Below are 72089 nucleotides of genomic sequence, written 5' to 3' on the forward strand. Positions count from 1 at the left end.
GAGGAAGGAAGGATAAAAGGAAGGAAGGAAGGGAGGAAGGAAGGAAGGGAGGAAGGGAGGGAGGGAGGAATAAAACAGGAAAACAACCTCCGGGGAAAGAATTCTAAGCAGAGGCAACCACAAAGGTGACAACTGTGAGGCTGGACAAAGCACAGTGTCTGAGAAGCATTGAGGAAAGTCCACATGCCTGGAAGAGAGTGAAAGTGCTTACGATGAAAGCAGTAAGAGGTCATTCAGAGAGGGAGGGCTGGGGGCATTACAACCTGGGTGAGCAGTGGGATTTACATCCGGGTCTCCTGAATTATGCTTTTTTGACAAGTTTTTATTTAAATTCAAGTTATTTAAAATATAGTATAATATTAGTTTCAGGAGTAAAATCTAGTGATTCATGACCTACACACAGTGCTCATCTCACCAAGTGCCCTCCGTAATCCCCAATACCAATTTAACCCAACCCCTGCCTACCTCCTCTCCAGGAACCCTCAGTTTGTTCTCTGTAGTTAATAGTCTCTTTCCTGGTTTGCCATTTTACCCCCATATGTTCATCTGTTTTATTTCTTAAATTCCACATATGAGTGAAGTCATATGGTATTTGTGTTTCTCTCACTGACTTATTTGAGTTAGCAGAATACTCTCTAGCTTCATCCACATTGTTGGAAATAGCAAGATTCTTTTTGATGGCTGAGTAATATTCCATTGTGTATATACATCACATCTTCTTTATCAATTCATCTGTCGATGGGCATTTGGGCTCTTTCCATAATTTGGCTATTGTTAATAAAGTTGCTATAAACATTGGAACACATGTCTGTCTCCCTTCAAATCAGTATTTTTGCATCATTTGGGTAAATACCCGGTAGCATAATTGTGTGTATGTGTGGAAGGAATCATAGTGTAGTTCTATTTTTAACTTTTTGAGAAACCTCCATACTGTTTTCCTTATAACATTGAACACCAAAAAACAAATAATCCCATTAAGAAATGGGCAGAAGACATGAATAGACATTTTTTTCCAGAGAAGATGTGTAGATAGCCAACAGACACATGAAAAATGCTCAACATCACTCATCACCAGGGAAATACAAATCAAAATTATGATGAAATATCACCTCGCATCAGTCAGAATGGCTAAAATTAACAACACAGGATACAGCAGGTGTTGGCAGGGATGTGGAGAAAGGGGAGCCCTCTCACACTGTTGGTGGGAATGCAACTGGCGTAGCCTCTCTGATCTCCTGAATTAGACTGAACAATAGAATTTACCTTTCACTTGGCAATGCTCCAAAATTTTGGAGGTCCCCATCAAAAGAGACTTGGGGCCACCCTCACAAAGAAGCATGGCCGGTGGTGAAGTTGCTGACTGAGTGGGCATATGAGGCAACTCCAAGTTCTATGGGAGGCCATACTGCATATCCCTGGAGAGGTCAAACTTCCAGAAGTGAGGTTTGCTTGTTCATTACACTAGAAAAATCTATTACGTTTGCCACCAAGTCTTTGGTGGATTCCTCTTCTTTCTTTGAAACAGACTGGGAAAACCCATGCTGTTATTTCCGTCTTCTTTCTCTTCTCCCTTTTCTTCTATTTATCACTAGCTACCTCTGCACTGTTTGTTTTACTTGTATTGTATCTAATCTTGACAAAAACTTGGCAAGGAATGTATGTTATTCCCCTTTTACAGTTAAAGAAACTGAGTCTCAGAGAAGCCAAGTACTGTGCAAATTAATGGTACTTAGTAAGCAGTAGAATCAAGATATGAACTCACTACTCCATGTGTACATGGAATCTGCATATGAGGTTCCTTCTGATTTAATCTCTTTTAGTCTGTGTACGCATTCCTATTTCTCATGGATCTACCACAACTCAGCTTAGATATCAACTGCCCCCTGAAAGGAAAGCCTTTCCTGAAGTTCACTGAAAGCCTAGGTCTATTTAGATGCCCCTCGGTGGGGCTTTCTGTAGTTTCCTACAGAAACTTTCGGAATATAGCCTCAGTCTGTATATAGCCTCAGTCTGTCACACACATAGCACATCTTGTTGCATTTATCATTTTAGTCACCTGCCTCCCCTACTAGATGGTGAATGTGTTCCTTGAAAGCAATGATTGTTCATAATCTCTGTACCTGGAGCCCTAAACTTTTGGTGCTTTCTCAATTAATTTTTCTTGAACAAAAATAATCTCTAGAAATTGGAGACATAAGAGAGGCAGAAGCCACGAGTATGTAAAGAAATGATTCATCTGTGGCTTTCAAAGTGTATCAGTCATCTTCTACTAACGTGGTACTGCAAAACAAATGATCTTAAAAAAAAACCCCAATGGTTTGAAATAGCAAATATTTGCTCTTATATGTGAATTTGAGGATTAGCTAGGCGTTGGCTGATCTGTTCCATGTGTCTCTCATTCTTTTGGAAGCATGCAAGGCCATGTTCTTCCCCCAGTCACTGAAGAAGTTCAAGGGAAAAATCATATTTCAAGTCTTTGATTACATTGTATTTGGTAACATCCCATTGGCAAGAGTGAGTTACATGGCAAACCAAACACCAGTGAGAGCAGGAAAGTATATTGTGCCTAATGACAATGGAAGGAAAAATTTGTAATGTCCTAAAGTTTAACCAACTAACCAACTAACAAAAAATAGAAATGCATTGACTGAACATTTACTAACAGTAGGATTTAGAACAAAACACACTGACATCCTCTCTGGTGGTAATTGCTCTCTGTCTGGTGTGCTGGGGACAAACTTACCTGGAATAGAAGAATAAGTAGTGTAGGATAGCTGTGAGACGCTTCTATTGGGCTCCCGCTAGGCTGAACAACCTTCATAGGAGCAGCAAATGGATGAGCTCTGGCTTCAAGACCCTCAGCCTGGAAGGAAGATGGGCACACGGGCAATGGTGTCTGTGCTGTGTAATGACTCTCTACTGAGAAAATGCTCAGGATTCCAGGGAACAGACGGTGGAGCAAAAATTCTGACTATGTGTCAGGGGAGAGGTCCTGAACAAGGCAATGTCAAAAGGGAATAACTTAACTCAGTTTGATGTGACTGTCTAGCACGGAATAGGCACTCAGCTCAGCACATGGTTATTATAAGATATGTGCAAACTACTTGCCGACTGACCATGAGCTCTGAACGTGACCCTCATTCTTCCTTCTCCTTCCATAGATGAAGACACTAAAACCCAGATGGCTGATGCAACTTTGTAAAGATCACACGAGTGTTTCATGATGAAGCTATAAGCAGAACCTGAGGCTTGTGGCTCCCAGTCTGGTGATTTTGTGCTAAAAACTGCATGAAAGTTACCTGACTCTAGTTTTCGATGGAATAAAAAATAAATTATACAGCTGGGAGCTGTCTAACACAGTGGCGGCAACATAGTATAAACTCTGTAAATGTTTGTTGAATTGAATTACAAATTGGAAAGATTCATAAGGACTCTCTGGTTTAGTCTACACCCTCATTAGGCTCTGATAGGGAAGTGAGGACAGGGGCTGGGAAGGGACTTTGTCAAGGTCACATGGCTCATGGGCCACAGAGCTCTAGCAAGAACCCTGAGCCCTTTGCCTCTGGATCCAACACTCCCTTCCTTATGTTGTCACTGGGGTGTGCACGACGTGCTGTAAGCTGCATCTGTGGGTAAAGAGGCATGACATTGTTTAAAGCCATTTCACTCGAAGCTCAGTTGCAAGCAGCTGAGTAGGAAAAGACAGTAATTCAACTTGTCAGGGCCCTTAGAAACCCACTCTGGGGTGTTGTATTCATAATGGAAAGAATTGTAATGCTTGAATGTGGTTATTCTTGGGCCCGTTTTGAAACCAAGAGTGTATATTCTCAACAGGCTTAAGGCAGACAATTCCAGTTAAACCCAAGCCTCCAGATAAGCTAAATTTCCAGGACCTGGTACATAATTCTGTGTTCGGTTAAGCACCTGCTGGGTGCTGTTGGCATAAGGCAGGGGACAGGCAAAGCAACCACAGACCCTTTGTTTCTTTACCATCGTCTCCAGTAAGTTCTGTCTTCCCGTGTCACTTGGTACTTCAGGTGGCATGGAGAAAGGTCCCCAAATTCTCTAATAGTGCAGAGCCAGATTGAGTCGTTCACTCCGTTTTCTTGCTCCATAAACTTGTTTTAGTCTCAAATGAACTTCTGAGGGCAACGATGCTGAATCAATAAAAGGGCCTAATGGGTCTCCTTTGCCCCTGCAGCTATGTGGGAGGAAAGAAAACAAATCACAAACAGAAAGACGGTTATCTTCTCTTGGTCATCACAAGGGAAGCCACATTGGGCCCCTTTCTGCATCTCTGGCTCCTTCTTCAATTCCTTTGCCTGTCTGAGTGCTTTTCTTTTCTACAGAGAGGAGGGAGGGAAAAAATGCAGGATACCAATATTGAATTCATCCCAACTTTTTAGCAGACTGTAAACCAAAAGCCTCACAAACTAGTATATCTTCAAGGAGCCACTGTTTATCCAGCATGATCTTTTCACATAAGAAACCGAGTTCTAGAAAGAATAAACAGCTTAGACATCCTTATCCCATAAGCTTACTGTGGGGCAACATTGGGGTCACAGTGTTTCCGTATCCATGGGGTTTTACACCTGTGCCTAGTTGATGTCTAATTCACCTGGATCATTCCAATGGCATTAACAGGTTTATACACACAGAACTTCTCTGATAGCAATGTTTCTAGAGCAATTTCATAAAACATACATGAAACTCTTTCCATTGAACCCATCATGCTATCTCACTCCAAAAGATACTAGACCCGATTTATACATTAACATTCATTATGCATCTGAAAAACTTCTTCTTGGTCCTCCAATATCAAATGCATCTTCAAGATAAAGAGGTCTGAGTCCAGGAAGAATATTGGAAACCACGGTTCAAAGACTGTGGAGAAGCTCCCCAGTTGTGCCAAGGGGGTAACTCCCTTTGGAATTGCCTGGGGTTCTTCCGGGATAAGCTTGCACTTTAGGATTAGCGAGTCCTGGGCATGAAGTTCAGTGCTGTGAGTTTCTTCTGTGGAGGCTGGACAAAGGACCACCCTGCCTCGAGAGTCCCTCATCTGAAATATCCCCTCAGTGGGTTGACATGACAATTATTACATTATCTGCCCATTTCCCCCGTTCATCCATCTTTAAAGGCAGTGGTGTGCTGGTTCATTTTCATCACCCTACCAACTAGCACTGTCTTATAAAAGTAAGTGTCTATGTTAGTTTATAGTTTGGGGCTATAATCCATAGAAACTGCCTTCTTCTGGTATAAGCAACTTGTGGTGTTTACTATAAACTTAAGGATGTCAGGGGTGCCTGGGTGGCTCGGTCAGTTAAGCATCCAACTCTTGGTTTTGGCTCAGGTCATGATCTCATGGTTCATGAGCCCACATCGGGCTCCACGCTGACAGCACAGAGCCTGCCTGGGATTCTCTCTCTCCCTCTCTCTCTGCCCCTCTTCTGCATTCTCTCTCAAAATAAATAAACTTTAAAAAAAAAAACCCAAACACTTACGGATCTCAAGAGGACAGCTACGAAAGGGACTCTTTCCAGGGAGACTCTACTCATTCTGGGGGCCTCAACATGACCTCTGTCCCTGTCCCTTTGTGACTTTCTCCTCAGCTGTGGCAACGATGCATAAGCCTTTCTTGTTCTTCCTGCCCAATGTTCTCTGTATGTATTCCTATGGCCACTACAGAGATATCAAAGTGTCCTGCCGTTCTTCTTCCCATGTCTGGGAGGAATGAGTCAGAAAACAGGCCAGTCAGACTCTAGGACAGTGATGGAACCTTGTTTTCCAGAAGGAGAGGTTTCAGAGATGTTGAAATTGTAGTGTATGTTGTTGTGGTCTAGAGTACGTATGACTACTTTCTCTTCCTCTCTTTTCAGCATTGCTTTTACACACACATGAGAGACAAAGACACTTGGGGCCTGCTCAACCAACTTTGATTTGCTCATTGGTGTATGATATTTGCCAGTCTCTTTGTCTCCCTTGTAAAGCTTGCCACTGGGTCCAGATCTGCAGCATCAACCCGACAAGGATTGGATGGACAGTTGCAGCCATCTTGCTAAACCAAAGATAATCTTCTCCATAAAATTGATTATAGTTTAAAATTTAATTTTTAACCATTTTTGTTACTGTTTCCATAACATGTTTTTTTTTGGGGGGGGGGTTGGAGAGAAAGGTAGAAGAGCGATGGGATAAAAAGTCATTGCTGACAGGGTAAGTTTGAAATCCTATCACCTAGTATGCTAGGCTCTAACCTTCCCTGAATTTTCTCCTTTTCCATCTACATTGGTGCAACCATTTGCAATTGCTAAATTCTGCACGGTCTGCCAGCTGGTCTTCTCTTTTGCTTGTCAAGTTAATCTCCCTTAAAAAAGTTGTTGTGGGGCACCTGGGTGACTCAGGTGGTCAAGTGTCTGACTTCAGCCTAGGTCATGATGTCGCTGTTCCCGAGTTTGAGCCCTGCATTGGGCTCAGTGCTCAGATAGCTCAGAGCCTGGAGCCTGTTTCAGATTCCGTGTCTCCCATACACTCACTATACTTCCTCTTTAGTTCTCGCACAAGTCAGAATCCTGATGGGTGCAGTTTTTTTAAACCCCTCTGAAATGTCGGCATGAAAGGATTAGCGCATAAAATGATAAATGATACAAGGAATTACAAGCCAAGGGTCTACCAGGGGGTAACAACAATAGTTACAGATCACTCAGGTAACTCTGAGTGAGTCTCAGAGTTTCTGGCCCCTCCTGACACCTCAGAATCCCTCGCTATTACACAACCATCAAAACTTCTACATTTGTGATTACCTGAGAAAACTAGCTATATAGAACTGTAGAATTTCCTGGACAGGAGAAATAAACAAGAGGCGAATTAACGACAGAACCAGTGTTTCATCTTAAAGAAGGCAGCAGAGAAAGGAAAAGGAAAGGAAGAAGTAAACACAATGGAGACCATCCAAGACAGGCTCCCGGCGAAAAATAAAAGAAGCAAACAAAGTATGAGCCTGGATTCACAGAGGAGAAAGATGCACAGGGCAAGGAGGTAATTCGAGGTAGGCAGCAGGAAGCAGTGATTTGGGGGAGGCAGGGGGTGGGGGGTATCAGTGGGTTTCTCTTTGGTGGGTTTGGCTCGAATATCTTGGACATGAATTTGCTACCATCCGTCAATGAACGAATGGAAGGAGGTCCCAGTGAAACAAAAATCCACCGATTATAATACATTTGCAATCCTCTGATGTTTTGGGGTAGTTTCATTATACTGAGGTTAGTGGGGTCTGTAGATAAGAGGGCTCATGGTTTGTCACAGTAAAAAAGTGTGGATCGATGACTGCACTGGTTGTATGTGGAGCACGGTGGACCCCCTCACTACTAACGCAACCATTTACCTGCTGAAAATTATGAGGAAACATGTACACACACATGCACAACACACACACACAGGATTTAAAGACTCTAGAAATTGTCCCAGGAATAAAGAGCAAATGGAAGGATGTTTATTGAACAAAATCTTCTAAATCTCAGGAAGCACAGGGACAATTTGTGGCACTCATACCCCTCCCCCTTTGCCCCAGCTTAGTGTTATGGAAGCCATACTCCACATATCTGTAGCAAGCAAAGGGGTTTCCCTCCCCACCTGACCCCATATAGGACTGTGGTTTCAGCAGGGAGGGTAGGCTTCTAGAACGTCTCATCCCTTCAACTCCATACTGCAGAAACTCTACTCCTGAGCCTTCTCCTGATATAACCTCCACTTGTAGGATGAAGGTTCTGCTCGAGGTAAAATATGCTAAGAATATATCAGGCCCTGAGTATACCGGCCTCCACTAACCTGTGGGGCTCAGGTTCCACACCAGAAGGTGCAAGAAGACCAGAGTCTGTCCCCCCTTTTCAGAGCCACTCAGAGCAGGGCGGCCACTGCGGGGGAAGTCTGATAGACTTCACTCGGGGCCACTGTCTGATAGAATAACACCCCTCATGGGGAGAAGCATGTGTTAAGAATGAAGAGGTCCATGGGGCGCCTGGGTGGCTCAGTCGGTTGAGCATCCAACTTCGGCTCAGGTCATGATCTCTCGGTTTGTGCGTTCAAGCCCTGCGTCGGGCTGTGTGCGGAAGCTCAGAGCCTGGAGCCTGCTTTGGATTCCGTCTCTCTCTCTCTCTCTCTCTCTCTCTCTCTCTCTCTCTGCCACTCCCTTGCTTGTGCTCTGTGTCTCTGTGTCTCTGAAAAATAAAGAAATAAATGTTAAAAAAAATTTAAAAAAAAAAAAAAGAATGAAGAGATCCAGCCCCCTGGTAGACTAAATCATGGCTTTCCAAAGAAGCCCACCTCCTAATCCCTAGTACCTGTGAATATGCTATCGTACACGGAAAAAGGAATTTTGCAGATGCAGTTAAGGTTCTTTTTGGGAATATCCTGCGTTATCTGGGTGGGTCCATCAAAATCAAAAGGGTTTTCTAAGATGGAAAGATGAAGATCAGAAGCAGAGACAGAAGTAGATATAACGAGGGAAACAAGGCATTGGAGTGATTAGAAGAAGGATGTCCGGGGGTGCCTGAGTGGCTCAGTTGGTTAAACGTCTGACTCTTGGTTTTGGCTCAGGACACAACCTCATAGTTCATGGGTTCGAGCATCCACATCCACTGCTTCAGCTTCTCTCTCTCGTTCTCTCTGTGCCCCTCTCCCACTCACACTCTTTGTCTCTCTCTCAAAAATAAATAAATAAACTTAAAAAAATTCTTTAAAAGAAGGACCTCCAAGCCAAGGAAACCAGGCAGCCTCTAGAGGCCGAAAAGAAAGCAGTAATTGTGGTAATTTGCTACTGTGGTAGTAGAAACTAAGACAGACACCTCTGCCTAGTGACACGGACTTTACTTGGAACAGCGTGAGAAAGATCACATCTAAGGCCATTGCCAAGAGCAACGGAGATCTTGGCGATAAGCGGCCAGAGGCAGGCTGGTTGCCCCAAAATCTCACGGCAATGAAAAAAATTACAGACCATTGAAGAGAAACAGCGAGGACTAGGGAAAAACACAGCAAAATAGAGCCCTCTGAAGGTCCGAGCAGCCTTAAAGCCTCTAATCACTATGCCCCTGAAAAAAAGAGCCCTACATTATTAGAAGGCATACGTGCATCTGGAGTTTGGTTTCTAGTTCATTTTTCTCATACCATGTTTCTGAGATTGCTGGTGACAGAGGAGAGGGTGCTCTGCTGGGGTCAGGGGCCGCAGGCAAATATCACGGTCACAACACTCACTTCCATTTAATAAGTTACTGCCAGGGGTTCACTGAGTGGCATCATAGTACCTTCAAATTCACCAAGAGACAACTTAGGGGTGCCTGGGTGGCTCAGTCAGTTGAGCATCAGACTCCGGACTTTGGCTCAGGTCATTGTCTCACAATAAGCAAGATGGAGCCCTGCGTCGGGGTTTTCATTGACAGCATGGAGCCTGCTTGGACTTCTCTCTCCCTCAGTCTCTGCTCCCCCCCACCCCCGACTTTCAAAAGCAAATAAGTAAACATTAAAAAAAGAGAGAGTAGCTCTCGCTGTCTACAGGAGAATGGGTCAAGGATAACATCGGTCTTACCTTGTGTACCTGGAGCTCAGGCACTCTCCTCACATCTGTTTCATCCCGCTAATCTAGATAACTATTCTCCCCATTACACAAATGGATAAACTGGCCTATAAGATGAGGACAACGTATCAGGTCCCGCCAGCAGGTGATGTGGCTACGCAATTCTAGGATCCAGACGACTTCAACTTTTGTCGTTCTTACTCTGAGACCCCATAGGGTCTCCTGCCATGCTTTCTGTAGAAGTCTGAGAGAAATTGGAATCAACACAAAGCATTGGCACTTGGGATTACACTATCAGGTAGTTACCCTAAAGAATTTAGGTTTTAAATTAGGACTCCTGGATGAAGAAGAAACAGGGAATCATGTACTATGTAATACGGAGAACAGTAGAGGAATTGAGAACATGTAGTTTAGAAAAGGAAAATGTCATTCTGGAAATAGGATGCATGTCAATAACACTCTGAAATTTACAAATCGCACATCTCTGTTTCCTCATTTACCCTTCTAAAGAATTTATAGTTTAATCAAATCTCCTATTTTTACAAATGAGAGATCTGAAGCTGGAGCTTGGTGACATCTGTAAGGTGATACTCCCAGGAAATTAGGAAAGCTGGTATCTTGAGGTAGGTATTTGGTAATCTAGTGGTAGTTGTTAGATCAGACCATCACCCGTATTAATCAGACCAAATTCACCTTGACCCATGACTACTTCCCGATCAAGCTCTTCTGTTCTTTTCAGTGGCATCCCTTTTCACTTCTTCCTCATTCACTACTCTCTAAATAAAACATCAGTTTTATTGCTGTTTCTACAGAGACCAAAGTTATTCATGCCTCAAGGAACTGACACTTTATTTTCCTCTCCCTGAAAAATTCTTCCTCAAGATCTCCATATGTTTGGCTACTCCTTACCATTCTCAGAGCTCAGCTTACACATTGTTTGCCCACCTCGTCTAAAGCCACTCCCCGTGCAAACAAGTGGATGTTGTAACACTCTTTCTTTTTGGTTTTGGTCTTCATAACTCACATTTCTATCCTGTTTATTCATTTGTGATCTGCATTTCCCTACTAGAATCTCATTCCAAGAGAGCAGGCACATTGCCCATTCTATACACTGTTATATCCTCAGTATCTAACACAATACCCAGTGCATAATGGATGACAAATATTTACTGTGTGAATGAAAGAATATGTTGACTTTTGGGGAGAAAAGGCAAGATAGTTGTCTCTGTAAAAATATAAGAGGATTAATACACTTATATTTAGCTTCTGGGGTCAGAAACAGGTTTGGTGAATGAAGTTCTATAGAGGTAATAGAATTTAATCCTCCCCAAAGAAAGAACTTTATAAAGTGCCACATCTCTGCATCCAGCAAATAGGTCATCCCACACAGTCGTTACTTAACGACTGGTGACAAGTTCAAGGAGGGGTTAGACAGGCATCCTCAAAATGCAGAAGTGTCTGTATCCCACACACTGTTGTACTAAGGAAGGCTCTATCCTACTTTCTCACTTCTGGAACCTATGACTCTAAAAAGGGTATGTTGAGTGTAGAATGTTCTGTGGTACAAAGATGAGAAAGTAGTCAGACTTACTAATTGTACTTTGTTACTTTGCATTAAAGGCATAAAAATCATACGATAAATTCTGGAAATTACTTATGATCTTGTTTGCAAAAGTCTTACGCTCTAAGAGAAAGTTTGAACACCATCTTTGATTTCAATTTGTATTAAATATGCAATTACCCCCCAATTAATCAGTGAGGAATAATTTCAGTTGCAAGTAACCAAAAACCTCACTAAAATGCCTTCAACAAATTGGGGTTTGTAATAGCCATATGAACGAAGTCTGGGGCTAGTCAGTTGCCAAAGTGATTTAACAGTGGTGTCATGGAATTTTCATAAATTTTATTTCTGCCCATTCCTCTATTTTCTAGATTTGGGTTCTAGGAGTATACCCTAGGTCAATCTCTCTAGAAGCAGTTGCTAAAACAGGATTTGGGTGGGGTAAATGCTAATTAGGGATCCATTTCCTGAAAGGGAAGGGAGAGAAAGCAGGATTGTGCAGAGAAAGAAGTTGAAATGTGTGGCAGCCAGAGCCACCGAAATGGAGTAATGCTAGTCAGAACCATCCCAAATTGAACCAAAGTGGCCAGATCTTTATATGCCACCCTCACTCAGTCCCTGAGGTGGGCTGCCCAGAGGACACAATTTCAGGTTAGGCAGCTCTGAAGGCATCCGCAGCAGGAGACTTCTGTGTGCCCCCTTGCAGCTGGGTCGGAAGCCCTTTCTTGAAGGGAGATCTGGGCGCACAGCCTTGGATCTACCATAGTTTACCCACTGGGATGTTCAAATTCACGTGTCCAAATACATTCTGGATATGAACTCTTCCAGAATTCCAGTGGAATAATCTTCCTAAGAGGAAATTTAAGAGGCAGTTGTGTGTGTTGTATAACTTCTTTATATAATTTGGATACTGACCCTTTATTGGACACGCCATTTGCAAATATCGTCTCCCTTTCAGTAGGTTGACGTTTAGTTTTATTGATTGTTTCCTTCACTGTGCAGAAGCTTTCTATGCCGATGTGGCCCCAATAGTTTAGTTGTGCTTTTGTTTCTCTTGCCTAAGGAGGCAAAATTCTGGAAAAATGTTGCTACTGTCAATGTCAGAGAAATTGCTGCCTGTGCTCTCTTCTAAATTTTGTCTTTTTGGTTTTACATCTCACATTTAGGTCTTTAATCCACTTTGAATGCATTTTTGTCTATGGTGTAAGACTGTGGTCCAGTTTCATTCTTTTGCGCGTAGCAAACCAGTTTTCCCAACACCGTTTGTTGAAAAGACCATCTTTTTCCCACTGGGTATTGTTTTCTGCTTTATTGAAGGTTAATTGGCCATATAGTTGTGGTTTTATTTCTGGGTTTTCTATTCTGTTCCATTGACCTATGTGTCTATTTGGCGCAAAAACTCACTACAGCTTTGTGATATAATTTGAAGGCTGGAATTCTGATACCTCCGGCTTTGCTTTGCTTTTTCAAAATTGCTTTGGCTAATGGGAGTCTTTGTGGTTGCATATACATTTTAGGATTTCTTGTTCTAGTTCTGTGAAAACTGCTATGGGCTGACGTACAGCCCCTGACACTACAGCAACAGTGTATTTCTTTGCCCTTGATCTACTACAGATTCTTTTCCACTTCTGCAATTATCAAGGCCACCTGGTGGTATGACCTAGACATCATTACCAAGTGGTTGGAGCCCCTGTCACAATGCCCTACTCAGGCCAAGGTTCCTACACCAGCCAATTTATAATTATAATTAGCGATGGAATACCAAGAAGCATCCAAGTGGATCACATGGGCTCCAGAAATATTCCTTTGTCCATATTCTATAACAAGAGCCCAGGGTCCACCTGCCTATCAGGATCAATGACCTCTTGCCTGCTGGTCTCTGGACACAAACAACCACCGAAACTGCTCAGTTATGAGCTCTGCCTCATAACTAAACAGAATTTTCATGGTGTCCCCTGACAAAAAGTGACCCCCTTATGGAGACCAAGACTTCTCATTCTGCATATCCCAGCTTGTGGAGATGAGAAATAAAAACCCTCACATAAATAATTTGGCATGATAGCAACTGGGATCACTCCTGCTTCCACTCTTTGGTTCCCGTGCCTTCTTTCTGTTGGAACACTACCATATTAAAACTTTGGTTCAATGAATGCAGTGAATCCTAGAAGACGGATTCTATTCATTCAGTGTCCTGCGCTGGCACTCAGCTCTGCCTCGAGCAGGACATTCCAATCCTCTCCAGGCTGGCATCTTCTGTGTAGAGAAATACATCCTGTGACCAGTGGATTCCACTGTTATGTTTCCACTTCCGTACCTCCTTTTCTGTAAAGTGAATTCCCTGTCAACGTTCCATGGGATTCCGTGGTGATGAACCACCAGTCCTCAGATAGTGGGTACACACTGAGGTCCTGCAGGAAGCAAAAGAAAAGTCCTGAAAGTACCTAAAGTAGGTATATATCCTAATGTGGACAAACTATTGGCCCTTCTAGGAAAGAAAGAGTCCAATGTAATTTTACACCATGTGCTGGGGTCTTCACAGGAGTTGTGCTATATATCAGGGCTGGAATTTTGCCTCTCTTCGTGGCATATTGTGATAATCAATGGTGATAGCAGCTACATCAGCATTGGTAAATTGGAGCCCATAGTGTTAAGCCCATGGATAGCCTTCACCTCTTTAACTACAGTCACTTCATTCAGGCACCCAGTGTGACAACAATGGAGTGGCTGACGGCAGAGGCTGGAGTATGTCAATGATGGCATTATTATGCTCGCTTGCGTGTTGAGTAATTTTTCAGTGTTTGATGCTCCCTGGTGGGTACTAACATGTGACTAAAAAGTCTTCATGCTTTGCGTTTACTTCTGTAACTCTCCTTGTCCCTGATCTTATAATATTTTTCTGATCAGATTTACCACTGCCCGTGATTCACCATATATATTCTAATTTCAAACCATGTATCTTTCTACTCACAGTGAATGATGAGGTGCCCTGCTCCAAACTTTGCACATTGGAAGAATTACTCCTCACTGTGGGTTTTCAGTGGAACCCTTACATGAGGCTACAGTGAAATGTCCATTCATTTTAGCTTGCATTTCCATTCTGCACCAACAAATCCCTAAACCATGCTTTGGATTTTTCCTCCTTCTTTATGGGGCCGAACAGCATTCCAACTTACAGCCATGGTGTGAGCTGATGGAGTGATGCTGTTTTTCAGGAGAGATGGATATCATGGTATCTTGGACTAATTTTTCACGTAGTTTGCTTGTGCCCTGTGTCTCAGGCTCAGTCCTGAACGTGACACTTGCACCTTATAGGGAATGGTTGTTGGGCTTGCCTGACTTTATTTTCTGGAGTACCCGACAGAACCCAGTTCCTAACGGGAAGTTTGGGTCACACTGTCATTTAATGTGCTATGGTCAGATGTTCTGTCTCTACATAGAGTTGTTTTCCAAAAGCTTATAATTATTTGCTGCAGGTGGCTTGGATTTGTTCCTGAAATTCAATAGCTGTGTTGTACTTTTTTAATTGGCTTTTGCCAAAAAACACTCCATGGCATTTTTCTCCCCACCACTGATATATCCAATGCCATAGGATATTCTAGATCATATGGCCCAAGCAACAGGGCTACTTACCTAGCAGCATGGACTTGGTGCCACATCCTTTCCTTCTCCAGGACCCATCTTAAAGTTGGGTCTTCTGACTCACCCAAAATATACCAAAGCAATATTCCTAGAGGTGGACCACATCATTTCCAGAACTCAAAGAGACCCAGCAGGCTTGGAGATTTCTTCTTCGTGGTGGGAGATGTGAGACACAGTAACTTGCTTTTACTTTGAAGGCCATGTTCTTGGAGCATAACCTCCTGACCTCCTGATGATTTGACTCCTAAAATTGTATAGACGTGTCTAGCCTCCAGATATCTGCAAGGTTTAATTCCCACCCCCTGAAGCATACATGTCTTACCCAGGCCTCTAGTTTGTTAGCCACTGTTTGCTCATCCAGCGCAATCAACTTGACATCATCAATGTAATCGGTCAATGTGATGTTTGTCAGACTCTCCAAAATGTCCTTTATTATTACAACAGCAAGTAGAAGAGTTAACATAGTCCCAGGCAAACCGTGTGTGTGTGTGTGTGTGTGTGTGTGTGTGTGTGTGTGGTTTTTGTTTTATGCAAATGCAAGCTGTTTTGAAATCTTTTCTGACAAGGATAGGAAGAATACAATATCAAAATCCACATGCCAAGTACTTGAGGAGATATTGACCTGCCCTATTAAAGATACCATGTCTGGGGCACCTGGATGACTTAGCTGGTGAAGCGCCTGACTTCAGCTCAGGTAATGCTCTCGCGGTCCATGAAGTCAAGCCCCATGTCAGGCTTTGTGCTGACAGCTCAGAGCCTGGATCCTGTTTCAGATTCTGTATTTCTCTCTTTCTCTGCCTCTCCTCTCCTCTCTCTCTCTCTCTCTCGTGCGCTCTCTCTCTCTCTCAAAAATAAATAAACATTAAAATTAAAAAATAAACATATCTCTCATGGTGGTAGTGGGGCTACTACTTGGTTGAGCAACAGTAGTCTGTAGTAATCCTCCAGGATTCTTCCAATTTCTGTAGCATCACTGTGGTGAATTAAAAGAAGAGATCACAGTAATCTTCCTGCTCCCGCATCTTTTCAGTTCTTAAGAGTGGTATTAATCTGTTTTTAATCTTGTATGGGAGGAGGAGGACATTGATAATTTCAGAGGTTTTCAATAGCTTTTAACTCGGAGGCTAAGGTCCCAATATGGAGATCTTGTCAACTGCCAACTACGTCCATCCAATTTCAGGGACCGGAGAAATGAGCACTGGGGGGCCTGCTGGATACCATGAAGTACTGTTGCCTGTATGTTGGTAACAGCACTTCAGGATATCATCTGACACTGGTATGACCCCGCTCTAACAAAGGAACCATTGTGGTCAGTGGTATGTGTCGATTTGACTGGGCAATAAGACCTAGTTATTCAATCAAACACAAATCTATGTATTGCAAAGTATTGCAGTGAAAATATCTTGTAGATGTGATTAACATCTAAAATTGGTTAATTTTTTGAGAGAGAGAGAGAGAGAGAGAGAGAGAGGAGAGAGAGAGCATGTGACTGAGGGAGAAGGGCAGAGGGAGAGAGAGAGAGAGAGAGAGAGAGAGAGAGAGAGAGAGAGTCTTAAGCAGGCTCCACGTTCAATGCAGAGCCTAGCACAGGACTTGATCCCACGATCCTGGGATCATGACCTGAGCTGAAATCAAGAGTCAGACATTAATTGACTGAGCCACCTATGTGCTCTGGCTGATTTTTTAAAATTTATTTATTTATTTATTTATTTATTTATTTATTTATTTATTCTTTTTTGTTTTCCCAATATATGAAGTTTATTATCAAATTGGTTTCCATACAACACCCAGTGCTCATCCCAAAAGGTGCCCTCCTCAATACCCATCACCCACCCTCCCCTCCCTCCCACCCCCCATCAACCCTCAGTTTGTTCTCAGTTTTTAAGAGTCTCTTATGCTTTGGCTCTCTCCCACTCTAACCTCTCTTTTTTTTTTTCCTTCCCCTCCCCCATGGGTTTCTGTTAAGTTTCTCAGGATCCACATAAGAGTGAAACCATATGGTATCTGTCTTTCTCTGTATGGCTTATTTCACTTAGCATAACACTCTCCAGTTCCATCCATGTTGCTACAAAGGGCCATATTTCATTCTTTCTCATTGCCATGTAGTACTCCATTGTGTATATAAACCACAATTTCTTTATCCATTCATCAGTTGATGGACATTTAGGCGCTTTCCATAATTTGGCTATTGTTGAGAGTGCTGCTATAAACACTGGGGTGCAAGTGCCCCTATGCATCAGTACTCCTGTGTCCCTTGGGTAAATTCCTAGCAGTGCTATTGCTGGGTCATAGGGTAGGTCTATTTTTAATTTTTTGAGGAACCTCCACACTGTTTTCCAGAGTGGCTGCACCAATTTGCATTCCCACCAACAGTGCAAGAGGGTTCCCGTTTCTCCACATCCTCGCCAGCATCTATAGTCTCCTGATGTGTTCATTTTGACCACTCTGACTGGCGTGAGGTGATATCTGAGTGTGGTTTTTATTTGTTATTTCCCTGATGAGGAGCGATGTTGAGCATCTTTTCATGTGCCTGTTGGCCATCTGGATGTCTTCTTTAGAGAAGTGTCTATTCATGTTTTCTGCCCATTTCTTCACTGGACTATTTGTTTTTCAGGTGTGGAGTTTGGTGAGCTCTTCATAGATTTTGGATACTAGCCCTTTGTCCGATATGTCATTTGCAAATATCTTTTCCCATTCTGTTGGTTGCCTTTTAGTTTTGTTGGTTGTTTCCTTTGCTGTGCAGAAGCTTTTTATCTTCATAAGGTCCCAGTAATTCATTCTTGCTTTTAATTCCCTTGTCGGGCTGATTTTTAAACAAAGGAGACAGGTACTATTTCCTCCATATGTCTTTCTGAAATGCCTAATACATTATACACCCTAGTTGATTCCTTTCTCTTATACAGCTTGATTCACCAGAAAAATTGCTAACAATTGGACCACAACCTTATGTCAGGGACTGTCTGTACTTCACCTTCTACTAGTGCTGGGCTCTCCTTGCCTCCCAGACAGTGAACGACCCTGCTTCCCATCTCTACCTCACCACCTCCTTGGATCACTACTGATACCAAGAGTCACTGGTTGAGTTCACTGGAAGAAAATGCTGAGATGGTGTTTGGTGCGTAAAATGTTTATTAGAGACCAGTACCTGTGAAAGGGGAGGAAGGAAGCAAGATCTGGCAGAAGAAAAATCCAACTTCAGTGCAGGCTTGACAAAGTCTTAGCCTGGAATAGAGCTCTGGAGAGAAATGTTTTCCATCTGAGTTACCTCACAAGTGAGGAAAGTTGCTCTGCTTTGCTACCCACTTTGCTTAGTTGGTGGGCATGGGTTGGCCTTGGAGGGGCAAGAGTAAGACATCCCTGTGCAGCTGAGGCACATCGTGAGATGGTGATCGCTGGATCTCTGCTGACCTCAGACCTCGCTCTTCCCTGTTGGGCAACAAGTCATTTCTCGAAGAGGGTTAAAGTGGCTTGTCTCTCCACATCTTCATATCTACCAAGAAGAATTCTGTGCATTCTTAGGTCGTCATGCCCACCCTACTTCGTCTATTGGCCTGGCTTGTTTTTCCTGGTAATCCACGATACTTTTCAAGGGAAAATTTTTATTTGAGTCATCTTTTCATCTTCCAGCCAACCAAAATATTTGGTTTAGATGTTTCTCAATACATGACTGCTGAGTACATTAAATTCATTGATCTATTCCCCAATATCTGCTGGAGAAAATATTTATGTCAGGCAGGCAGAGTTCTAGAGGTGGTAAATATCGCAGTGATAAGCTAAGTATGACTTTCATTATAATGGAGCATCTGGTAAGAAGGGGTGGTCTCCCTCTCTCTCTGCCCCTCCCCCATTCATGCTCTGTCTCTCTCTGTCCCAAAAATAAATAAACGTTGAAGAAGGGGTGGCAAGATGACCTGAAAATGATGGTACCCACTCTGAAGCTGAATCCTAATGTGTGTCCACCATTTTCAAGTTACGAAACTTCAGGCAAGTCATTTAGCCTGGCTTTCAGTTTTCTCATTTCTTCAATAAGGATTATAATATTTAATATGCATATTTATTCTGAGGATTAGAGATATCATAAGTAAAATACTGAAGCTTATTCTGAGCATTGCGGATAGCAAAAGAAAGTAACTGACTCATAATAGATGATTGTGTTATTTTAGATTGTCCAAAGAAAGACTCTGAAATTAGGACTTTGATGCGAGTAGGGTTTGGGGAGGTACTCTTGCAAGTAAAGAAAATCACACAGAGAAGGGAGAAAAGCCAAGGCATACTAACGAGTGGGATTCCATCCTGAACCACTGGGGTTCAAGTCAACCAGGAACTCCTAGGAAACCTCACCCTGACCACCTAAAGACCAGGGAGATGGGAACTCTGATCCACTGACCCTCATTCCCTAGTAATAAAAGGTTGCCCCTGGGGATGTTAACAGCACGCCTTTCCTGGTTGGTGAGTTGGGACGGAGCACCTGCCAGCTCTTATGGGCCTGGATGGAGAAAGCCCTTAGGTGGAGGAGAAGAGAAAGGAAAGATCCAGATGCTTGAGGCTGGAAGCTGCCAGCCTGGCGGGGACCAGAGCTCTAGGAACATGCAGATGTGCTGAGTGGCGTGGGTGAGGCTCCAGCGGCATCTGGCTCGTTGGCCAGGGAAGGACAGCAGCTCTTGTTACTGGAGTTGTTGTTGCAACTGGTTTGGTCGCCATTTTTGCCATCCTTAGCACTACTCTGATCACGATTTTACTTCTTAAGCAAGTATCAGGTGAATAAAGAAAATGACCCATGCCTGCAGAATAACAGAGACTGTTACCTTTCCCCTAGCTTGACTTACAAGAAAATTAGGCAGAGCCCCAAATAGAGATTCACCTCAAATAAAAATGGCTAATGTTCACATTTGTTCTCCAAAGGTAACTAGAAGGTGGGTCCCAGAGCAGACACACTGGCCCTAGGGTTAATTGCTGTGGTTTTCCAGTTATTCCAGTTTTCTGCAATTTAGTGTCTTTTCTTGTGTTCTCTCTCCACGTCTGTTTGCCCGGAGCCTGTGGTCTGGGCATGGTGCCCGGTTTGATTTAATTTCGGTTTCCTACTTCTGCAGCATCCTAGCTGTGGTTTGGAGATGACATTTTACAAATTGTGTTTAGGCGTTTTTGTTTATTTATGGCGGAACAAGTACAGAAAGCTTGTGCCCAGCCTGTTTGGATAATAACGTTTAAAGTAGGAGAAATAAAACTAATAGCAAATGATAATACATACAAATGTGTGATTATACAGAACACTAGTGCATGTTTACATGCCTTCAAATGGAGCTTTGGATATAATAACAGGACATTGCGGTCTTATCTCTATTCTCTTTTTGTCTCTTCCCGTAATAACCTGAAAACTAAGAGAAAGGACAGAGTAGAGGCGTGCGGCCACGGTGTGCCATCTGAAAGGACTGGGCAAGCACACGGCGGCCCTGGCACTCGGCTGGGGATTCACAGAGGCTTCACAAAACCCAGAGCCAGGAATTGAGCTGGGTTGCCACCAAATTCTCCGATTGCCAAGGGGGAGCTGGACTCGACAGGGAGGCGAGCGAGCCAACTGTATCGCATCGCGTCTGGAAAGTCCTGCTGAAGCTCTTTTAGTTTGTGGGTGGAATCTGGGCTGGAATCCATGCAGCGTCTGGTCACTTTCCTGGATGAAAGTGTCCGGGGCCATCAGTGTGACCTCTCATCCAGTTTAAAGCTTCTCTCCATCGCCAACTTGTTCGGCCTCACACTAGAGCACCTGAATTCAGATAGAGGCTGGGAAGGACTTTTCTGTGTGCTCCTTACATTTTTCTTCATCTCCCCCTCCCCCCACGCTGCCTCTGATTCTCCAGGGACAGGGCAGGGACACAGGAGAGGTAACAGGCAGAGCCGGCCAGTAGGGCTGTGCTCTGCAGATGTTCACAAGTTGAATTACTCATTCCTGGAGTTCCTTGGAGGGTTCCTTGGAGCTTCTGCAGGTGGAAACCTCTTTCAGCAGGCATGTCCCCACGTAGGAAGTTCTGGTTCCTCTCCGTGGCATGGGTGGTGCCCCCTGGCTTCTTCAAACACTCTGTCAGTTCCTTTTGTTGCTACCGTGGTCACCCCAGCCGCCACCTTTTGCCTTCAGAGTTTTTCAGGCTCATCGGGCATCAATCCTTAAGTCCTCTGAATTTCAAGGAACACCCATCTCTGATTAGCTCCTTGAAGCCAATTCTGGACAGTTGGTAATTCATTTCAGTCAGTCAATTCAGCAACTATGTACAGTCTCTGTGTACCAGAGCATTGTGCTGGGCACTGGGATGTTGGGAGAGGACCGAGAAGGTAAAGGAGGTATATTTCACGACACAGTCAGGGACTCTGACACACACACATGTATCAGGACTATCTCTGGATATTTTTAAAGTCCAAGGCAGCTCATATTTAAATAGCGTAAATCCAGGGGCGCCTGGGTGGCTTGGTCGCTTAAGCGTCCGACTTCGGCTCGGGTCATGATCTCACCGTCCGTGAGTTCGAGCCCCGCGTCAGGCTCTGTGCTGACGGCTCGGAGCCTGGAGGCTGTTTCAGATTCTGTGTCTCCTTCTCTCTCTGCCCCTCCCCTGTTCATGCTCTGTCTCTCTCTCTCTCTCTCTCTCAAAAATAAATAAACGTTAAAAAAAATAGGGTAAATCCAAACCAGAATGAATGGCAGAGTTCACCATGTCGATTGGCAAAAATGTTGATGTTTGAGGATATCACACCCATCGCTATGGAGGGTGTTGGGAAAACAAGCAGCTACCAAAAGCATTAAATGGTCAACTTTTGTGGAAGGGGTACAGAAAATACCCATAAAAATAAAGATATGTGTATCCTGTGATTGACGTATCCTGCCACAGGTACACGGACATACTGTATAGATATTTTGGCAGAAGGTAGGCAAGATACTTAAAGATATTTATTCGAACTTTGTAATAATGGAAAGAAAAGACCCGGGGAAAAGTGTTCTTCAAGAGGGGGCTGGTTATATAAATTATGGCATGCTCAAATGATGAAGTACTGTGTGACATTTAGAAGGACTGAAATAAAGATGTGTCAACTACCATGGAAAGATAACCACAGTATGTTATATATTAATGGTGGGGGAGGGGGAAGCAAGGTCCATGACACTCAGCGTTAGTACTGGCATCTGTAAACATACAAAATACACACATATATACACGTACACACAGACTAAGTACTGAAATATTTTCGGAAACTGAGCAGTGAATATTTTTGAGGTGGTGACTGAAAGGGTAGGGTGTTTATTGTGTACAATTCAGGGCAATTTTAATTTTCTCACCTCTTCCACACATGCCATTTTTTTTTAATATCTAGTTTTTATCACGGGGGAGAGCACAAGCGGGGAAGGAGCAGAGAGAGGGAGATGGAGAATCCCAAGCAGTCTCCACACTGACAGCAGTGAGCCCAATGTGGGGCTGGAACTCACAAACCGCGAGATCATGACCTGAGCCAAAGTGGGGCACTCAACCCACTGAGCCACCCAGGTGCCCCCACACTATTTCTGTTGAAGTTTATTTATTTATTTTGAGAGAGAGAGAGCAATTGGGGGGGGGGGGCGCAGAGAGAGAGAGAGAAAGAGAGAATCCCAAGCAGGCTCCGCACTGTCAGTGTTAAGCTGATGCGGGGCTCGAACTCACATGACTGGGAGACCATGACTCGAACCAAAGTTGGACGTTGAATTGACTGAGCCACCCAGGTGCCCCACACTATTCTATTAAGTCCAGGAAAGAAGAATTCCCTTGGAAGACAGGCTGACCCAGTGGACCTTCCTCCGGCCTTTGCTGCCAGCTTGCTCGTTACAACACTAGCCTCTCCGATCAGCTTCTCTCTGACCCATCTCTGTGCATGACTCACTTTTGCACAGGACTTGTTTGGGGTCGGCTCCCCCTGCTCCCAAAGATTGCCCTCTCACTCTGGCTGGGCATCAGCACACCTGGGGGGACTCCAGGAGAGCAGAAATACCAGAGTCTCACTCCTGATGGATCATTAAGCACGATTTCAGGATGTGGGAGCAGACGCCTTTCCTTTGTAAGTGTCCCCTGACGATGGTGACCTGTTTCTAGGGCCGGGAAGCACGTAATTTCTCCTGTTCGCTTCTCAGTTCCTGCTTCTCACCAAGTGGCTACAATCTTAAGACATGGCTCTCGCATGGTATCGCTTCATAGTTCTAGTTCATCTGCAAAGGTGCTGGGACCTCACCTTGCTCTGGAGTCTCCTCCTCGCTCCTTCCCCAGCTCGCTCCAACTCCCCAACCCCTGACCACCTTTCATCTTTGCTCTTGCCCAGACCCACCTCTCGCTGCAAAACTTTACCCGCGCTTCTCCTCTTGCCTCTGATGCACGAAGTCAGCTATGTTTTCCAAGTTTGCTCAGGATTTTGACCTCTTTCATCAGGATTACAGACCCTTTTAAGTGAACTGACCCTAAAGAACAGTCCTAGATAGCAAAACCTTCTATTCCAGAATTCCATTTACTGGCTCTGTCCCTGTAAAATTACCTGTCAGTTACCTGTCAGTGGGTTTACTCTGTAACTGTCTTTACCCACCGTTGGGAAATTCTATTTTTGTTTTGTAGGTTTGAGTTATGCTTTTGTTCCAGCATCTGCCTTGCCTGGACCTGACCCACTAAAGCTGTATTTCTTAAAATGTAATGTAATAGGAATCACCTTGGGATCTTGTTAAAATGCATATGTAGATTCAATAGGTCTGGGGTAGGGCTCAAGATTCTTGTTTTTTAACAAGTTCCCAGGTGATGTAAATGCTGCTGATGCTCCATGGTCCACACTGAGTAGAAAGCATTAAGGCTGCTGCCTCCCAGCTTCCTGTTTCCACTCTATTAGCCTCCTTCAGACTCACATCGGGCCATTTCCCACTTTGACCAGAGCTGGCAAATGGATCACGGCAGTTAGTAAATGGCGTGATCAAGATTTAACCTCAGACTTTGGTGTCTACACTAAGCAGAAATACGGTTTCTCGGGCTTTGAATAATAGTCATAGCTCATACTTACCAAGAATTTCCATGCCAAGAACTGAACAAAGTGCTTTCCATTTATAAACTTTTTAAAATTATATTAAATTATACTAAATCTTGCAAAAATTCTATAAAATAGGCACTACTATTATCCCAATTCGTTTTTGAGGACTGTGAGGTTAACTAACTTGCATGACATTTTGTGGTAAGTCGTGGGGTTGAAATTCGAATCCAGAAAGCAAGGTTGCTTTTTCAGACAAAATACTATTAACTCTCAGGGGCGTGTGTGTGTGTGTGTGTGTGTGTGTGTGTGTTTGCGTGTGTTTCATAACATTATGTCAAATAAGTGCATATGATCAGGATATAAGTAGCTTATGTGACTCCAATCTGATGTTCATTACCTTGGCTGTATCCCTATTCTAAGATGATATACAAACATATATTTTTATATTAGCTTTTAAAAAATAATGCAGGATAATAGCCTCAGTCTTTCGATCTTCATTCTACATTTGTCTTTTTTTAATTCTCAAAAAGTCTGAGTCCTAGTCTCAGATTAACCTCATAGCGGGCCAGACATTACCATCTGTATTTGTTACAGAGGTAGGGATTTAACCACATCATCGTAAACAAGATTTGTGAGTCTACACGTGTCCATCTCTCTGAGATGCTAACATGCATGGTCCAGATGGGGGTCCAGGGGTTTGTAAGCCAAAAGACCCACAAGTGATTCAAATGTAGACCTTGGCTGAGAACTCCAGGACTAAATGATCTGTAAGCGATTTATTTCCACACTCACAAATAGCTGTGACACTAATCCCTGGTAAATTTGTGTTCTCGCTTTCAGTGTGGAGCGTATTGTCTTCCCTGTAGGAGTAGGCGATGCTGGAAGAAGCTCGTTGCGTGTCTGAAATCTTTTCTCCTCAAGGTGAATGATTAGTGTGACTGTTGCCTCTCCTAGAGCAATCCCAAAGTGGAATGCACTGTTGGTCAGGTGATAGGTGGCTTAATTAGCAGGAGTCAATGCACAGCTGCTGGCAGTCTGGGGCTCTGTAAGGCTGTCGAGCATCTGTTATGACTTTACGGGAGCTGGAGGGCAGGAAACCGTGGGGAGTAGTCTATTTCTATGGTGTGTGTTTCCGCTGATGAAAATGTCTGCATGCAGAATGAGCCCATTGATCTTTATTTGGAAAGTCTTGAGACTCTTCTTTGCTTGAAAGCATGTGGCAGGATTTCACTGTTTATCAGCGAGCAGACACCGTAAGGGGAGTAATGAGTGACACATAGCACAGCTCTCTTGGGTCAGCCATGAAAGCCTGCATGTTCTTATTCCTCATCCAAGGATATTCCCTCTCTCTCTCTCTCTCTCTCTCTCTCTTTCTCTCACTCTCTATTACAATCATCAACTACTAGAACATTGAAAGTCCAGAGAAGTCACCCAGTACAGTGGTCCCTGAGTACCGCCCAAGAAATAATTATTTTTCTAACTTTTATCATTATAGACAGTTCTCTCGTGTTAGGACATCCTGGCAATGTATTTTTTTTTTTTAATGTTTACTTATTTTTGAGAGAGACAGAGTGTGAGTGGGGCAGAGGCAGAGAGAGAGGGAGACACAGAATCCCAAGCAAGCTCCAGGCTCCGAGCTGTCAGCACAGAGCCCGACGCTGGGCTCAAACCCACGAACCGCAAGATCATGACCTGAGTTGAAGTCGGATGTTCAACCTACTGAGCCACCCAGGGGGCCCTCTGGCGATGTATTTTTAAACATCTCTAAAACTGTTCTTATACACAGCCAGTTTGGGGATTCCTCATATTACTGATGGTTAGGCTGAAGCCTAGAGAAGCAAAGCTCATTGTTGACATGAAGAGAGTAATAGAACGGAGCCCAGATTACCTGACCCTCACCCCACTCTTCTCTTCCCTACCCTATGTTATTCCATTTCTCACCACCCACGAATTACTGCACTGGAACATTTCTGCAATGCATATTAGATATTTTTGTCCATCAAGTGCTCCACTTTGGGGGGCACCTGTGCATTTCCTATGCAACGATGTGGTTTTTGTGGGGTGACCAATCACAGGAGCCCATCGTCTGGCCCCAGCCTGAGTGTGTCCCTCAGTCTTCCTGTCTTAACACAGAGTCCAGGGCTGTGCCCATAATCAAGCTCATCCAACAGAGCCCTTTCTCTGGGCTCTTCAGTTTCGAGGTAGAAAGCACTTGTCCTTCAGGTTGCAAAGATGAAAGGGGGGAGTACATTTGCTTTGGAATAAGGCGGGAACTTGGTTGCAGTTGGGGAAAAGGAGGCCACACGTAAGACAAGCAGAGCCAAGAGGTGGACTTTAGGGAGGATGAGAAAGAGAGTGAGCTTTGTTCCAGTCAGCCTTTAATGCCTGAATTCAGTACTTTCTGAAACACGTTCTCCACTGAACAGGCAATGCGTCTCCATTTAGTCTCTATTTCATTTTCCTCTGATATGAATTGTGTTCCCAAACTTCATATGTTGAGTCCTAACTCTCAGTGTAATGTTATTTGGAGATGAGGTCTTTCAGAGGTAAGTAGGTCATGGTAGGTGCTCCTGAATATATTAAAGGCCCCACACGTATATGTGTATATGGATGGATAGGTGGGTAGGTAGATAGATAGATAGATAGATGTCCATGTGTGCACAAAGAGGAGGTCATGGGAGCACACAGACCAAGGCCACCTGCAAGCCAGGAAGAGCTCTCTCACCAGAGCCCCATCCGTCCTGGCACCCTGGCCTTGGCCTCCCAGCCTCCAGAACTATGAGACATAAATGTCTGTTGTTTAAGCTACTCAGTCTACGTTATTTTGCTAAAGCAGCTCAAACTGACTAAAACATCCTCTATCCAGCTATTCCTATCCTGTTGACAATGGTGCCCCAATTTAAAATAACTTGCTAACTGCTAACTCTCTACTAATATTCTTCCTGTCTTCGATCCTAGTTTGAGTTTTGACTGTGGGATTTACTAACACAAACAACTCTTGTTAACTTGTGTCCTCTAGGTTTTCAGATCATTCGTTTCTTTCTTTCTTTTTTTTTTTTTTAATGTTTATTTACTTAGAGAGAGGGAAAGAGAGAGTGCATGAGCAAGTGGGGGAGGGGCAGAGAGAGAGGGAGAGAGAGAATCCCAAGCAGCCTTCATGCTGTCAGCACAGAACCTGATGCGGGGCTCGATCTCACAAATCATGAGATCATGGCCTGAGGCAAAATCCAAGAGTCAGACGCTTAACCGACGGAGCCACCCAGGCACCCCTAGGGTCACTAGTTTCGATTTACCACAAATACCCTCATCGAACTTGGTCACTAGCTCTCAGACTATAAATCGGGTGATGGAGTGAGAGCACACAGGCTTTGAATGCCGTCACATCTAAGTTTGATTTAAGCACAACTACATAAAAACAATGGAGTCATGAACAAGTTATTTATTAGCACTTCTCTTCCTTTGTAAAACGTACTAAAATGAGTATAGAAAGAATAGAATAGTCTACCAAATAGTGAGTGGCACTAATTATTTAATGGCTCACAAATTATTATTTTTAGTATATGTATTATATTTATATGATTATATATATATACATATATATAATTTATAATGATTTATTCTTATTATTGAAAGTTTTATGTTGGTCCATTGAAAGGACTGACAGGAACCAAGACTTGATTCTGTCACAAGCAGGCTCCACAACTTTCCATGTGAATGACTTTGGCCAAGTCTTGTTCACCTCCCAGAGTCAGTTCTTAATCTGTAAAACAGTATAATAAAACCTGATCTTCCAGTCTTCGGGTCTTCAAAAGAAGCAAACTAGATCTTGTCTGTGAGGACGTTTTGTGAAGTTAGGTTCTTGTTTCCCTGACCAGGTATCTGGCCAGGTGTGCTATCTCTGTTTGCCCTCCCGTGTTTTCACAGAGAAGTGCTCCCTGTAAAGTTCCCTGGCCAAAGTCAGGAAATAAACCTAAGGATACAGACTTCAAAAACCCATTGATAAGCAATGGAACCAAGAGAAAGGAAACAACACAAAATATGTCCTCCGGCATACTGTGATCTAGAAGAAAAAGCAACTACCAGAAAAGAATGTGTGTTCAGGATGACTTCTTTCATTCAAAGAGAAAATGCTCCACAGCCAGCCCACCAAACATGGCACACACATATCCCGCCGCCGAATGGCAATGTGAACCTGCCCCTATATTTTATAGCCATGATTGATGAGTGGCATTAGAATTAAAAGAAAAAAAAAACAATGTTGAGGGTCACACCAAACGTTCAGTGAGCCAGGTGGCTTGCGTTTGGGTGGGATGATACGCATTTATTTGGTGTGTATTTGTGGGAGTGTGAAATAGGACACTAGGGGGCCAGAAGATTCAGGCCTAGGACAAGATGACATTGGTGTTTCTAGATGAGAGAAAAAAGACAAAATGAATGAATGCTGTTGGGCCATACCACTCTGCCTCTCTAACAAGCCTAGGGGCCAGCTGTTTGTTCTTTTTTTCTCTCTTACTTCTCAGAGGCAGTTGGTCATCACCCCGCCATCCTCTTTTTTGCGGTCACCCGTAGTTTATATCTTCTCTGAGAGTTGGTCCATCCTGAAAATGGCAGGCACCAAAATCAATTTTACAGGAGCTTTGAATTCTAAGATACCCAAGAGATAGTAGTCAGGAATTTGACTCACTCTTCAAGACCACTGGGAATCCATTTGGTTTTACATGACTGCAGATTATGCTCACTCATACAATTACAAAGGTACAGAATTTGACCACAGCAGTAGCGATAAGAATAATCCAGTGGAAGGAAGGAAAGAGTCAGAGACTTACGGACAAGACACTTTGCTAAATGTTCCAAGGACTTATAATTTAATTCTGTTCCTTAAATTAAACCTCTTTTTAGGACCCACTATGTACACTGTTATACCTTCTGGTAATACAGAGCTGAATAAAGCAGGGTCTTTCCCCTCAAGGAGCTCATCTATTAACAAAAGGTACAGATATAAACACATACGCCCCAAAACAACTGGTAAGGACATATGCAGAAGAAGATTCTGAAGGAAGAGTGTCAAAAGCGTCCTGAAAGAGGTGACTTCTGACCTGAGTTTTCAGAGAGGAATAGTCTGCCAAGATGACAGAGGGAAGAACGTTTTTCCAGATATGTGGCACCTGTTGAATCCTGAACTCTGATAATTCAAGGGCCACCTTCGATTATCTCTGTAAACCCAGGACCTAGTTGTTGCAGGGATTTAATCAATGACTTTAAAACTGTTCCTCGAAATTTGCTTTACACCCCAGTTCTGGTAAACGAATACAGACATGTGCGCACACACACACACACACACACACACATCATAGATTAGTCCCTCTGAAAGAGAGAAGTACATTTGTTCATTAACTCTAAAGACATGCACACGCCCCCTCCCCTTCCTTCCAGGCTGTGCCTGAGAGGGCTAAGAGAGCTCCTGTAGTAGAAGACATCAGGGCATGATATAGAGAGACAGGTAGAACCAGTCTGAGGTGGAACCTGTCCACTGGAGGTGAAAGGAATCATCTATAACCACCGTGACAGAAACCAAAGAGGGGCCAAGAGGATGTGAGCCCTGGAAGTGTCTGCTCCTGGTGTCCTGGGGTAAAGTTGCATAGTTAAAATTCAGAAGAAGCTGATTTTATGGTTATTCTTGGGAGAGTTTAGGCTTAGACACAAATGCATCATTGATTCAGATATTTATTTCGTAGGGATTTAGCTCTATCTTCCTTTTATACAGCTAGAAGTTTGATAACATGCTTCCCACTGGCAAGGATGCTGAAAAGCCAATGCCCAGTCACCATTAAACTTCCCTCCTTCTCTGCACACATTTCACTTCAATGAAATCTGCTGACCTTTCTGGGATAAATGTAATTCACTTTGAAATCTCAAGGTCAAATGAAAAAGAGGAAAATCTGACATTTGGAGTCACTATCCATTAGGCTCAGTAAGGCCAGAGATCACCGTAACAGGCAACATAGATCTCCTCAGACTGATGGTGTTTTGACTTCTGGTAACTGCCTGGGCACTTTGTTTTAAGGTCCCCCCCCCAACTAATTTGCAGCTGGTGAATTTTGGGGACTATTCTTTCTTCCGAGATCAGAGGAGATCAGGAGTGTTCAGGGTGGCATGGTCATAGACCTATTCTTCTCTTACTGTCCACATGAGACAGAACTTGAACCCTGGGCATGTCGACCTAATGTTTAGCAGTTAATTGCTATAAAATTTCTTCTTTGTTAGTTCTATCAGGACTTAGGGGAAAGAAATGGATTCTAGACAAGCCTCTGCCATGACTTTGATTTAGTCCCTTAATGTTTTGCCCAGGTTATTTTACCATTACAATGGAAATTCTTACAACAATTGGGTTCTGATCAGCTGCTACATCTAAGACACTTGAGCAAGGTTCTGAGGCCTCAGCTGTAAGAGACGCAGATAAGAGCTTACAATCTAATCGAGGAACTAAACAACAAAAAATAGCGATGTGATTTTAGATGGGCCTGAACATTAGCTGTGATTGCATATAGGTACAGTGTCTGGGACGTACCTTGAAACCCGTGTTAAAGCAATGACTCTTCTGTATACAAACTGCAGGTGCTGAGCAAGATACATCATCTTGTCTAGAAAAGGGAAAACAAGACATTAATTCCACAGGTATTTATTGAAGGTGAACACTGTGTCTGAAATTCTTCTAGATGATGGGCATATAATATTGAATAAAGGGAACATCACAGCTCCATCCCTGGGCTTGCATTTTATTATTTATCTCAGTGTTTATTTTGGAACCATTTACAAAAATATATGTGAAAGTCTATTTAAAATTATAACGAAGTGGAATAATTCAATGACTAGTCAAGATATTGGACCATGTTCCCTGGAGATTTATTACCTCCGTTTCATTATGTCATGTCTATATTCTTGTTAAATTCTGGCCTTTGTCCCCACATGTGATAACAGCTTATTTGCTTGTCATGAAGGAAATTAGTATTAACCTATCCTTCTTTATGACTGCACAACAGTGATGTTTTCCGCCCATATTAGTGACCCTGAGCATTAGCAGTTCAGATGGGTCTTCTGAACTTTTAGGGGAGGAGAGTGAGTTACAAGGAGGTTTGGTGAGTGCTATGGATACATTTTTTTTATTTGAGACTTAAAAAACAATCTGTTTATGTCTCCTATTAGTGGAAACTTCTTTATTTTTTCAATATAATTTATTGCCAAATTGGCTTCCATACAACACCCAGTGCTCATCCCAACAGGTGCTGTGCTCCAGGCCCATCACCCACCTTCCCCTCTCCCCCACCCCCCATCCACCCTCAGTTTGTTCTCTGTATTTGAGAGTCTCTTGTGGTTTGCCTCCCTCCCTCTCTGTTTGTGACTGTTTTTTCCCCTCCCTTCCCCATGGTCTTCTGTTAAGTTTTTCAAGATCCACAAATGAGTAAAAACATATGGCATCTGTCCTTCTCTAATTTCGCTCAGCATAATACCTTCCAGTTCCATCCCCCTTGCTGCAAATGACATGATTTCCTTCTTTCTCATAGCCAAGTAGTATTCCATTGTATATATAAACCACATCTTCTTTCTCCATTCATCATTTCATGGACATTTGGGCTCTTTCCATAATTTGGCTATGGTCGAAAGCGCTGCTATAAACAATGGGGTACATGTGCCCCTATGAATTAGCACTCCTGTATCCCTTGGGTAAATTCTTATTAGTGCTATTTCTGGGTCATAGGGAAGTTCTATTTTTAATTTCTTGAGGAACCTCCACACTGTTTTCAGTGGAAACTTCTGTAAGTTGATGATTATAAAACAAAGCTAGGACAGAATGGGGTAAAAGGAGTTTACAGCGCCTGTAGCAATCATTCGCAACCGGGCTCCTTGTAGACATAAGTAGACAAGGATGGGCTCATCTACCATGAACCTGAACACAGTCTCATAATTCTCAGCCAAGGGATCTTGGCCAGCCACCCCTCATTCCTGAAGGTGGCACATGCCTTGAAATGTAGCTTTTGTCCCTGCGTCAGCTCAAAACTCTAATTTTGCAATCGAGGAGAGGTGAATTGTCTGTGATTACATATCGGTTGATGACAAGGAAAGCTCCGGAATGAAAATCTAGTGCTTCTTTTACATGTTTTCTATTTTTGTTTCTCTCACCAGAACACCTGATCCTTAGCCACAACAGACAACAGCTTATATATTAAATAAATAAACATCTACATATGTACATGCACATAGATAGAGATCTAGGTAGAGAGGCAGATATCAAATGACCCACACGATAGCAATCTAAGTCTTGGGGGTGTTTTTTAGTGTATTTATTTATTTTTGAGAGAGAGCAAGTACAAGCAGGGGAGAGGCAGAGAGGCAGGGAGAGAATCCCAAGTAGCTGTGCACTGTCGGCACAGAGCCTGATGCAGGGCTCGAACCCACAAACCGTGACATCGTGACCTGAGCAGAAATCAGGAGTCAGATGCTTAACGGAGTGAGCCACCCAGGTGCTTCACCACACAATAGCCTCTTCAGTCTTTGCTCTCTCCTACCACCAATGTTAATAACATCAAATCATAGGTCATATTGTTTATAATCACTGAATAAGACAAAACGCCATCTGAGGCACAGAGATTAAGATGCTTTACCCAAACTTCCTGATGCATCATTGAGATTGATGCCATCGGTGCCCTGCCTCTAATCCCTTAATATTTTTGTAACGGTGGCTAAACATCCAACTGCCGGCACCACGATGGCCCCTGGCCCTCCGTGGTCATTCCCTGCTGCAGAGCCTTTCTCTGGTCAAGGGAGAGGAGAGGTGGGTAGAAAGTGCTGTGGCCTTAATACCTCCCAGTGAGAAATGCTTAACCGATCAGCTGAATGGAATGAGTGGTTCAGTTCCCGGGCTTCACTGTGCTGGGGATGGACCAGCTCTGAGGTGTGTGTCCTACACTGGCTTCATACTCCCCCACGGGATTAAGCTCAGCTTGCCCACCTTGGTAACGGCTCCCTTGTTAACCCACCATTCCTTGGCTCCTTTCCTTCCTTGACTCACTTCCCCATCCCCCTACAGGTGTTTCCTAGGGTCATTTCCCAAGTGAACTCTTGTCTCAGGGGTCTGTTCTTACAAGCTCTGAACCAAGGCAGAAATATGTCTACCCAGCAATTTTACCAAATGCCAGCCAAGGTCACTCCACCATAAAATCCTTGCCCCCAGTGTGCTGGATAAATACATGCTTCCCTACCTAGTACTTCTCTCCACTGAGGACGGGAAAAAGAGTCCAGCTTTAACTTTAGAGTCCTGCCAAAAGTGAAAGAAGCATCATGCGAACTTATATTTGCATAGCGTTGTAAAGTGTACAAAAAATTCCACGTATGATACGTTAAAAACAATCAGCAAACCTGAAGCGCCAGGTCAGGTGACTATCGCTCTTACCGTTTCACAGATGAGGACATTGGAGCTCAGAGATGTGACCTAGCAGGTAAGTATACGGGCGGGGATTCAAGCTTAGCGAGCTCTCTCTCCCGTCTGACGGTTCATGTCATTGTAACCTCTGTGCAAAGAACATGAGACAACACTGCATAAAAAAGGATCGCTTCCAGTAATCCTGGTCTGCTGCTGAATTTCCTTACCTTCTTTTGAAACAGGCAGATTAGGTCACCGCTGGGAAGACCTGCTTCCATGGCCCATTGATTTGCTTTCATTGGGCATTTCTTTTCCTGGCAGAAAAAGTCTGTCGGTAATATTAGGTAGGTGCGGCTTATCATGCATTGCCGAAGTTTCTAACTCTGGAGAAGTGAATGAAAAAGAGAGAAAAAAAATAGCTCTTGCCGAAAATAAGAATCCCAGATGTTGGTGTATTTGTGTGTGGGGAGGGGGAAGGTTACCATGGAGATCAAGACCTCACAACATAGTTTGTGCGATATAGCCGAACAAGGCCTAGACCGGAACAGGACTCGATGCATCTCTCTGGCCGTCCCGGTGCCTCCACCCTGACGATTGTGTCTACTGATGGACTAACCCAGGCACCTGTATGCCACCCAGGTTTATTCCAGCTCATGGGGGAAGTTTAACCTGGATGAGAAACCACCAGCAATTCAACCCCACCGTCTGGTACTAAATGGAGCTAAATGTTAGCGGCACTACCCATTGAATCCATTATTTCAAGGGTTACGGAAAAATAATAAGATGACGATAGCCATTGGTTGATCACATCCTTTGCGTGAGACTTTGGGCTTTGGAATTACATTTATTATAGTAATTCTGAAAGTCACATGCTGACGTATATATGTCTATCTCTGTCTTACAGACATGACAACGGAGGCTTAAAGACATAAAGCAAAGTGCTCATGATCACCCAGCACCTAAGGGAGGGTCTGGGACCCAAACCGTCATCCATGTTTTTCTCTGCTAACGCTTTCCATTTCTGTCTTTTCTTTCTTCCCTTGTTGACCTGGCTTTTGGAGCTGTCTTCTTCCCTGAACAATTCTTTGTTATCTTGCTGGATTTGGGCCTCTAAGCTTCTCCCCCCACCCCACCTCCATATGTGCTGGGACCTTACCCCCAGGTTGGTCCACCTGATAGAGGCATTGCTACACACAGCTGGGTTAGCTTTCCAAACATCAAGTTCACTAATGCAATTCTGCACTTTCTTCTCTACGATTGGTGGCTAGGTCACGGTACACCTGTCTCCTGATATGGCTTGCTAATTTTAGGAGACACAGGTTCTGGGCTTTGCTCTTTTACGAACAAACGTGAATCATGAAGCGCTTTGGGTCTGTTTCTGCATCTTGGAATAGAGGCATATCTAGGCTGATTTCCTTTCAACATTAAGGTGCAGATGTACATAACGATATATTGAGTTCTTGCCACGTAACAGACTGTGCTAACGAGGTAACATTTACATGCTAAGTAGAATTCAGCAAAAGAACAAAGTGTTGTGAATGGAAAAATATGGGAAGCATTTGACTTACGTTTTGAGGACGGGGGGTTCGATAGGTGGAGAAAACAGATCTGTAGCGCAGCCTGAGGAAACATAATGGACAGCAACAAAGAGAACACCGAATGAGCTCAGGTGGCAGGCGAAGAAGTATGGCAGAAGCTGATTTGCTGCTCAAGAACGGATCAAAACAGGAATTTCGTCCACTTTATTTCACAGATGGGAAAACCTGAGAGTCACTGCAACTTAGCGACTCATCCAAGGAATTCATAATCAGCTCATTTGAGGGATATAAATAAACAGTCCAACTAGCTGTTTTTGCTGGATTGCCGAGTTCATCTTTATAAGATGATTAGCCCCCGAAGCTCTCGGAGTAATAGTTAAGACGCTGCTCTGAAAAGATTACAAAGAATCTAAGATATCGTGACTGCCGGTGAATACAACAAGGATAGATAGAAATGAATAAAAGAGAAGGAGGCACTGAAGTGCTCTGTGGTTCCCTAGTTGGCAACATGACTCATAATCTATGGAGTTATCAAAATTCGATCCCGCCTTCCTAAGTAACTACTCCCCTGAACAATTTTCTGTCCATGACGTCTGAGTACAGAGCAAGTAGGGAAAACCGACCAATAAATCAAGGAATTCCAAAGGCTACTTTGAATGACCCAGCTTTTCCTCTTTTAGTAACCAAAGTAAATGATCCTAATAGAACCCCCCTCAATCCCCTTCATCTCTTACCATTTTGCAGCAGGGAGGCTTAGTTTTGTTTAGGTTAGGAATGCTTTGAGAATCTATCAAAGGCTTTAAAGCCTGCACGGAGACAGAAACCAGACCCAAAACTGTACTCAGTTAAATACACACAATATGTATCATTTGATCTCAGACCTTTATCTACTCCAAAAGCACATATATCTGTATGGAATATCCAATCCACTTGGAATTTGTAAACTCTGCTCAAGAAGTCATATTTTAGGGGTGGCAGCGTGGCTCAGTCGATTGAGCATCAGACATCGGCTCAGGTCATGATCTCGCTGTTTGTGAGTTCGAGCCCCACATGCTGACAGCTCCGGAGCCTGGAGCCTGATTTGGATTCTGTGTCTCCTTCTCTCTCTGCCCCTCCCCCACTCGTGCTCTTGCTCTCTCTCTCTCTCTCTCTGTCTCTCTCAAAAATAAATAAGCATTGAAACCATTTTTTAAAAAGAACTCATATTTTATACTTTACAAAATGAGTTCAATAAATTCACATAAAATTTACATTTCAGTTGTAGCTATGAAGAAACCAAGGTATGAAGTGGCCTTCCCTCATTCACACAGCTGGTGCTTCGTGGGGTCAAACACAGTTCTAGAACTTTGGGGCACATTATAAGACACCGTGTTATTTATTTATTTTTTTTTTAATGTTTATTTATTTTTGAGACAGAGAGAGACAGAGCATGAACGGGGGAGGGGCAGAGAGAGAGGGAGACACAGAATCGGAAACAGGCTCCAGGCTCCAAGCGGTCAGCACAGAGCCCGATGCAGGGCTCGAACTCACGGACCGTGAGATCATGACCTGAGCTGAAGTCGGACGCTTAATCGACTGAGCAACCCAGGCGCTCCAAGACACCGCATTATTATCTCAATCATCCATGCAGTTCCTTTGATAGATTCTGGAAGGTAGGAATAAGCGGAGAGTAGTACAGAGCACATTTCATGTCTAATTGTAGAGACGCTAGAGTCAAACAGATGAGGAAGTATCTCTTTAAGCCGCCTTTTCTAAAAATGGCAGGATGAGCATTTGAGAGTGTAAATTGGGCACATGCAGGGAACCAACAAGAGCTCTGCCTCATGTAGAAGCTCACATCCTGGTGTTCTTCAAATATTCATCCGCTTCCCCGTGTTGAAACATCAATTAACCATAAGGCAGTTTCCCAATCCCATTATGCTGTTCTTTCTTTGGCTACAACCAAGTCCCCCTCATTCAGGAGACAATCAATGAAAGACACATTTGCCAGACTTAATTGAATCTTCCATATTTAAGACCACCTCCTCTATTTGATAAGAAAAGAGACATTTAAATAGGCTCTTGTCGCCTGAATGTCAAAATCTCTTAGTGTGGCTTGCAAAATCATTCAGAGCATTAGTTTCTTTCCTGGGCCACATCTCTGCCTCTAAAACTCATCTCCTTTACCAGGCGTTGAGAATGGTAATAATCTAGAACATATCTTACTCGTCTTTGTATCCCTAAGTGCTAGCATTTCGTTGTATATTTAACACATTTGTAAGTATGGACCGTGTGCAAGTCCCTGTAGATGTGGTAAGGAGTTAACGGGAAGCAAACATTAGCAGGACGTTCATGGCTCTTGAATGACCCTGACCTGGCCCTCCAATTCATCCAGTATGTTCCCTGTGCACACTGATGCCACAATTACATGGCATCTCTCAGTGTCTCTCATTGTACCTGCATTTGTTGACTTCACGGCCTTGCTAACTCTCCTCTGCCCCTGTAATGTCTTTCTTACCTCTGTCACTGGCCAGTATACTCGCTTCAATGACTAACCTAACTGGCCTGCTTCCAGGCCACAGAATGACTGAGGGCTCCTCTGTTCTTCCACCAGAGTTTACAGGTTGCAAACTCTTCTCACTTACCTGTCTTGTCACGTGTCTCCTGAGCATCTCTCGGAACCTTCCCTGCCTCTGCCCAGACGGTGAGTCCCTGGTTGACAGTGACCATATCTTATTTACTTTTCCATCCCAACCCGAGTCTAGTATAACACGGTATACACAATGTGTGCATTCAATCAACTTTTGTTCTGTGTAGAACTGAACTGAAAAACAAAATGTGACAGAGAAAATGTCCTGCAGCCCAAAACCTCCGCAAGTATCCTAAATGGCCTGCAAAATTTAATGAGTAGAGTAATATAGGTTTCTCCTAGGACCTCCTTCCATGTCTATTCTTGTGAAGCAAAATGCTCACTTATCTGCTTTTATAGGAAATGGATTCTGCCTAGAGAAAGAGAATAATTCTGGAGCCCATCGTCCTCAAATTAAAACCCAGCATGGGGTACAAGGACAAACATCAAATCTTGCCAACAGTGGCGCATGTGTGGAAAGGTTGCCTGGCTCTTCAGACAGGAAAGATTTATATCAAACCAGCCAAAATGTGTGTTGATAGATGAAGGAGAGGAAAACAGACGTTTCCATGATCTTTAGTAAGTATATATTTTAGATACATTAAGCTAAGCAAAATGTCTTTGTTCCAAATTTTATAAGAGAGCATACATGATTTCTTTATGCATGTATTTAATGGTTGTCCTTCAGATATCTAGTGTGGTCTGGGTGATGTGCTAAGGTAAGAAAGAGAATAAAGAGTGTGCTGTCAGGAGACAAGGATCCGAGTTCTGGAGTCACTGTTTCTTGATGTCTGGATCTTGGCATTTTGCTTGACCTCTGAGAGCCTCTGTTTCCATTATCTATGAAGTTGGGATAATAATGACTCTCACCTCACTGCCTGGCAAAGACTGGATCCTGCATTTAGGTTTGGGACATTTTTAATACCATAACAACTGTTGTTTTTTTTTCTCTTAGGTTTTTTTTTTTTTTTTTATTTTAAAGAGAGCTTTTATTTTGTCCTTCCAAAGATACATATGTTTGGTTTTAAATTATAATAATAATTTATATTAAGCACAACATACAAAAGTGGTCCTACTCAGATGAGATGAGACTGTCTAAGTTTCAAACAAAGTGTGGACAGATATTTGGATACATATAAGTGTTTGTGTATACCTCCTAACATGCAACAAAGCACAGGCATATTGACTCTGTCCACATGTAGGGATTCTAGAATTGTTAGGGACTTTTTTTTTTAAGTAGGCTCCACACCCAACGTTGAGTCCGAAGTCCGATGTGGAGCTTGAACTCACAACCCTGAGATCAAGACCTGAGCGGAGATCAAGAGGCAGATGTTTAACCAACTGAGCCACCCAGGTGCCCCATTATGGCCATTTTTTTTTTATGGAAAATGATGTTCTGCCTGTAGGATGCACTTTACTGTCCCTCAGTAAAGTGGATGCAATGATGCTTCATAAGACTGTTGTGATAAAGGACTGTATATTTACTGATAACCTTCATTTAGGAGCCATTTCTAAGTTTATTTATCCACCTAGAGTGGTAGCCAAAAGATTCCTATTCCTGCTGAGCAAGAGGTTACATTGACACACGGTGGGGCTCTCGGTTTGCTAGTTAGCTCATTTCTTGAATTGTGTGCCTCTCTCTCCCATCATGGACCCCATTCTATGATTCTGGCTGAGCTGCCAGCTGTGAATAGTTGGGAATCTCAGAGAGTCTCAACACAAGTCAGGAGTACAAGCCAGCAGCTCCTGGCTGAGTGACTTCATGGAGCCTTGTAGATACCACTTCCATGAGGACGTGCTACTGGGAGCTTAGTTTCCACCTGCAGACGCATCATAAGCATTCAGCTTCTTGTGTGTTCAACTGAAACCCTGGTATCCTCCTTAACGTGGTTTCCTTCAGACCCAACATCCGGGTTAAGAGCATGACATTAGCATGACATTCCTTAACGGCACCCTTGTAGACTCTGCCTCTAAAGTCTATGGGAAGTCATGCTTCTCTAGCAAGTCTTTCTCTTTCAATCCATCGTTCACTTGGCACACTTATTTACCTGTTTTCATTCACACCGATGTCTGGTCCATTGTTCACAAAGTATTAAATCTTATCCATCCAATGGCTTGCCAGTTACAATAAGAATAAAGTATAAACCACCCATATCATGATCTACAAAACACTACCACTCCTGGCCCTCCCCGAGATTCCAATCCCATATCCTCCTGGCTGTCCCCCTTGTCTGTGATGCTCTGACCTCCCTGCTCTTCCTGATTACACGAAGCTCAGCCTCATCCCATGGTCTTTCCTCCAGCTTGTTCCTCTTATTGTCACAGGACTCTTCTCTCAAAAAGCCTTCTTGGACATCCTAAGGCTTTTCTCCCCACTTTTGCTCATTCTTGACCACACCAACAACGCATGTCAGGATCCAAGATGAGTTCTGTTTAGCATCTTCCCCCAGGGAAATGGAAGTTCCGTGTGGATCAGGATTCTGTTTTGCTTAATGCTCGGATCCCCACCATGAAAAAATAACTACAATACTTAGCAGGCAGTTAGAATGCAAAGTAAGAAATACTTGGTAAATAACTGGAAAGGACCACCATAAATTTGGCAGCATCAGTTGTATGCATGTAGTATTTATACATAGCCGCCTCTTTTTTTTTTTTTTATTTCCTTTAGGTTGGAAGTCCGTTATGCTCTTGATGTAAACGGAGAAATTGGTTGTCCCCATGGGCTCCCAACAGTCTTGATACAGAGCTCATTACTTCTTTGTATTTTCCAGAAAAGGAAGCATGCTTCTATCAAACATAATAATCACTCTGAATTTCACTGACATTTCCGTGGGGGAATGTGGGAGTAGATTTCCCTCGCACATCACACAGAAAACAAATGCACAAATTCCCATTAGACATTTATGTTCTTCCTAAAACCCCTCTTGGTAATGCCAATAACAGAGTGGCTGCTTCTCTTTTTATCCATCTCTGTCTAGCTACTATCCTCAGAGATCCAGAAATTTCCAACGAGACCTCTAAATCATCTAAGATTTTATTATACCAATGAGTTTAATGGCACCTCAGTAGTTCCAAACTTGCACGACCGCCAACTAAAACCAAACCAAAGCAAAGCAACTGAAAGTCTTCGGGGTATTGAGATTCACACCCTGAATAATTTTACGTCGCTTTGTCCAGTTGTATATTAAACAAGATTCTGTTTTTATATAGATGTATTTCCTGTTCAATGGGCTGAGTTCTCATTTGGAGTAAGAGAACCTCCTTCAAACCCGGGTCTTTGTGAACTAGCAGTGCAGCATGGAATCCTGAAGGGGGCGCTGGAGCGACAATTCCTGTGTTACACTCCGCTCTCTTTCTGTTTGTGTGAGTTTGGGTAAGTGACTCATCATCCAGACTCTGGTTCCTCGTCTTTGGAGCAAAACTGAGAATGGCAATAATTCCCACTTCAAGAGGCTGCAGGTGGTTTTTAGTTGGCGCCGTCTCTACAGAGTGCTTTTCCCTATGCCTGGTGCATCGTGCGCCTTCATAAATGTAAACTTTGATTACAAACTGTGTGCTTTTTGGTGAATCCCCTAACCTCTCTGTGCCTTGCTATTCTTAGTAAACTGGGTATAATGATACCTCAAAACCAGTGTAATGATAGATCAATGAAATCAGGGATTGGAAGATAGATGCTCATAATTGGAGGGGGGAAGGTTTTCAAACTGGTGAAGATTGTTTGGTGGGGAGGACATTAGAGCAGGGGTGAACCTAACGTACCCAGCCAAGGTGGTCGCGGGGGGCTCTTTGCAAAATGTAAAGTGATGAAAACATTTTATTTTTGTCACGCAAGATCCAATGACCCTGAAGAGGGAAAAAAGGAGGGAGGGGAAAATGTCCCTGATGTTGGCACCTAACTCAGACCAGCCTAGTCCCCAGGTTATCATCTGAGATATGCTGCAATCAGGAGCCCCTTGCTACAGAGTGGGACGCTTTTGTGCAAGGCACTCAGGCTCCTCCTAGACCTGGTTCTCATTATATCATTTTCTCCTCCAGTACTTCTCTCCATAGGCTGCCGGGCAGGAAATAGACCCCAGGTAATTGGTTGCATTAAACAGAACATCCAGATGCCTACTGAAAAGGAGATTTTTAAAATTAGATTCTGCTTCAATTAGCAGGCGGTGTTCTTCTCTTCCTCAAGCCGCCTTCCCTTTCAAGGCCAAGTTTGGGTTCTGGAGACAAACTCACTAGACTCTTACCCTAAAACCCACTGTGTCCGTAGCAAGAGGGCATTGCAGGCTAGGCTAGCATCTGCTGAGCTAAGCCTACTCACTTCGGGGATGTTTTCCCTTCTTTGTTTCCACCCTCCTTTGCATATCTGTCTGCTGAGAGCTCTCAGATTGCTTCAGCTGCTGTGGGATCAAGCATTAGGAGTGGGAAAGGGAGGCGTGGGGTGGGGAGAGTGTCTCTAAGCTCCTCCACACCAGGCTGAAATGAGCCTATTCACTGGTGCACAGGTAGCCATTTCTTTACCTTTGATTTGGTCATTAAACTCTTCCAGCTGCTTCAACACATTTTCCCCAAGGCCCCTGTTAGGATGGCCGCTTCTCCCGTGATGAGAACACAGCCGATTGGCCTTCTGGACCCATTGCTATCCCTTTCCTAATGATCTTATAATGGCTGCTGGGTTTATTTAAACCACCTGACAGATAACGATGTCAATTATGCAAACCCCAAATAATGCCTTCTCATTTGGAACCATTTCTTGTTCAGTTCTGTTTTGTAAGAAATGGAGCCAGACAGTAGCCAGACGAATGCTGATCTTAGATATATTTCTTAAATGTTTCATACTGGTTTGCGCTCAAGCTCTAACATAGCCGCGAACGGTGATGGAAATAATGAAACCGGTTCCTTCCATAGATTGCGTGTCAACAGAATGAAAGTAAATGAGTTAATATACTTACAGTTCTTTGGAGATTATCTTAGAACGATAATTTTGGTAGCGATTGCCATTGCTGCTTGTAACAAATAGAGCGTACCACACCCGTATGCAGGGAAGCGAGTTCCAGGGAGTAGGACAGAGATGATTGTAGGCGGCAAATGAGGAAGTGATGAAAGGTGGGTTATTTGCTATTGATTTTATTTGCATTTTATTTTGTACAGAGACAAAGGGAGTTTAATAAGGGCAGGGCAGACGACTTAGTCTTGTAGGTCATGCCTCGGAGGGGGGCTGGGAGGGACTTTCACGCGAGCCCCTGAAGCCAGCCCGGAGCACCTGCATGGTGATGGTGTTTAGAGGGCCACGGGAAAGCTGGAGGTCAGAGCAGATGCTGGCCTCTCTCACGACCCCACATCCTGTGTTAGTGAGCTCACACTTAGTTTGCACAAACCAAGATCTCGGGAATGCGGTAGAGCGTGCTCACCTGCCCGAGGAACCAGAACAGCCTCTCAGCTTCATCACCTGGGTTTTGTCCCAGACCCAGAGGCTTCCATCCTTCCACCTTCCGTTGCCCTTGGCAGATTGTGGGGGTGAACAACGAAGCAAAGGAGATGCAGATGGGACAGTCTATATGTTGTCCTATGGCAGCAATGAATTTCTCGTTGTCCTTCACTGCAAATTGCCTGGGGAAAGGCATGTGGCTTATGCACACCGAGCCTCTAAATGATCTGATATTTGGGTGGAATTTGCTTTTGTGTGTTCTCATCTCGTCATGATGAATTCTGCCTCCTGCACGTTGAACTCCCCTTAACTATGTTCTAATTTCACTCTGCCAGGAAGAGGTTTTCTGCTTCAGCAGAGATTTGACTAGGACTCTGGCCGGCTATATTTCAACCCGTTATTTGTGGTGACTAGTTAATAATATTTCTCTGTGCCGGCCCACCCTTTTCATGCATGTAGTGCCTTGGGTCTACTCTTAGGGGTATAAGCCCAATGTTTGCCTTCCCCCAGCAGCGTGCGGCCTCCCTCACTTGTTCACCTAAGACACTAAATCCCCCTTACAGTACCCTGCATCCCTGTTTGGAATCAAAGAACTTCAAACATAGGTAATTTTCATTTTCAATGTTTCCTACTAATGTAATCAGAAATTTGGGGACTTTAAGTGTCAGATACCAACTCAAACTCAATAACAAAGAAAGAAGGAAGGAAGGGAAGGGGGCAGCGGGCGGTTACTGGTCAGGGTGGTTTGCAAAGTCCAGGCATGCACCCGGCTCCAATCAGGGCTAGGTCAGGGAATCAGAGGTTAGCACGACACTATCAGTCACATGGGTCTATCTCCAGGGGCCAGGAACCAGGAACCAAAACATGTGGTCACGTCTGGAAGCTGGAAAAAAAGAAACCGATTCTCCCCTAGATCCTTCAGAAGGAACACAGCCCTTCTGACACCTTGATTCTAGCCGAAGAAACCCAGTTTGGATTTCTGAGCTCCAGAATTATGAGAGGATGAATCTATGCTGTTTCTGCCATTTATTTATGGTAATGTGTTATAGGAGCAAGAGAAAACCAGTGAACTTGGCTCGAGCTTTTTCTTTCCTGTAAAGATTTTCACCGCCTGCTCGTTTAGATACTTCCCACCATCACGCAGAGAAGGTGAGGTATGTGTCAGGGCCAGCCACATCGCCATCCCACTTTGCTGGGAGGGATAAAAAGTTTGAAGTTCTTTTTCACCTCACTTGTGTTTTTCCTCCTGCCTGCCATTTTCAAGGCTGACCTATGCACCCACCAACCCTTGGATCTTCTCTGTTAAAAAAAATGTATTCTGCTTAAGTTGATACAAATGCAGCGTCTAAACCCCAGGATGCATGGTGTAACCTCAAGAAATGTTAATAGTATTCCACCTTGCCTCTTAAGAACTGAACTATCTTTGGGGCGCCTGGATGGCGCAGTCGGTTAAGCGTCCGACTTCAGCCAGGTCACGATCTCGCGGTCCGGGAGTTCGAGCCCCGCGTCGGGCTCTGGGCTGACGGCTCAGAGCCTGGAGCCTGTTTCGGATTCTGTGTCTCCCTCTCTCTCTGCCCCTCCCCCGTTCATGCTCTGTCTCTCTCTGTCCCAAAATTAAATAAATGTTGAAAAAAAAATTAAAAAAAAAAAAAAAAGAACTGAACTATCTTTGGGGCGCCTGGGTGGCTCAGTTGGTTGAGCTTCTCCTTCAGCTCAGGTTGTGATCTTATGGTTCATGGGTTCAAGCCCCGCGTCGGGCTCCGTGCTGACAGCTCAGAGCCTGGAGCCTGCTTCGGATTCTGTGTCTCCCCCCACCCCTGCCCCTCCCCCAGCTCACACTCTGTCCCTCTCAAAAATAAGTAAACATAAACATTTTTTTTTTAAAAGGAACTGGGCGGGGCGCCTGGGTGGAGCAGTCTGTTAAGCGTCCGACTTCAGCCAGGTCACGATCTCGCGGTCCGTGAGTTCGAGCCCCGCGTCGGGCTCTGGGCTTGATGGCTCAGAGCCTGGAGCCTGTTTCCGATTCTGTGTCTCCCTCTCTCTCTGCCCCTCCCCTGTTCATGCTCTGTCTCTCTCTGTCCCAAAAGTAAATAAATGTTGAAAAAAATTTTTTCAAATAAAAAAGAACTGGGCTACCTTTTACTTTCTTGTTCTCTGTAGAAATAGACTTCATTATTTTTTCCTTCTTCTCATACTTCTCTATTTTTGTGCATTTGTTGGTCTGTCCATCCTTTAAAAATGTCTCCTGGCTGGGAAATCCCTAGTTTTCTGCATAGACCTGCCCCTTACATGAAGAAAGGCAACTCTCTTCTTTCAGCAGTTGGGGTCAGAGCTTCTGAGACATACTTGGCTCCTTTCTTTTCTTGTTTTTAAGTTCTATTTTTAGTTGGGGAAGGGCAGAGAGAGAGAGGGAGGGAGACAGGATCCCAGGCAGGCTCTTCACCGTCAGTGCAGAGCCCGATGCAGGGCTCGAACTCATGAGCCATAAGATCATAACTTGAGCTGAAACCAAGAGTCAAATGCTTAACCAACTGAGCCACTCAGGTGCCCCTCTTTTCTTCTTTTTAAGTACCCACATCCAATCCCTTCAGAAGTCCTGTTGGTTCAACCTGGCCCTCGTATTTATCCAAATCTGACCCATTTTTCACAACCTCCTCGGCTACCACCGTGATCGAAGCCAGGTTTTGTCTCTGGCCTGAATTATCACGATTCCTCCCCTCCTGCTGTCCCTTCGTCCACCCTTGCCCCCAGTGCTATCATGAATTCAACGGGCAAAGTCATCCTTCAAAGTGTGAATCTGGTTCTGACATTCCTCTGTTGAGTCCTCAGAAGGAAGCCATGGCCCCATAGTAGGTCACATGACCCCATGCCCCTTGTGCCTTCTCTCCTTACCTGACTTCTTCTGCCACTTGTCTCTTGCTTCCTCTGCTGTGTCCACACAAGCTTCCTGTTCATTCCAGACCACACTAGATGTGCTTCTTTTCAGGGTGTTCACTCTTGTTACCTTGTCTTCTCAGAACGTTCTTCTCTCAGATATCCACTTGCGCTACTCCCAAGGCTGTGCAAATGTCCTGTTGTCCCTGATCACCACGTTTAAAATTCCTACCCCTGCCACAGCACTCACTTTGTTCTGAACCTCCATGTAACTTACTCTTTGATCATGTTTACTGCCAGAGCACCCCGCTGAGACGTAAGCTCTGGGAGAGCCAGGGACTTTGTCTACTTCCTACGGACAACTGTTTCCCCAATACCCAGAACGGTGCCTGGCCTAGAGTAGACGCCAAAACTAAATACATTTCTGCATTCTACACATTTCTCTGGGGCAACATCTTACAGTTTTATAACGTCAGCTCCCATCTATATACGCTGAGTGTGGCCCAAGGCTGACACCACCACCCACCCAGTTACCCAAATGGACATTAGGAGTCACCATTTCCTTCAGCTCGTGAATGTTCGTTGGCATCCCTCTGCTATGCCCGGCACGGTGCCATAAACCTTTGCAGCCGAAAAGGAAACCATCCTTGCCCTCATGAGCTGATAGTCAAAGAGCTCATCAGAAAAGAGAGGAACGCTTGGTGGAGAAAACATGCACATTTTTCCAGTTTTCCATGTGGGAAGGGACCTTTTTGTGCCCCAAGATTAAAGGAGAGTAGTCATAATGACAGTAAAATCAGTGTTACTACAATATTAGCAAAGTCCCACACTGCACTTACGGTATGTGGGGCTTTCCATACATCACCCTTAGTACAGATCGCGGCTCACGGAATCCTCTAGAACGACCCTATGACGGGCTGGGATTACGGTCCCCGTTTCATGGGTGCACAAGACGAAGGGCAAAGAAGTTACAAGCTTGTTCAAAGACACAGGGGAAGTAAGTGTCTTAGTTGGATCTGAATCCAGACAGTCTGGTCCCAGTGTCTAAGTCTCAACCATTAGGAGAACAATTCACTCTCTTCCTCCTGACAGTAGGTAGGAAAATGGCATCAGGCACTGGAGGCTGAGAACATTCTGATTTTGCCTTTTCTTCCCAGCTCCTGCGGCACGGTCCTCAAAGGCTCCGCTCTGCTTGCTTCTGGTCTCTTGGAGCATATTCTCTCTTCTCTTTCCTTCTTCCGGCTCAATGGGGTGTCGTTGCTTTCGGCAGTGGCCAATTTTAATTTTTGCCCCATCTGCTTTCCAGCACTTGTACAACCAGTCCCGGGTACTTGATCCTTCCCTTTGAAATATTCAGTGTGGTCTTATTTTCCTGCTTGGATTCTGACTGATGCAGCTTCACACCGTCTCTGATTCTCACGAGAACACTACCTTCTGTGCATGATTATCCCCACTTTATACTTTTCAGAAAACCAAAGTTCGGATCAATTAATCCTTCTACTTTTCAAGGCCCTGGACTTGATTCAGGATTGACTACTTTCAACATCATGAGATGATGGTTGGCGTTTTCCAATTAAACATTCAAGGACTTACTGACTCGACGCTGGATGTCTCACTTAAACTGTGACCCTTCGCAGCTCTGTTGTTATCTTCGAAGTGTTTTAACATTCCACATCGTTTTCGTTTAAATTTCATCAGTGGTAGGATATCTTCAGTCTGTCAATCTTGGAAGGAATATGTGTGCTTAAGAAAAAAAAAAGTTGATAGAGTTAGATCTTGAATAAAATGATCTTATTACACTGGAAAACATCATTGGAATTAAACATGATATAACTGCGTAATGACAAAACCTCATTTCCTGTGAGATGCTTGAATTGGTTCTGAATTCATTTACTGAACTCCAGTTAAGCAGTTAAAGCCGGGGTGGAAACACTGAATTACAGAGCCGGTTCCTAAAGAGAGAATAGCCCATGGGGTTTGAGCGGAGTTATTTTTATTTATTTATTTATTTTGTCAGAACGTAATTTGAAGGAGACAAAATTAATGTTAATGTGTGCTTGTTAAATACTAGGATCGCTCTGTGTGTATGACAGAGCCGTGTCACCGGGGCGCAGGGAAGAATGAAAAGTTGCACGAACTTGTTTTGGGTTCCAGGCACAAGTTCCCAGGATGCCACAGTGGAAAATGCGGGAGACAAGCAAACATACAATTAAGTTGTCCAGCAGAGAATCATCTCATTCTGCCTGTCAATCCTCAGCAGCCGTGCTTGACGCCCACGATCTTACTTTATTAAAATGTCATTCTTTACCTACTCTTCAGGAATTGTGTGCTACAATTAATCTTTCTTAGGGATGCCAAATTAAAAAGGCAAGCAGAAAGGGTATTTGGCTTGGTTTCCTCAGCAAAAAGATGCAGCTTCCACAGTCACGATGCCCCGGGAATGTTTGGGTGCCAACCCACCTTCTCTTCTCAAAGCGTCAGGAACACAGTGTCTATTTCAGTGCTGCCGAAAGCGACGCGTCTTTATTCGCCGCCACCAAGGCGCAGCTTGCGCAGGGGAGAGAAACCAACTCGCAGATGAACAAGGACGAGAGGATCGGGCAGAGGGAGGAAGGAACTAGCTCCTTGGGAAGTGTCTTGCAACAGCAAAGTGGGAGGACAGGGATGAAGACAGAAATGGCAGAGAGGATGAGAGGAAGAGACCACAGAGCGACGCTGTGGATGTCTTAGGTGTATTTCCCGACAATGAGAACAGGCCACGGAAGTTCCCTGTATCCGGAGAGACAGAGCTGGGAAAAGTGGATACTGGGTGGGAGAAAGGTCGGATTGGGAGGCGATATGTCGTGGGGAAGGCTCGTTTTCTGGCTTTGGAGGAGGAGCGTGGGCTGTTTGTGGGAGGGTGCTGATGGGAGGAGAGAGCATTTAAAACACATTCTGGAAGAAGCACTAAGGAGACACAGCCTAGGGACTCATACCTGAGAGATCCCTCATGGACACAAGTCCCCAGACTAGGGAGCCCATGGTGCTGTCATGTCCTTCAACTGCCCACCGGCCATTTTGCACTGACACAGAGCGGATGATATGTATGAGGGTCTCCCCTGTGCCCCTCCCAGGCCTGGTTTCAGGCGTTTGTGGACCGTACCAATAATGACTGGCCAGTCCGCAGGCCATACTGATTTTTATTCCAGGTATCTTTCCTGTGTAGTACATTTTCAGGGACAGTCTAATAACTCACCAAAGAGGTGTTAAAAAGCAATTGAATCATTCCAACTAGGTGCCCCTGATCCTGTGTAATGTTGTGATATAATAAAAATATACATTTTGGTCTTCCTTTCAAGTTTCTGAGATAGCGCTGAGTGATAGAAGGTGAAAGGAACATTTTGTTGTTGTTGTTGTTGTTCTTTCTGACAAGCCCCTTTCAACCCCACCAAGTTTATGTTAATAAGGGGACTTTTGGAAAGGCCCTATGGATGAGGGGCTGGTTGCCATGGGAACCAGCCATTTGCTTAGAGGTGAAGAGAGGGGATTGGACAATTCAGTCCCATCCCCACTGGGGGAAGGGACAGGGTGGGGTTGACCTAATCACCAATGACTAATGGCTTCATCAGTCATATCTAGGTATTGAAGCCTCCATAAAAACCCTTATTAACGTGGTTTTGGAGAGCTTTTGAGTTGATGGATACTTTGAGGTTCTGGGAAAGGGACCCACCCAGAGAGAACATGGAAGGCCTACACCCCTTCCCACGTACCTATGCACATCTTCCATTTGGCTGCCCTTGAGTTATATCCTTTGTAATCAGTCAGCAGCAGTAAGTAAAGTGTTTCCCTGGGTGTTGTGAGCCATTCTAGCAAACTATCGAGCCAGAGGAGGGGTTGTGGGAACCCCCGCTTCCTAGCGCATCAGTCAGAAACGCAGGTGACAAACTGAGACCTGTGATTGGTGGCTGAAGTCAGGGGCCATCTAGTCCTGGGGGACTGAGCCCTCAGCTTCCGGGGACCGTGCTAACTCCCAGCAGTTAGTGTCAGAATTGCTCCGCGTGAGGAAAACACCCTACACGTTGGGTGTGAGTAGAGGAAAACCGGCGTTTGCCTTTGCTGGGTGAGGCCTCCCTGCCCAGGAAGTCAGCATGGGTGCACTGCGACTCCGCTTTGACCCATCGCAGAGGCGCAGCGGATCCCTGACAGCCAGACTGATGGGAAGAGCACGCAGGCATGGCCAGGCACCTAGCGATTTTGACAGCTACAAAAGCTCTGTGGTGCTAATGGGCTTCTCTTAATGCAGAGAGATCAGCTCTGCAATTTGCTCAACAGCCCTGGGCCAGCTTTGCGGAGGCCTTATTGTTCCCACTCAGGCCATGCAGACTGCAAGTTGGAGCAAGGGTGTTGGGTAAGTACGTCTGTGTGAATAACCCTTCCAGGGCTCCCTGCTCTCCAATTATTGACTGAGGCAGCTCCCTGAGCCTGGATAATTGCCTATAGAAAGCATCAATGCCGATAATTAGAACTGGCCAAGAGGCAAACGTGGCCTCTGAGAGTGACCGTATTGGCCTTGATACCTATTTAAGGAAAATTCAACTATGTCTCCATTGCTGTGGCACAATTTTTCTCTCTGAGTTTAGGAAAGTGCGCTTATGGCGCCTGGTTTCCCATTTTCTCACTCTGGCCCCATCGTTCGGTATCGCTCAGGGCTGCCTTGTCTCTCTCAAGTCCACTTGATTCCCTAGAGAAACGTCTTTACTCCCTACCTCCACGTTTCCCAGAATTGGTTGTCTTGTCAGCAGAGGGGCATGAGTGGGGGCTCCGGAGTCAGACGGTATTGGGCCCGGAGCCCGGCTCTGCCCCTTACAAGCTACATGACACGAGGAGAGTCACTTCGCCTCGCTGTGCCTCAACATTTCCATCTGTAAAATGGGGTCAGGACAGTGCCGCTAAATCATAGGGTGTTGTGAGGATTAACGGAGTTAATGCAGGTAAAGTGTGCAGGACGATGCCTAGCTCCTAGCAAGCAAGCCCTCCGTAAATGTTAGACGCTCTTCCTCCAAAAGCTGGGCTTTGCCTCAAAGGCTTTATTGTAGGCTTGTTTTAACATGTACATTTCAATATAGTTTCAGGTACGGTGAGGCCAACAGATCCGGAGTCAACCGTCTTCAAAACAACAGTCTGGTACCTGGCCCTAGGATGGTTAGGGCAGGTAACTAGTGGCCCAGAGTATAAGAGCCCAGTGGAGGAGGTGGTCGGGATGTGGGTTCTGGATTGCATAGTTAGCATATGGAAGTCTTGCACACAGAAGTCGCTTACTGTCTCTAAGGGTAACGGCCCTGGGAGGGGCAGTCTCTCCAGGGTCAGCCAGGCCTGCAGGTGAGAGCATCAGAAATACAGAAAATAGAAAAGCATGATTAATACAAGTCTTTCCTTATAGGTGCCCCCAGTAAGAGGGGGAATCAAGAAAATCAGCCCCCTCCGTGTGGCCACACCATAGTATCGAAGAACCTCAGGACCAGTTGTCTTCTCTCGTCTGAAGTTCATCCCTCGGTTTGAGATAACACCTCTCTGCTTTGCTGCTCTGCTTCTGATTCCAGTGACAGAAGGGTTAGTATTCACGAGGTTGGAGTTGACCGCTAGTTTCAGATATGTTTGCCTCGAGGGAAGGACCCATTCTTCTGCTCCTGGACTCCAACCTCGCCATCAGGGATTTAGTTTCGTTCCTCTCCTCTCGGTTTCTTCACTAGCGCAAGAGTGAGCTCATGAAAATGCAAAATTCAGCGCGCTATTCCCTTGCTTAAAATGCTCTCCTACGGTCTTAAGGAAATGGCCGACACTCTTAGCTTGGTCTACACAGCGGGCTGGACCAGGGCCCTGCCTGCCTCACCAACACCAGCCGGTACTGCTCCTCTCCTGACCATAGCCTGCCCTGGGCGACATTGACTTTCCTTCCCTTTTCCCCATGTGCCATGCTGTTTCTATTTGCAGACCCTTCTGTGTATCGTTTCTGACACTTGAAGATATATTCTCACCACCCGACTCTGCACATTCACACTGCAGACTTTCAGAGACCTTTCAAAACTCAATAATCCTTCAGGGGAATCTTTTTGGCTCACCCGGGACCAGGTCAGAACCTTAAAATTCATTTCTATGGCACCCCACATTTCTACTTTATCATTGTTGAATTAAATTGTTAAATTCTTGAAGCCAAGATTACATTGTATGTGAACTAACCTGAATTTAAATTAAAAAACAATAAAAATAAATAAAATATGAGCAAAGATAAAAGAATTATTAAATTTATAAATGTTTCACTTAGAGTTTTTTAAATGTCTGTTGGCTTATAAATTTTTTTAAAGTTTATTTATTTTTTAGAGTGGGACAGAGACAGAGTGCAAGCAGAGGAGAGAGACAGGGAGACACAGAATCAGAAGCAGGCTCTCCAGGCTCTGAACTGTTAGCACAGAGCCTGACGCAGGGCTCGAACTCCCAAACCTCTAGATCATGACCTGAACTGAAGTCAGACACTTAACAGACTGAGCCACTCAGGCGCCCCGGCTTGTAAATTATATGAGGCCAGGGTCTACGTCTATCTTATTTAATTCACAATCACCAAAGTGCAATTCCTGGCACTTGTTTGGAAAATACTATGGTTATTTATCTAAAATCCTATTTTCGAATTTTACAGGGATTATTGTTAAAATAATGTCCTTCTTTTCTTGTGACTCCATAATAATTGTCTTGAACATGTCCCAGGGACCAGAAGGTGTTTTTGTTTGTAAAACAGTGATATTCGAAATGTGTATTTCATAAGATTATTATGAGAATTTAATAAAAGCATGCACGTGAAAACATTATGTAAATGGTAATGCATTATACAAATGCAAAGGGTATTATGACAAAGAGTTCATTGATACTTTTTTTAATTCTTTTTTTTTTAAATGTTTACTTATTTTTGACAGAGAGAGAGAGCGAGACAGAACATGAGTGGGGTAAGGGCAGAGAGGGAGACACAGAATCTGAAACAGGCTCCAGGCTCTGAGTTGTCAGCACAGAGCCCGGCGCGGGACTCAAACTCATAGACCGCGAGATCATGACCTGAGCTGAAGTCGGACACTCGACCGACTGAGCCACCCAGGCGCCCCAAATTGATACTTTTTTTAAAACGTGGTCTTAGTTCAAGTATGCAACTGTGATTTACATAAACTGTCCATTTCAATGTGATTTATTTCAAGATAATGAACAGCTGATACAGGACAATGAACTTGGACCTTATGATAGGAAAAAAAAAATCTGTTTACAGAGAAAAGATGTGATGTTCACACTCTCCCATGTCCTTCTAAGCGAGAAGACCTGATTGGCAGGATGTCTGAGGGACAGTATTCATCAGGAGCAAGACTTTTTTAAGTATCCATCTGGGATATTAAGTATCTGGATGAGGTAGCCCAGAACACCAAAACCCACAGGAATAACCTGATTAAAAGTACTTACTAGAACACCTAGGTTTGACTATTCGAAGAACCACACACCTATGCCGTGCCCGGAGTAGTAAGCAAAGAATGTGTGCGTCACCTTAGGGGAACCTATTGTCTTCGACTCTACCCCATGTCTCTCTTCCAGGACATACTATGGTGCAGCCTATCTGCCACCTGGGTTTGGCCCCTCCTGTGGCAGATGGGGAAAAAGCAATGGTGGAATCCATGTGTTCCGTTGGCTCAATGATACATGCGCAAAAGTGACACGTTCCACTTCTAGAATGAAATTTTAAAAGCCGTCATTCGGGATGGCGACAGCTCCTCTGCGGAAGCCACAAATAGCTTGAACACCAGTGACCCCAAAGAGTAAATGAGAAAGTGGATTGAAGTTGACACTCAGTTGGATTTGCAACAGGTAGGAGGGAGATAATACAGGAATATTTGCTTGAATGTCTCAAGAAGTTTGTTTCTTTCATTTTGTTTTTTCCCAACCATGTTTAAAGCCAAGGGTGCATAATGAGAGCATTGTGTCTTCAAAGCCGAGAGCCTGATGGAAACATCTAGTGAGGGAGCCCATGATCACAGCACGCTCATCCGCAGGGAGCTCGTAAACCCGCCACTGGCACAGGTAGTTGCTTTGCCTCTTCTCTGTCACCTCTCAGACTCACTCCAGGACCCCTGCCCAAGCCTCCTCTAGAAGCCTTACCTGACGTCTCCAAATCCAGGATATGGATTCATTGCTTCTGTAGCAGCCCCGTGGCCCTTCTCCAGAGCACATGTCAGATAACTACTTCCCGACCAAGTGTGGAACTAGAATATCCATTCTCAACAGAGGTGATGTCATGCAGTGGTGAAAATTAGTTCCCTTTGGACAAAAAAGATCCTAGATATTATAATGATGGGTGGCCCTCCAGAGGGCCACAGTCATATGCATGGTGGTTAGCTTAAGGAAAAAGAATATATACCAAACGTCTCAAGGTGGTGATACTAAGGAAAGAGGCTAGGAAACACTGCACTAGCCTCAATTCTTTTTTTTTTTTTTTTTTAATTTTTTAACATTTATTCATTCAGAGCATGGGTGGGGAAGGGGCAGAGAGAGAGGGAGACCCAGAACCTGAAGCGGGCTCCAGGCTCTGAGCTGTCAGCACAGAGCCCGACGTGGGGCTGGAACTCACCAGGGTGAGATCGTGACCTGAGCCGAAGTCAGACGCTTAATGAACTGTGCCACCCAGGTGCCCCGCCTCAATTCTTTTAAGGGCTGATGTGCTTGCTCTCACCATGCACAGTTTAAGGATCATGATTTGGAATAAGGGAAGGAATTAATGAATAAAAGCCAGGTTGGAGATCTTTGGATGAAACAAGACGGACCAAACAAGACTAAAAGGGAACTTGATCCCAGTAACGACCCAAGGAGGCCACCTAAGTCTGCCATTTTGGTCCTCTAAGACATTTTGGATCATGCTGGTAGGAAGCAATCCTGTGGATTCACCTGGGGGAGGAACAGAGGCCAAAACACAGAACCAGGAAGCAGCTGATACAGTTTGGGGTTATTTTCTCATTTTAATCACTTGAGAAGGAAAAACACAGCTCAATGGTTATTAGTTCCTCGAATCTCTTTCCATCTTGACCTTTCAACAGCGACTACTGCCCTGCTTTGGAAGTGGTGGCAAAAAAAAAAAAAAAACCCACAGAACTTTAAGAGTTGGTAATAAACTTTGACACTAGTAAAATCAACTTTTGTCGCCATAATTTGAAAGGGCAGTTCATCGTTTGTAATTAAAAACCATCATGAGGTTTGAAGCACCAAGTGTTTTCACCTGGAGGAGAATATTAAACTTTAATGAAGGTCTTTTTCTGGAATGGTTGAAAATTTCTCCATGAAAATGTCACTACAGGAAAAAATACCTTTGCAGAAGGTGGGGTGTAGTTAGTGCAAGGGAAACATTGCGGAAGGATGTGGGAAGTTCAATTTCCACCTAGCGTGCCCACAGTGATCTGTTCTGTGGGTCCAGGTATGTCCTTCACTCCTGTGATTCAGGTCTCCCCTCTGCCAAGGGTTTCACTGGTGGTGGCCACGAACGTTCATTTAGCAAATACCGAGCCCTATCTGTGAGCCAGGCATGGTGCCGGACTCGATTGGAAAGCTTTTGTCAATTATCAAGTTATGCCAATTATAGAGGTTCCAGGGCACAACAAACATGCTCTGTCCACCTTTCCTGCATCCTATTTTCTATTGTCTTCCCTCAAAAAGTTTTCATGGTTGACTATCTCTCACTAACCAAAATATATTCATAAATTAAACTTCTTTTTCATCCTTCCTTACTTTAATCATTTTTATGCTTATTTATTTGGAGAGAGAGAGTGTGTGTGTGAGAGAACAGGAGAGGGGCAGAGAGAGAAGGAAACAAGAAGAATCCCAAGCAGGCTCCACCTTGACAGCTTAGAAACAGACACAGGGCTCGAACCGACAAACCGTGAGATCATGACCTGAGCCAAAACCAAGAGTTGGATGCTCAACAGACTGAGCACCCAGGCGTCCCATTCTTGTTTTAATATTTTACCTGTAAAACTAATGTAAGGGCATTGCAAACATTTGAAAAAATAGAAGTGCATACACTAATAAAAAAACTCACACTAATGCAGAAAATCACACTTACCCTCACACTAATTAAAAGCAACAATGCCATTGGGGTGCCTGGGTGGCTTAGTCAATTGAGCATCCGACTTCAGCTCAGGTCATGATCTTGCGGTTCGTGAGTTCAAGCCCCACGTCGAGCTCTGTACTGACAGCTCAGAGCCTGGAGCCTGCTTCAGGTTCTGTGTCCGCCCCCCCCCCCCCCGCCCCCACCCTGCTCGCACTCTGTCTCTCTCTCTCAAAAATAAACATTATTTATTTCTAATTAAAAGAAAAAAAATGGGGGAAAAGAACACTAAAAGCAACAATGCTGCTACTAATTCCCAAAGAAATAGAAAAAACTAGCTTCAGATCTGAATTTTCCTTTCCGGTCCATTCTATATGTACATGCATATTCAAGGTGCATATTTTAATATTTACACTAATTGAAAAAAACTGTGTTTCGGTTTCTCTTCCAGTCCATTCTCTATGTATATTTTGCATAGTTATAAACAAAATGTGCATGCAATTTTATCTACTTTTCAATTGTAAACATTATAACAGACTTATTTCCATTATCTCTATAGACTGTTTCTAATTAACATTTGCAACACAATATAGCGGCTGAATCAGTTTCAAGAGGGCGCTCTTGGTCATTAATGCTGCTCTTAGGGTTTGATACCATTTGTAATGCTGTAGACAAAGTAAACATTCCCTGTGCAAAGAGACTTTCCTTTTATATTATTTTCTTTACATAGATACTCAGAAATAAGATTGTCAGAATAAATCCTAGCATGACTTTGCAAGTACAAGATAATTTTCTAAAAGAAATGTATGGTAACAATGGCATAGTTATCCCACATTTACTAGAACTGAGTGTTCCCCTTATTGAAAACAAATACACACAGTACAAAAACTAACCCCTTTCTTAAGTTAATGATGTTTTAACTCCATATTTTTTTTATTAATCAAACATATTTTCTATTTACTGGATCCCTAGACCAGCAGAAGGGGATTGGATTTATTTACCACAACAAATTGAGATCATTAGTAGTAATTATTAATAATTGCAATCGTATAAATCACAAACATTTTATTTAGGGATTTTTCAATATCACATATGATTTCCCTTTGGCTTTTAATTTTTTAAATATATATATATATTTTTTTAATTTTTTTTTTCAACGTTTATTTATTTTTGGGACAGAGAGAGACAGAGCATGAACGGGGGAGGGGCAGAGAGAGAGGGAGGCACAGAATCGGAAACAGGCTCCAGGCTCTGAGCCATCAGCCCAGAGCCTGACGCGGGGATCGAACTCACGAACCGCGAGATCGTGACCTGGCTGAAGTCGGACGCTTAACCGACTGCGCCACCCAGGCGCCCCTAAATATATTTTTAATGTATTTATTTAAATTCAAGTTAGTTAACATATCGTGTAGTCTTGGCTTCAGTTGTAGAATTTAGTGATTCATCACTTACGCACAACACCCAGTGCTCATCACAAGTGCCCTCCTTAATGCCCATCGCCCACTTAGCCCATCCCCCACCTACCTCCCCTCCAGCAACCCTCAGTTTGTTCTCTGTTTTTAAGAGTCTTTTATGGTTTGCCTCCCTCTCCATTTTTATCTAATTTTTCCTTCACATTTTGCCTTTCAAATTATTGAAAGGAACTCCAGGATCCCCCTTAATAATTTCATGACCACCTCAGATGATCTCACTTGAGAGCCGCTGAAATATACCTCCAGACACACATGCGTGGCATTCTACACTCACAGTATGTTTGAGCTGGAAGAAGCATCATACACCAGCCCGTTTCATGGCATGTATTTTAAACATCAAGAAACGGACACTTTAAGTGAATCACAAAGTCAGGGACATAAGTGCCCACTCATATCCCTGAGGGTCGCTAAGATGCCAAGCTATTTTTTTTTTCTCTTCCTGGAAACACTCTTCTGATAGTGATCTCAACAGTTTACCAGCAGCAACCCGGCCGTCGTAGGGTCTCTGCTTCAGGGGGCCCCATCCAGAAACCGTTGCAGCACTTCCGCTCCTACGAGAGCCCACCGGGGTTTACGGCGGCCTCTGCAGATGTGTTCAGCTGTGCACTGTCCTCTTCCGGGGACCACGCGATCATCCGGAAGCTCAAACCAACTATTTTGTCAGCATGTATAATTTTTAAAAATAAAATTAAGTCTATCGGATTCTTCTAATTTAGTCTAGAGTGTGAAAACCCTATGTGTGTCTCATCTTATGGAATTTCAGCTTCAGGATCAAGGAAATTTCCCGACTTTTTCTCGGCCCACCGATGCTGTAGGGAAGAGTCACATGTTCTGTTCACCTCCCCCAGATCTCCCCTTTGCACGTGCAAATGTAAAAGTTGACAAGAGAGTGGACGGTAGAGCCAAGAAGCAGTAACAGGTTCTCCAAAACCTGCCTGTACGTTCTCAAAAGAAAAATAGCGTGGCTAAATGAAGTCCTGTAATCGTCATTAAAATAGATAACTTCTCTCTTCTCGTACTTCTGAGGGCCAGGGGGGAGCATTTCAGAGACGTTCTGTTGGTTAAAGTCAGACCCAAAGCTTAACGATGAAGAAAGTGTAATTGGGAACGATGTCTTTGAGTTCAAATCTCAACCATTCACTGGACTCGAAGAAGTTACTTCACTCCCCTCTCTCCTTTGCGTCTTCACATTTAAGTCAAGGTTGGGTTGATTGCTCTCTGAGTGTGAGAGACAAATGAGCTATTGCAACTAAAATGCTTAGCATCGTCTGTCCTAACAACACGAAGTGCTCTTGACAGTGAGGCTCACAGTAATGGTTGTGAAAGGAACAATCCAAATGACAGCCCTGCCTTAGTTTAAAGCTAGGTTCTCTTTTCTGCTTATTATGGATCTTTGATAAGAAATACAATTGCTGAGAAGTCTGTTTTGCTTGCTGTTTGCTACGAGCATTGTGAGGCCTTTCCTGAATGTAACCCGCTGTGTAGTAGAATGGGTTGTGAAACTTCCTAAATGTAGTCTGATATGTAATGGAATGAGTAATTGTACATAAACTAACCGGCATTTCTCGCTTCTGTAAACCTGCTTGCTTAACACATTCCTCCCCTACTCCCTTCCCTCTTCCCCCTTCCCCCTTTCTCTCCGGCCACAAGTAAGGGTCAAAGCCTTCCCGCCAAAGGACAGACAAAGGACGCCCAATCAGAGAACAACAAATGTCCTTACTTTAAAATCAACTAATCAGGCCCCTCATAATTTGAAACCTCCCCTGTGCTATTTGTCTCTGTCTATAAAAACGCTGTACCAACCCTGATCGAGGCCTCTTGCGTCACCGGCGACGAGTGCGCAGAGGACCAGGTTCGAACCTGCAATAAACGACCCTTGCCGCTTGGCTTTGACTTACGACTCTGGTGGACTTTTGTGGGAGGTTTCGGAACTTCGGGCATTACAGTTGTCTTTTTGTTAAGCGTACATGCACGCGCTCTCTCTCTCTCTCTCTCTCATGCACACACACTCTCCCATCAACGTAGTCTTTCTTACCTCTCAAATCAGATGCCTCTTTTCTTCCTTTGAACTCCAGCCCTCATGACAATACGTTAGCAGAAAAGGAAAGAAAGAGAGAGGTAGAGAGAGAAAGAAAGAGAGAAAGAAAAATGAAATTGTCTTCCATAAAATTCAGATGATATTATCTAACTCTATGACAATTATGTTCAAAATATTCAAGGAGATTTAAAAAACAGATAATTGAGTCTGCAGGATGAGTACGGGACCACTTAACAAACAAAAAGATTTGAAAAAAGAACCAAATAAAAATTCTAAAATTGGAAAACTGCCATCACTGAAATACACACATACATGCAGGTGCAAGAAAATAATGGGAACATGGGCTAAAGATCAGACCCGCGATCTTGCATTGGAAGGAGGGTGTGAGTAAACCGCCACAAACACACTGGGACAACAGAACAGAATATATGAGAAATTTGAGATGTTGATCGTGGATCAAAATGATGAAAGATATTCCTCAAGTCTGACTCCTTTCTTCCTTTTTTCCCCTTCTCCTCCTCCTTTTCCATCACCTGATGAAGATTTGGGGGTGACCATGGGGTTCATGGGGTCCAGAGCTGATGGCCAAGAAAGAACTCTTGAAGATGTCTTTGGGGCAAAAAGGCGATTTTATTGAAGCACAGGGACAGGACGCGTGGGCAGGAAGAGCTGCCCCGGGACCATGAGGAGAGACTGGTTTTATACCATGGGGTTGGGGGCAAGGTAAAGAAAGTCCAGGGGAAGTTTCCAGTGAGATCTTCACATGCTAGAGAAGATTCCCAGGATACTGGAGTCCTAGCTATTGTCAAGCTGAGGTTGATTTTCCCTCTAGCAAAGCATTAGCAGTAAGGAGTTCCTGGAGAAATGTTTTACTCTGCCGGCCTCCAGTATCTGTCACTGGCTGCAGGTTATAAGGAAATTTATTTCTATCTGCCATTTCCTTCTGCCTTTGTTCCCCACATCACTATGCAGGGGTGATGGAGACTTCTGTCCTGCGGGACTGTGATCTCTATCAGTTAACCATTTGTTTATTTCCCTTCCTTTGTTCTTGGGCAGCCAGGGGTGCCTGAGGAATATCATATATATTTCACCTGATTGCAGGGGTGGGGGGCGGTGTCTGTGGCCTGTCAGCTTGCCTTCTGCTCCCTCACCATCACCTATGACCCCATTAACTACTTTGGGTGAGCCTTTTATATCCTGTGCAACTTTTACCTGCATTAACTCCCTGGAGCTTCACAGCAAATCTTTGAGGTAATTGGATTTAGAATGATTATCCCATTTGACAGATGAATTAGCTGAGATCAAGAAGGCAGTCATAGCAAGTGCCAGGGCCGAAGCTGACTTCTGGATGTTCAAAAACGAATTTTATGCAGGACTGTGGATGAAGCACACCTTCCGTGGGCCACTCCTTGCCCGTTTCTCAGGACCGCTTTGAAGACGAAGCGTGGTGAGTACAGAACTGCAGAGAATGTGCACAAACCTCACTGTGACTCCATGCCACTGGGACTTCCTGGACGTGAGTGTCTCCCGGGAGGTGTTATGATAAGGAAATGATGATCCAGGTTGGACATTTTTCCTGTTTTACTCGTGTTCGGTCCAGAGTCCCACGTCCCCACGCCGCTCACCTCCGTAAGTTCTGGAGAGCCGGATGTACAATCACTCTGGATGCCTTTCAGCCGCGCGACCGGTCACCAAACAAAATGCAGTCATGCCACATAGACACGGGGCTCTCTACGTCTGCACGTCTCTATTCTCTCGGTCCGGAGCTTCTCACCCCGAGAGCAAGAGCTTCCTAGAACCCGCTGGTGCTGGCTCTGTGGCTCATTTTTCTGATTGCCATCTGACCTCACCTCTCAGACCCTCAGCACAATTTCCTCAGCTTTGCCTGCTGCTTTTTCTCCTCAGCCCCGATTCCTATGCAGTCTCTGGTTTTGCTCCCATTAATTATTTGGAGTAAGTTGCACGCCTATCCAGCTCTATCTAAAACCTCAAGATTTCAAATGATTACAGAGACATATAGCACAACCCCCTCTCCTTTCCAGTACACCTGATAGATTGACAGGCCGACTTTGCTCAAACATCTCTAAATGCAGGGAGCTTTACCTGTGTTTACCTACCACATACAGGGGCTTTTTCACTCCTATGCAGACATATTTGATACAGGTTAGAAATATATTTTCTTACATTCATTCTGTCTGGAATGATCTTTCTTGCTTCTCTGCCTTCTCAAACTTCAGTCTCCAAGCGTCGGGTCCCGATGCCTTCAAGGAGACTTAGGCATCCTCCTTGTCTGATCTCTGTGCCCTTTGTGAAATCCTTAATTAGAGCTCAAATTACACGGTGCAAGGTTGTGAAATCATTTATAGGAAAAGCCACATAGCTGCATCTGGTTTGTCTAAATAGCACCTAAGATAGTGCGAGATACACAGTCCCTGTGTCTTTGTTGAATGAATGAAGAATCACTGAACCAAATGAATAAATGAATGAAATACAGTGCTTGTCTCTGAATGGGAGTCTCTATAAAAATTAGCTTATGCATTTGAAGAATGTGATATTCTCCCTTGATAAACAGAAAAAAAATATGCCAATGTGCCATACTGGTATTTTTTTTTTTTTATATATTAGACTGCGATGGGTAAAGTGACCTCTAATTTAAAAATGATAACTTTAAAAAGTGCAAAATTATGTGCTTAGGGTTTGAAACATAAAAAATGCCACCGTAATCATCGTCTGCACCAGACTGCTCAGCTAGATTACGTCTGACATTAACAAGAATTCTAACAAGGCATTACCTAGTGAAATCAAGGATAAGACCCAGGGACTTGAGCTCCTAAAACACCAACAGGATAATACGGGTCCTAATAAGATAAAAGAACGCCAGAAACACCTTTTAATTCTGTTGAGTCGAATTGTTCTAAGAGAAATTCAACGAATGAAAAAAAGGCAAAAGCAAGAGGAGAATTTTGGTTCAGTGAGAAAATATGAGCAGGGGGACTAGTGGTTAATAGGCTACTGTTTGTGTAATTCATCGTGAAGGAAAGCATCCCTGTCACAAATGTGATGTTGTTGCTGCTGTATAAACTACACGTATGGGCATCGCCTTAAGGCTGGTACTTTGGCATCCAGTAGAGTCCATCCGTCACGGTGCACTGTATTGCTATGCTCACTTTATGGATGAGGAAGAAGAGGCTCAGAAAGTTTGACTTACATGCTTTGGATCTCATAGCTACTGAAAGGAATCCAAGCTAACTAGAGAACGCATTGTTTTCCTGAATTATACCGTCTACTCACGTTAGTACTGCAAGAAGAATCGTATTATCTTTCTCTGTCTGAGCCTGGGTAATACAATCCAGGTAGGATTTGGCTATGATTATCTGGTGACTTGATGGAAGGGAATCACAGGATGTGAGTTATGGGTTCAGCTCCCTGAGCCAGCCCCATGAAAGACATTCTGCTGCCCCCCCCCCTTCCTCCTCCCTTGGTACAGCAGAGACACGGATCAGATGCACATCAGTCAACCCATTCATTCGTTCACTAATGTTTTTAGACTTAATTAAGACACTATTTTCTCATATAAGGTCTCTGAGCTGGAGATTTTACACATTGCCGTAAGTCAAGAATGTGAACATATGGGAGTTTAAGACATTTGGGTAGAAACAAATCGACTTAGCAGTGGACCTTGATCAAAACCTCCCCTTGTAAATTCACTAACCAGGCCGTCTCCCTTTATTTAAGGGCTTGCAAAATGCAAAGCATAATGCGAGACCTAATGGAAGAAAAAGAAAATAATTCAGAACTTCTGCCCTAAGGAGGGCTGTGCTGTCTTCTAGTGGCATTTTAACTAAGCATTTTTTAAAACAATTTTTTTAACGTTTATTTATTTTTGAGACAGAGAGAGACAGAGCATGAACGGGGGAGGGTCAGAGAGAGAGGGAGACACAGAATCTGAAACAGGCTCCAGGCTCTGAGCTGTCAGCACAGAGCCCGACGCGGGGCTTGAACTCATGGACCGCAAGATCATGACCTGAGCCGAAGTCGGACGCTTAATCGACTGAGGCACCCAGGCGCCCCTTAACCAAGCACTTAAGTAATTTGAATTTTATCAGCCCAGGTATGGGGAGTGTTTCCAACGAGAGGAGGCAGCAACAGGGCCAGCGTGGCGGGCCCATGCCTGGGCTAGCACACAGGGCGCATGCTTAGAGGAGGCTCTCCCTCGGTTTAATACTCTACTATTGCTGTCTTGAAATTGCGAATACTTTTTAAATGAGGGTCCCTGAATTTTCATCTTGCATTAAGCCCTGCAAAGTATGTAGCTAGTCCTGGATGGCCCTGAATCTGAGCCTTGAAGCCATAGGGAGGATTGAAGTCAGAGGGGCAAGAAGCCACCAACACAGTAAACATCACATCATAATGCATTAGGTGCTGATAGATCTGTTTTTGCTTCCTAGGCCTGGATAGAGATGATCAGTCCTGCAGATCCTAAAATTATTTTACATAACTTGCATATTACACATTTAAGTGTTCCGTGACAATTCAGCTTGATTTGCAAAATCAGTTTTCATGGTTTTTTCCAACTATTGCAAAAATTCGCAAACATACAAAAAATGTTTTAAAAACCTGTACGATACGTGCTGACAATGAATTAAATTGTTATTTATATGGAAATATACACACATACACCACACACATATTTTGTTGAACTATTTGAAAATAAGTTTCAAACATCACGAAACTTTGGCCTTGCGTGTTTAATTATGCCTCTTCTAGAAATAAGAGCAATTTTCTAGGTAACTCCATTCCTCATGTAACCCCTAATAAAAATTAAAAAAAACCATTAATGTCACTTAATATCTAATCCATGTTCAAATATTCCAGTTTCCCCCCCCCCAAATTTTTTATTTTCAACTCAAGAATCTTGCAATGTCCACACACTGCATTTGGTTTTCATATCTATCTCTTCTGTTTTAATCCGTAACAGATTGTGACATACCAAATAATTTTTAGCAATTAATCTATGGTTACAATAAAAGGGAGAAATGCCAATTCACTCCTGTAGGTGACAAACGCAGCCCTACTGAGTCTGAAAAAATATTCATTAAAGGGAAAGAAGTAACACAGATTCTGCCTCTTTTAGGAGGAATTGTGGTTCATATCCAGTTCATGATGAAAAGAAAGGCCTGCTTTACAGAAGAATGACAGCCAATGACTATAGAGAGAATGATATAATTACAAAATGACACTTTTACGACATCCAGTGGAATAGTTCAGGCAAGGATCATTTGCGGATGCTTAAAACCATCAGCTGCAAGGCAGTTTGGGAAAAGAATATTCACCCAGATGCAAGATCACTGTGCAGATGACTTACGAATCACAAAAAGAAAACTCTATCTTCACGAGGAACCTACTTGGTCATCACCACCTACCAAAGTCATCAGACATTATTGCTGCTGCCGGGACCACCTGATACTATGTTCCTTTTGGGGAGATGTGATATGAAATAGATAATATCACCTGCAAGGACTTTTCTCCCCTCCAGATTTTAATCCCATATCTAATCAGACATGAATCTTAACTTCTAGTTTATGGCAAATGTAGAGAACAGAAACTACTTAATGCTATATGTAAACAGTCAGATAAATCCAGAGGGGAGGACGGTCCACATAGCAAATTGCTAAGTACTTAAAAATTGTTGAAGTCATGGAAAAAAAAAATAGATGGGAAGACGCTTAATAGTTTAAGAGTAAAGAGTTGCGTTGTATGTATTTTTCACCACTTGCCATTGGAAAACAACAGACATTTATATCCACAGTTTAGTTTATTTAAACATGTTTATTAACACCCTTTAATTATTAAATGAATATGTAATTAAGGGTTAATTTTTAATAGGCTTGATGCATAAGGATGGCTTCATTTGGGGTCCAAATTGGATATTCATTCTTCCACTCCCTATGGGGCATTGTGGTGAAAATCTCTATTTCTGAATTCGCGCCTTCCTTTTTATATTTATTAAGGTCACACCATGATAACTGGCATTACCTTTCCCTCCTTCTCTGTTGTCTTCACCTTTCTTTTGTTGAAATGTGGGATATGCCTAAATTAAATGTTTTACTTAAGCTTTTAAAGCTGGGATTCTGGATGAACCCAAATGTTCTCAGTGTCAAAAACATCAGGTAAGTAACATTTATCTGGAAAATATGCATGTTCACTGAAGAGTCCTATCTCTACGCCTTACGGTGGAAATAGGAAGGAGAAGGAAGAGGAGACGGTGGGTCTCTGAGACCGAAATCAGCACGAAGGTGGACTTAGTGAGCTTTATTTATCTAAATGTGTCTTCCCTCCCCTCCTTTACATCATTTTCATGGTGCTTAAGGGGTGGGGGTGGAGGCGAAAACACGCACTGAGTGGTGAAATACTCTGAAGTGTGTAGCTCTTGTCTTTCTAAGTCTTGGTGAAAAAGAAACCTTGGAACTAGGCTTAAGATGGCCATTATCTCTTCAAGAAATATATAGGAATTATGATAGCCACTCACTTCTCTACGAATCTCCAAACGAGATCTGTCAAGGTTTTGCTACCTCACTTTAGTGGCTGACAGGCAATGGTAAAAATGTAGAGTTGCTACTTATGACATTTAACCTCAAGTCAGTGATAAATCATCATACTTCTGGTGGATCTGAGGACCTAAGAATTGTACAAAATGGGCTTTCTCTCTCTGCCTTCTATGACCGAAGGACATGAAACCATCCACAGTGCTGTGATTAAAGGTGGAAACAGTGCAAAGAGAGATTAATGAGTAATGTTTATAGTATTTGTCTAAAAAAGAAAAAAATGAACACTTGAGCAAAATTAGCCAAGAGATAAATATTCTTCACTTCTGTGGTTCAGACCTGATGGCATTTTGAGACCCTTGCCTGCTGTACTCTATGTGAGGACACACTACTGTTCCTTTTCTCCTCCGCCTTCTTTCCTATCATTCTCACACAACCAACTTTGAAGAAAATACATGGCACAACTCAAATGAGCATGAATGTTCTAGTGCCTTTTGCACGTTTGTAATGGAGCTCCAAGCTGATTAGGGTTCCTACCATCCATTAGATTGAGGACTTGTTGGAATTTGTTCTCTTTTGATGGGACTCTCCTGGGTAAAGTGTGTGTGTGTGTGTGTGTGTGTGTGTGTGTGTGTGTGTATCTCAACACTTCAAATGAAGTAATAGCACCTTATTTGGAATTCTATCATCGAGATGGCTCAGGTGGAAAGGTCCCTGCTTCCTGAGGCCCTGCAGTGGCATTTCCTTCCAGAGCACGAATCCTGCACTTTTCCATTTCACTGCTGGCAGAAGAGATCCAATCCCAGCCTGGCCAACAACACTGATGAAAGAGTGAGGTGATTTGGAAGACATTTCATCTCAGCGCAGTGGATTCTAACCCAAATACTAAGTCCCGTTTTCTTTATCAGCATTATTATTATTTTGAATTCTTTATCTTTGCCTGTGAGCCAAGGAAAGTATTCAAATCTTGTGTAGAGATGCCCCTGCCTCGGTTCCCCCTCTCTTCTCCCAGCAAGGGTAGAACTCTTTTCTTCCGTGTTTATACTTAGGAGCACAACCCCAATTTCTTTTTTTTTTTTTTTGCTGACCTAACTGTGCTGTGCCACTGAAGCGTGACTTCTCTGTAGTATGCTTACATCTTGACATTCTTTTCTAGAATGTGAGCTTTAAGAAAAGAGTACGATGCACGTCTTGTCATTAAGTGTTTACCTTCTTACTACCGTAACATCTCACACGTTGTTGTTTTTCGGCAAGAGCTGAATTGAATGAATGAATGAACGAATAGGCAGATGGATAGTTGAATGTACAGATAGATAGATCTTTGTTATTTCCAGATATGTTCCAGCATTAGACCTCCTCTAAACTAGCTCTTTTTGATGACAAGGAACATCATTACCATTTCTATATTCTTGAAGAAGTTTTGACTTCCCGTCTCTCATTACAAGTTGTACTATTTCACTAATTTCCTTCTCATTTTCTTTCTGTAGATAATGCTATACTTATATGCGTTCTTTCATTCCTGATATTGGTAATACTTGACTTCTCTGTTCTTGTTTTACCATTCTAACTTGACCTTGGTCAATTGATTGATCTTTTAGAAAAGCCAGATTTTGGTTTTCTTTATTATTTGTCTGCTTTCTATTCATTAATCTCCATACTTAAATTTATTGTTTTTTTTTTCTTTCTGCATTCCGGGATCTGTGATGAATTGTGTGAGTGTAAGAGATATAAATATGATGGAAGACTGTGGTCTAGTGCAAAAAGCACTTGTGTAGCCTCTGGGAAAAAGTGAACCCCCACTGCCCTTTCCCCACATGTACTCTGTGCAGAAATTAGTGCAGTAACACTGGGAAAAACATGTAAACTTTCTTACCTTATAACTTAAAAAAAATTTTTTAATGTTGATTTACACTTTTGAAAGAGAGAGAGAGAGAGAGAGAGGCAGAGCAGGAGCAGGGAGGGGCAGAGAGAGGGGGAGACACAGAATCCGAAGCAGGACCCCTGCTCTGAGATGTTATCACAGAGCCCGACACGGGGCTCGAACTCACAAACTGTGAGACCATGACCTGAGCTGAAGTCGGACGCTTAACCGACTGAGCCACCCGGGTGCCTCTTTCCTACATTATTTCTTTACCTGCAGGATGAAAAATGCTCTGAACAGATTGTGAGCAGCTCAGTAGTGTGTGTTCAGGTAAATGTTTCTGAAAGATATGTCACTTGACATACACACATGGCATGCAAACCATCAAAATTCATTATTTTCACCCATGTGGGATAGATTGGTCCGTATTCATCTCTGCAAAAAGTAGTTGTTGCTAGATTCAATATCTATGGACTATCATCTTTATGAATACTGGAATCATTCAGTCAATTATAGATACAGGTTGACACGATCCAAGAAAAACTTAAGACACCTGGAGGGAATGAGGAATTGGGTCACATTTGTCTTCACATCATCTAGCAGCTTGAGGGAAATGTGGGTCAACTGATCACCTAATGAGAGTCTTCTAGTCAGTCATGCATATGCCAGAGAACAACACCTCCATTCACCTCTCCTTGAATGGAGGTGTTGTGCACCTGATGCTAATATTGCACTATATGTTAACTAACTTTAATTTAAACGAAACCCTAACGAGTAAAAAAGAAAAACGCATAGAGTTTATTTGAACTGAAGCCCATGAAGATGACTGTAGGGATGGGGCCAGTGTGGTTCCTCCTCATCTACCACCTTCTAAAGTGGCCAAGTGGTGGTCACGGCAGAAGGATGGGGCAGGTTTGCTCCCGTGGTTCTCTACCCGGCGGAGGTGGCTAGAGTCGGGGAGGACTCCCCTCTGATGGAACCAACAGGTCGGATTCCAGAGCCCTGGTGCCTGCCGCAGGGCACACGCCTCTGAGACACGTGGCACTGCAGAATTATACAGTATTGAGTTGTCCTGAGCAGAAAGAGGCCAAGAAGGACGTCTGAGAGGTCAGGAATCAGAATGCAGGTGAAATGGAGAGATGTGGTTCTGACAGTCGGGCAAGAGACCAAGTGTTTGCAAGCTGGGAAAGATATAAAAAGAGAAGCGCGATATAACCATAGTGGTGGGGGTGAGGGTGGCACAGTGACCCAGTGTTGAGCGTGGGAGTTGGAACTGTTTTTGTAAGTCAGCAACTCAGGCACCCACAAGCAAACTGGCCTACTTTGAAGAAAATAAATAAATAAACGAAGCATGGGAGCCAAATCAGAGCCTTTATAATCTGCCCCTAATCTTGTCACCTCCAGCCCTGTCGCTGTGTGCATCATCCTTCCCGTCCTCCGTGGACAGCAACCTCACCGGATCATTGCACCTTGTCCTCACGAGGCACACACTTCTGTGTCTTTGCCCCTTCGTGTTCTCTTTCCCCTCTTCACAGACTACCTCGTCTCCTCTTTCTGGCTTGCAGAACTCCTACTTGTGGTCCAAGTGTTGGCTAAATACAACCTCCACCGTGAAGCCATCCGTGCCCTTTTCCAGGCAAAGTTGGTTCCCGTTGCGTCCGTGTTCCTGCTACGGGCCGGGTAGCCTGGCGCGGTGGCTTCAGAGAACACAAACTTCCTTTTCACATTGCCAACTAGAGAACTGGAACAGACCTTTGAACTTGCCTACAGTTCTTCTTAATCGCCAGCACCCGCCCCAGCCCCAAGACAGACACCCTCCAGAATGACCTTTTTAACCAGCCCCCTTCCATCATGCCGCTTCTCCATATGCACGGTCTCGACAGTGCTTGTGAAAATAAGCACCCGGAGAGTTTCAGGGCACATCCAAGGCTTTTCATGCACATGGAGCTCAGAGAAGCTAAGTGACTCGACCGAGGTCAGAGAGCAATAAACGGCAGAGAGAATGTCGGGACTCAGATCTGCCCGAATGGAAAGGGCTGACCCACACGGCCCCTTTGTTCCACGCAGGATGTGCCTCCTGTGTTCTTGCCTCTGAACCAGCCAGGCACGGGGCCACTTGTGGAAATAAATGTTATATAAGCGACTAACATATTGCTTATGCACAACATGTCTTTGCAGCCTGAGCTTATTTTAAGCCAGCCACGGGAATGTGTGTTGGTGAGCACATAGCTGAGCTAACAGATGGGCGTGGGCACCTTTGTCACTCACAAATATAGCGCTTTGACCACTTGCGGAGAAGACTCAAGTGTTGAAATGTACAGCTTATCGTTCTTTCCCATTCCTCCTTTTGCAACCTTTTGTGCCTCCGACGTGCACTCTGTCCCTTCCTCTCAATTGCTCTGTCACACACACATGCGTACACACACACACACACACACACACACACACTTAACAAGTTTTCTTGCCCATGCAAGAGAGATGCATAGAGCCACGTTTTTGCAATTCAGACACACGTGTGTTTCCTGCAGCTAAGGTGGCACCGACTTGATTCTTGCTTCTGTTCTTTTCTACTGACCCTACAGTTGAAGGTTCAGTTTTCCGGGCACCTGCGTGGCTCAGTCGGTTAAGCGTCCGACTTCGGCTCAGGTCACAAGGTCGTGGTTCACGAGTTCAAGCCCCGCGTCGGGCTCTGTGCTGAGAGCTCGGAGCCTGGAGGCTGCTTCTGATTCTGTGTCTCCCTCTCTCTCTGTGCCCCTCCCTGCTCGTGCTCTGCCTGTCTCTCAAAAATAAATAAACATTAAAAAAAAAAGGTTCCGTTTTCAAGACAGGCCTCTCTCTAGAGCATCTCTCTGTGGACATTGATAAGGAATCCAAAGCCTGGAAATGAGATACTTCTGTTTGCCCCTGTGGCACTCTGCGTTTACCTTTGCCCCAGTACGAAAAGTAGTACACTATAATTTATCTGTTTGTGTCTCTCTCCTTACCCAGAGCGTGAATTTCTCCAGGTTTGACATTTTTCAATTATCACCCGCGTTCCTGTTCCACATTACAGTGTCTGGCACTTTCAAGTCACATTTAAAACACGTGGCAAAAGAACATTCTTAGTTGGAGTCGTTGATGGTTCTTGGCCGCAGGTGGATGTGAAGGCTCCTCCTGTGAGGGTGACATCATGCCAGATGAGTTAAATCTCCTACGTCGAAGTAGAGCAAGGATCAAAGGCAAGAGGTTCTGGGCAATCTAAATCCTTGCTAACATCGGGAAGAACTTCCCTGTAGAACATACTTCAAAAGGAGGTTAAATGTGGTCTAAGGAAATGAACACCACCTCACTGGGGATCTCAAGCAGACAGAGAATGGGATCTTGTCTGGGACGCTCTGAGCAGAGTCAAGCATCAAAAGCAGTAAATTCAGATAATCCTTAAAGGTCCAGTTATCTTTGCGCATCGGGTAAAAAAAAAATATGTATGTAATGTAAATTATATATATAGCGTTACATAAATACATTACATAAATGTACTATAATCTAGGAAGTACTGCGTGCACAATGCTGGCCTTGACTTTTTCTGTCCTTCTAAGCACCTGTTTCCTTTGTTGTCGGTCTCCCATCTAGGATGTTAGTTCCACAGAGACTTGGTTTTCCTCTCTGCTGCTTCCCAGTGTTGAGAAGTGGGCCCCCTACCGATTGGCCAGGCATATGAATGAATACGCAGGGCACTGCATCAGAACTACTCTGAAGAGGGTAGGAATTACTTTACTTCCGTAGTTTTCAAAACCCTGTGTTTGGTAGACTCTCCTCTTCTCTTCTCTTCTCTTCTCTTCTCTTCTCTTCTCTTCTCTTCTCTTCTCTTCTCTTCCCTTCTTGTTTCTCTTCTCTTATTTTAAGAGAGAGAGAGAGATAGTGAAAGTTGGGGAGGGGTAAACAGAGACGGCGGGACAGAATCCCAACCAGGTTCCACCCTCAGCAAGGAGCCCCACGCAGGACTCAAACTCACAACTGTGAGATCATGACCTCAACCAAAATCAAGAGTCAGAGATGTGGGGCACCTGGGTGGCTCAATCAGTTAGGTGTCTGGCTTTGGCTCAAGTCATGATCTGCTAGTCCACGAGTTTGAGCCCCATGTCAGGCTCTGTGCTGACAGCTTGGAGCTCTGAGCCTGAAGCCTGCTTCAGATTCTTTGTCTCCCCCTCTCTCTACCCTGCTCCCACTAGCTGTCTCTCTCTCTCTCTCTCACTCTCAAAAATAAATAAATGTTTAAAAAAATGTTGGACACCTACCCAACTGAGCCACCCAGGTGCCCCAGTACATTCTCATTTTAAAAATGAGGCAGTGGAGGCTGACTCATCTAAGTATATAAGGCCACTGAGTAGGGTTCCTGCCCGCAGCCTTTCTAGCTCCTTTATATACCCTCGTCTTTTGCCACTCAGGGTCTCAGCAGCTGCAGCCTTC

The 72089-nt window shown here is 43.9% G+C and overlaps 1 long non-coding RNA gene across 2 annotated transcripts; it reads right to left on the bottom strand.

Moving 5' to 3' along the window:
* Positions 1 to 8161: 8161 nt before the first annotated feature.
* LOC121043027 (uncharacterized) lies at positions 8162 to 35197 on the bottom strand. 2 transcript variants are annotated; one of them, XR_005796653.1, is made up of 5 exons: positions 34758 to 35197; positions 33417 to 33572; positions 33186 to 33337; positions 30340 to 30412; positions 8162 to 8207 (listed from the first exon to the last, which is right to left on the bottom strand). It is a non-coding gene; the product is annotated as an uncharacterized LOC121043027 (long non-coding RNA). The 2 variants fall into 2 exon arrangements; XR_005796652.1 differs by lacking the exon at positions 8162 to 8207 and adding an exon at positions 27948 to 28369.
* Positions 35198 to 72089: the final 36892 nt, after the last annotated feature.

Source organism: Herpailurus yagouaroundi, unplaced genomic scaffold (genome assembly GCF_014898765.1).
Source record: "Herpailurus yagouaroundi ecotype Mexico unplaced genomic scaffold, PumYag 186, whole genome shotgun sequence".
Classification (NCBI taxonomy): domain Eukaryota; kingdom Metazoa; phylum Chordata; class Mammalia; order Carnivora; family Felidae; genus Herpailurus; species Herpailurus yagouaroundi.